Source organism: Balaenoptera borealis (assembly GCF_965194805.1).
Source record: "Balaenoptera borealis genome assembly, chromosome: 9".
NCBI classification, from domain to species: Eukaryota; Metazoa; Chordata; class Mammalia; order Artiodactyla; family Balaenopteridae; genus Balaenoptera; species Balaenoptera borealis.
The window spans coordinates 24,309,281-24,381,369 of NC_138873.1; positions in this window are offsets into that span (position 1 = coordinate 24,309,281).

Sequence of the window (72,089 nt, forward strand, 5' to 3'; positions counted from 1 at the left end):
TTCTACAATGTGAAAATAAGAAGTCGGATTTATATGGCTTTTGCTTTAATGATGCTAAACTGTCTGGTAATAGCAGTGCATTCTATAGCAAGTTTCAGATATTAAAAGGAAAGCTGTACTACCAAAGCCCTTTCTAAATTTTATATGAGGTACCCAGCTTTGCGGACATTTAAGAGCACAGCAAGGCAAATATGGGAAATTCACAGATGCTTTAATGGCTTCAGGTTTCCCAGTTATATTAAAAAGTTGAAAAGATACTCTGGCAGAGTCATTTCCTCTCCTTTTACATGTCATGAATTCCAAAGTGTTGGTGTCAAACTGTGTAGATGGTACTCATTTGTTAACATTTGTACTCATAAATGAGCTTACTAAATGTTAACTATTACCCACTTAGTTCGTTACAGTCATCTAACAACACCAACCAGGGTTTTCAGTCCCCTCCCCTAAAACTCTACATGCATTGCCTCAGGGAGGCTTACATAAGCCCCCATCTGGGGAGAGGGGAGGAGGAGGAAACAGCAAATTGCAGGATCTGCTGATCTTGGATATAGGTCTCTGCAGGAGCTCCCAAATGTGCCTTTGTTTATGTTCTGGGCTCTGGGTTGTTGTCGGGCACAGACCTAAGAAGGAAGGAATTTGTTGCCTCAATAAAAAAAAAATGTGTAATTAAGATGTGGAAGAAAGGTTAGGTGAAAGAACAAAAAGACTATCTCAGTGTATGTGAAAACAAATACTTACACGTTCATGAATTTAAACATCAGCTTATTCTTTTTAAAAATCTGCTCGTCAGTCTTGGATATAGTCAATAAATCCTGATGCCTCCACACAAAGCAGAAAAAAAAAAAAAAAGTATGGCAATGATGCATATAATTCAAGTAGAAAGATCACTGGCTCTGGATCAGAAATGCCTTGATTCTACTTCGTAGGCATGCAGTGTGTGTAAATTAGTAGATCTCTTCGAGCCTTGGTTTTGTTTTCTTTAAATATGAGTTATAAGGAAATATTAAGCATGATGATTAAATACAAGAAGAAAAAAGGAAAGCAACTAGCACAACACCTCTGAAATGCAGTTTCCTTTGCCTCCTTTCCCTTCCCTTTCCTTCTTAAGGGCTATATATATACATTTTTAATAAGAAATGACATAACTGATTAAAAACAATTATCCAGAAAGCATGATATTTCATTGCGGATATTGGTAGTGCACCCTACATACTATTGGGCATTAGAGAGTTAAATGGGAACACCACTTTTGAATCCGGGAGGGAGGATGGGAGGGGGGAGGGTAATAGTGGGTTTAATAGTGTTACACAGGCTGAGTCCTGGTATATATATACATTTTATATATAAATAAAATGTATATATAAAAATATTTTAAAAAACTGACCAGGAGTCTCTTTTGAGACTCCCAGCAGTCAGGAGGTGATTCTCTCAGTTCAAGGAAGTTTACATTGCCCTCACCTGCCTACACGGCTGCACGGTAGGAAACCCAGGACACGGAATATTCGCAAGAAAGACACCAGCATTTCTGGGGATTATACGGAAAGCAAATGAGCCACATGTCACATAACCTCCCCAGCAACATTGCATTAAAAGGAAAACTTGTACTAAACCTTGAGCACTTGCGGACGTAAAGGCCAAGAAAGTGATACAACTAGTAACGAAAAGCTCCAACACCTGTTCAAATCCCATCTCCCCCCCTGCTATGAAATACCTAGAGAATTACACAAAAGTGCGCTTGCACTCTCTCCTTGTGCACCACGTGTGTGCTCCTATTGGACAATACAAGAAAAGAAACAGACTGTATCAGAACACAGACGCGGCAAGTGTCTGCACCCTAAGTTTAGTGGAGATAACTAGATAAGGCATATCAGAACTTCACCACAGAACATTTTAAATCTGTTACGTATACTTAGTGCTTGTCAAGTTTGTAACATGCACGCGATTCTCTTTCATTCTTTCAACCAAGATTTATTTTCTTTTAGCTAGAAGAGGCTTTGTCTTTATTGCTCACTTTTAGACTTGTGACTGCCTGGCATGTAGATGCTCAAATATTTTCTGAATGAAGGTATGAACTTTTCCAGGTCTAAAGAAGACTGCAATTTTCGATAAGCAATTACAATAGAGTATGTTAATTGACAAGAGAGTGGATTCACTGGGGTACTATCAGATCAAGAGTAGGGGAGCTTAGTCCAGTAGCTGGGGTTATTCCTTATTGTGGGGTCAGTTATTTCCACTTAATCCTTTTGTGGTTTTCTGTATTCATTAATTAAAGATTTCCTTAGGTTTTAGTTTATATGATATATAATCAGTTTCTCTTACCTATTACAGTCATGATTTTGAGATCCAGAGGAACACAAACCCCTCTTGTTAGTAGTTTCCTTTTTAGAGCACTGTCTTAATCAGACCTATTTCTATATGGCTTTGCTCCAACTGACTGAGGCAAGGCACATTCTGTAGGTTAGCGTGGTAGCCTATTGAGCAGTATCTACATGAAAGATATGGATATTGGTTATATTTGTACAGGAATCTACACTAGGGTGGAAGTGAGCAAGTCTCCATCTTCTGTATATTAATATAGATCAGTAATTTATGAATTTACCTAAATTGACCTTACACTAATTTATATTTTCAATCTTCCCAGCAATGAGTTCTATACCATCGTTCCCTTTTCTCCAAAATAATAAAGATTATTTTTGTTAGAATTCACCACAAGCAATTCAGCAAAATGTCATTAGCCTCCCTCTACAAAAAACCATAAAACCAAAATGTTATCTTTGCTAACGTAGAGACTTCACTTTTATTTTTTCTTAAGTTTAAATTTTATCTACTTCTTTCCCCTTTGGCACAAACTTACAAAGAACAATGATGGTCCAGTCGTCATGATTTCCTTTTACAGAAACCACATCTTTTTCCCCCATTAGGTCATGCATGTTAACCACTAAGTGACTGCCTCATCATAACTTCCAGTGGGCGGGGAAGGGACTTCAGGGAGAATTACCAGTTTCCTCATAGAAAGGAATTTCATTAACAATCCCTCAAGTTTCCTTTTATTTGTAACAAAAGTGTCACAGTCTAGTCCCTAACACCCAAACCTATTTTTATTATTAAAATACATGCCCATTATATGTATGCCAAAACCCACAGAATGTACAACACCAAGAGTGAACCCTAAGTAAACTACTGGCTTTGGGTGATAACATGTCAACGTAGGTTCATCAGTGGTAACAAATGTACCACTCTGGAGGAGGATGTTGATAGTGGCGGAGTTTGGGGTGGGGCGGTTGCATGTAGAGAACATATGGGAACTCTCTGTACTTTCCATTCAATTTTTCCTGTGAACCTAAACCACTTTAAAAAAAATTAAGTCTATTGATGTTAAAAAATTTGCATAGAAATAAACACCAGACATATTCAAAGTACTTTCTATGTTTTACTAAGATTAATTTATGTAATCCTCATAGCAATCTTATAAGAGAGCTATTAACAATATTATTCCCTTTTTGATGATGGGACATTGCAGCAGAGAAAGATTGTCATCTGACCCTGAATGGAGCAACTGAAAATTGTCTGAGCCGCTGCATGGCTACAGCCTAGGCATCATCATTACTCAGCTGGGTTACTTCTCAATCACGCCAAATAAATCTCTGGTCACACATTCCTCCCCTCCAACCCAAGTACACTTCTTTAAACTACTAGCTACGGTTGATTTCATAGAAACATTGTGTATTTCACAGCAATGTATTTTTAAAAAATCTCTGCATGTGTCACTCTCGACGATAAGCTTCACAAGGAAAAGGGGAAGTGAAGGAGTTCCTAATGGTTTTCTCAGTAAAGATGAGTGTAAGGAGGCATAAGAGTTTTTCATTTGCATCAGCATCACCAAGTTGCCTTGCTGATTCTTTGGCTATCTTCCCAATTCTGAAGTATTGCACAAGTTTGTATTTATTTATTTATTTTTTATTTTTATTTTTTTAATAGACTTTTACTTTTTTTTTTAAGTATTTGTTTTTTTTTTTTTTGTTTTGTTTTTTATGGCTGTGTTGGGTCTTCGTTTCTGTGCGAGGGCTTTCCCCAGCTGCGGCGAGCGGGGGCCACTCTTCATCGCGGTGCGCGGGCCTCTCACTATCACGGCCTCTCTTGTTGCGGAGCACAGGCTCCAGACACGCAGGCTCAGCAATTGTGGCTCACGGGCCTAGTCGCTCCGCGGCACGTGGGATCCTCCCAGACCAGGGCTCGAACCCGCGTCCCCTGCATTGGCAGGCAGACTCTCAACCACTGCGCCACCAGGGAAGCCCAAAGTTTGTATTTATTGATTTGGCAGCTTATTGCCTTGGTTATCCCATGGTTATTTGGGGGAGGTTTTTATTTTGTTCTTTTATATTTTCTGCTTTACAAATTATCTTGATGAACTGTGTCACTTCTAAAAACAGAAAAGCATCAACATTTTTTAAAGATTAGTCAAGAGAGGGACCTCTAAATTATTTAGCTAACCGTAGTGACATAAATGAGAAAAGAATTTTCAAAGGACATAGCTGTTTGTTCCCAAAGTTCAGGTTCTTTATTGAGGGGTTAATTTTATGAAAATAATTTTAACATATCTTTCTGAATATATCATACACCCCCCCCCCCCAAAAAAAAACTTACTTTACAGAAAGAGTTGCTTGGTTATAAGAAGAATCTTACAGGATACAAATGAACTTGGAGGAATTAGTAATACGTTGAAAACAATAGAGAAATAACACCAAAAGTTAAAGAGGTCATTGAAATCTGTCTTTGACAGAAATGGTATCTAAAAGGAATATTGTAAGTATCCACTGGCAGCTTTTAAAAATATTAATGATTACTGAAATTGAAAAATGTCAACAATTATGGTATGAACATAACCTACTTCCCTAATAAGATTTCTTAAGATGAGCAATTGTTTCGTACCTTTTTTACTAACTTTTACTTTCATATTTAAATATTAAAAATAGAACAAAGCAAAGAATGTTTAAATATAAAAGGAGACTGTGGCAAATTCAGAATATGATATAATTGACCATTAAAATAGAAATAGCTTCTCTAACCAGAAAAATGAATAGGGAAATAATAATTCTCTATGGCATGTCTTTACAAAGAAAAAGTAGAATATTTACTTGAAATAATGGTGGTCTTCAATGTTGAAGTTTACAGAAGAGCAAAATATAGAAATAATGTGTTCGTAGGCAGACTCAGGATGCACACAGCAGATGCATTGCGTTTTCTCGGGTTTCATAACTACTTTGAAAGACGATTTATTTTCTGTGTCATCAATTAAGAATTCTTGGCACTGCCAGGATATTCGACCATTTGGCCCTGGAGGCTCCAGGCATGCCTGGAGACATGTGCCAGTTGGTTGTTGGGTTTTGAAGAGCATTCTGATCTCTGCTGTGTTACCCCACTGGCCTCAGAAGAGTCTGATCCACATGTCACATTCCAGCTGTTTGCTTATTTGTTTTTAATCTCAATCTAGTTTAGTTGGAATAAGGTGAGTCACCTTGCATGCATGCCAGTTGATATTTGTGTCCTGGAAACTGTTTAAAGGGGTTGGACTTGAAATTGAAAAGATAAGAATGTGATTTAATGGGCCTTGTATGAACTGTGTTTTGTTTTTGTTCTTCCTTTCCCTACTTACCTTGTAAACAAATTCCTTGAATTTTAAACTAAGAATCTTAATCTTCAGCACTTACAGAGCCTTTCTTCTGTGAAGCAGAGAGTGACTTGGGAGGTAGGCAGTATCTGAACTCCCAAATGGATCTCTCATCATTATGATTATCCTCGCCGTCATCATTGTCATCATCACCATCATCCTAGCACTTACTATGTGCCAGGTAGTATCCAAAGTGTTTTCATATATTACCTCATTTCATCATGGAACCACCCCTATGAATTTTATGATGAGGAAACAGACACAAAAGGCTTAAATGACTTTCCCAAGAATGTTCAGCTAAGAAGGGGCATAGACAAGGTGCAGATGCAGACACAGCCACAGACACAAACAAGCTGTGTGACAATAAAGACCCTCTATACTGCCCCGAAACATGAATTACAGATATGAAAATTATTCACTGAATCAACAAAGTGGAAATAAAACTATTTTCCTTGCAGGTTTGGTAACACTAATAACCAAGAGTTATGGAGCAGTTTTGGTTGAAATAATTTAATTAGTTCTTAACCACAGGTCCCCACCCCCAGTATAACCATGATTTCCTAATACCTAGAGAACCAAATAAAGATAGAAGCAAAAAAATTTATATATTTTAGTCATTCTGCCTATGGCCTCAATTTCATATTCCAAGAATCCATGATTAATGATAAGTTGTACAACATTCACAGTTGTTAGAGCAGCTCAAGATGGCTGGACAGAGGTTTGACTATTTCATGATTAAAAACAACAACAAAACAAAACAAATCAGTTCTCACTCAAAATAATTAAGCTTTCTTAAGGGACCACTGTACATTTTTTAATTGTTTCTAATTAGAGAGATGTTACTGAATATATTTTTTAAATGTTTGTCATAACCAAAATACCTCTAAGGTCATTGTATTGAATTCCAGTTTTTTTTCTTATGGTCATAGAAGAACTTTATTAACACATATCAAGATAAAGATATCAAGCCTGATCTTTGATACTTAAGAAAACACTTCTAGAAAATCTTTTCCATTTAGTCTAGATTCAGCTAGTACTCAGAACATACTATGATATAGAACTGATCTGAGGGTAAGAAAAAGGATCCTTCTTTCACACCTTGAGCTCACCACCGAAGAGCCCAGGAAAGAATCCTCAGAGTAGAGGAAACCCAAGGACTGAAAAGCAACATGGTGCTTGAGGGTCACAAAAATATCTCCTCGAGAGAGAATTAGGGGACTTCCCTGGTGGTGCAGTGGTTAAGAATCCGCCTGCCAACACAGGGGACATGGGTTTGAGCCCTGGTCCGGGAAGATCCCACATGCCGCGGAGCAACTAAACCCGTGCACCACAGCTACTGAGCTTGTGCTCTAGAGCCCGCGAGCCACAACTACTGAACCTGCGTGCCTAGAGCCTGTGCTCCGCAACAAAGAGCAGCCTCCGCTCACCACAACTAGAGAAAGCCCATGTGCAGCAACGAAGACCCAATGCAGCCAAAAATAAATTTAATTAATTAATTAATTCAAAAAAAAAGAGAGAATTAGGAAAAATCAGAGAAAGAGAGAAGAGAATGGTCAAGGAGAGAAAAAAGGGGGAACTAAGGTTGAGGTAGGAAAGACAATTGGGAAGAGAATGAGGAGCAGGAGGGAAAATGGGGTGAAGAAAGATGGAGAAGGTCAGAGGAGCAGAAAGGGAAGAGGGTGAGAGAGGAAGCATAGTTTTAGTTTTTTATTCCATCAATTAGCTTTAAAATCCTGAACTGGACACTTTAAAAATAAAAACTCCAAGAGGTAGGGAATGTACTTGTAAACAATTTAAAAATAATAACATCTTTCTGCCATGATAGTAGAGGCAATAGGTCCCAATTACCCTAAGTGATTTCAAGTGTCCTTTTCTACAGTGAGTAAAAATATCTATCTTCTCCATGAAAAAAATTTCCATTCCTAATGGAACTGAATGGGGCTAAAGGTATTTATTGTGTACTTTACGTTCTCTGAGTCATCACCACCCCAAACTGCAGACATCAGCAACCTCTAACAGAGGCGCAGGATTATTAGACTGTGGCTTGTCATCTACAACCGCTACCACAAAATATGAGTGAAAGCTAGTACATTGTTAGTAGCCACTTGTGAACATAAGGAGTATATCAAAGAAAAGGCAACCAAAAATGTTTATCATGTAATTTAGGTGATAACACATTTGAAATAGTGATAAGATTTAGGTGTTCTAGACACACTAAATAAAGCAACTGTGGTGACTTGGTGTATGTGATACGTGCATATATGTGTACATGTACTACACCACTTAAAAAGAAAGATCAAAAGAGTTAAAAATATCCTGATTGATGACAGCTGAGGAGCTGATTGTTGCCTTCCACTACTGAAATAGTATAAATGCCAAGAGGAAAGGAATTGCTCAGCTTTGGGAGAGGATAATTAGGTTTAATGGAATCAGTAGAGACGACGAACATTAAGTTTATCGTGGAAAACTTCCTCCCAACGAAAACTATTAGATAATGGACACCTCCCAAGAGAAATGCTAGAAACCCTACCACTGAGGACATTTAGACTCAGCTGGACACTAGAAGACATTCTACTGTCTGAGACTTTATGCCCTTTTGTGTCCAAACTGAAATATGTTCAAATCCCTTCTACAGGGACTATGTACACAGAGACTACATATATAAGTATATGTATGTGTACAGATATACATGCATACATCATACATATGTAAATATGCATGCACACATATGGTCTCTATAGTCTGTGTGTGTATGTTATATATATGGATATGTTATATATAGTCCATGTTTATATGTTATATATACATACATATAGTCTCTATATATGTATGTTTGTATACATCACACACACACTGACTATAGAGAGACTATGTATTATGTATGTATATATAATATATATTATACATGTACAACACACATGGACCACATATATACAAAACATATATTTATGAGAGAGAGAGAACTTTGAGATTTAAGGTTCTTTTGTATGTGTATTTTTAAACTTGAAGGTCACAAATGAAAACACTAAAAGTTGTGACTGATGGATATTAAAGAGATATGCTAAGATGACAGGCCTCTCCATTTTCCTTATTACACTAATTATACCCTCTAGAGTCAGAAGCAACCAGGGTTGCATTTCTTTTCAGTTAGTATCTGCTGCCTCTGAGAATAAGCCTAAAGATTAATCTAAAATTCCAATAGAAGCAATGGAAAAAATGTACAAATGACAAATTAAAAATGCTCAAACTCTCAGTGAGAACTTAAGGTCCAATGACCTAACTAACTTTTCCCTGCGAAAGGAACAATCGCTTTCAGAAAACCTATGCCCCACGGAATGACGCATCCACTTCCTCCTAAACATAGATCACATTATCAGTGTTGCCAAATATATCAACAACCGCCTGGCTGCTGAACACCATGTTTATCTAATGGACCATAGCAGACAGCGGGAACAAGCACAGTTGGAGACAGTGATCTCTAAAAGTATTTTCCAAACCAGTACAGTTCTTTTTATTTTTTATTTTTTCTTCTTCATTTTTCAATTAAGAGAGAGTTATTAAACAAGACAGATACAAGAGCACTCTTTAGATATCTCCACTGAAACCATTTCTTTTGGCCAGAATGTATAATAATTCTGGAGTCACATTTTTACATCTTCACACAAGAACTTGGACAGGGAGAAAAGAGGGCCATGGAGTGAAATTTATACTGGACACCCAACCAAAATCCATTACAAACTGCATAGAGAAAATTCCTAAGGACCCCAGAGATAAATTCTCAGCTTTTCCCCTCTACATAATGAAACAATTCAAAGCTGAGGACCAGAATGGGGCCTAGAGGGGTTTTATATAACTACTTGTGAGAAAAATAATACACTTATACAAATTGTTTCACATTGTTTAATTTCAAAAGTGGCACAAATTTGTTGTAAAATATTCAGAAAACATAGGTAAGTCAAAATAGAAAATCACATATTATCCCATATTGTGGAGGTAAATAAACACTATTAAAAATGTTGATTCACAGTTTTTCAGTCTCTGTCCTGAAAACAGATATTTTAAAAACAAAAGTATAATTACCTTGTACATATTCCACACTGTTTTTTCCATCGCACACTGTATTATCCCCATGTTTTTCTACAACACCCTTTTAATCACTATTTCATACTCTATTACAGCTTTGTCCATAATTCATTCATCTCATCCTTCATTGTTGTTACCAAAGGTTTGCTGTTAACAGTCTGTATATGAACCCTTACATTGTCCATTTATGTACATCCATAAATATTTCCCTAGAATGATTCACTTGAAATTTGTCAAAAAATAAGAAAAACTCCAAGACTTTGTGATGTAAGTAGTTAAAATATGCTTCAGAAAGTTCATCATATTTTTTTTTCTACCAGCAAGATTGTTTATTGTGGTTTTTGACAGAGTACCTCTCTGAGAATTTGTTTGTTTGGTTTTTTTGCTTCCTCAAACCTGTCAATTTTCTTTCATGGTTGCTTTCATAGGTTCACGTTTAGAAAAGCTTTGCTCATCCAAGATTATTTAAACACTATATAAATAAATAAATGATAAAAATAAGTTGGAAATTGAACGGTGAACCTTTGCTTTTTTCAAGTCACAGTATACCTGTTTTATACATCTATATTAATATTACACTTAGAATTTATATTGATGAATATTATGAGATAAAATAAACCGTTACCCAGTTTCCTCAACACATTTATTAAATAAGCCATCATGCCCTCCCTGAGTTGATGTGCTACCTCATAAAATTATTATATAAACACAATTTTTATTTAATTAAATCTATAAATTATAGATTAGGAGTAGCAATTGTCTCACCTGTGTAGGAAGGAGTTAAAAGTGAGCAGATTCTCTTCTTCTATGTTTATGTTTTCTCAACTGAAAAAAAAAAATCAAATGTTAGTCTCCCCTCAAAACCTTAATCCTATCCATGAATGAGTATAGAAATTAGTAGATTAAATCCACAGGAGATTATGCAGCAGCCTGACTAGAGTGGAGATCCAAGTGCAGAGGAAAATAAACCCTTACCTCGAAGACCAACAAAGTTTCAGTTTTTCTCCCTTTCTGCCTGTCCTTTTGTGACATTTCATTTAAAGCTGTGGTTCTCAAAGTGAGGTCCCCAGACCAGCAGCATCACCTGGGAACTTGTTAGAAAATGAACCAACCACCTAAGATCTGCTGAATCAGAAATTCTGGGTAGGAGGCCAAGCAACTTACACTTTATCAAGCCCTACTGGTGACACTGAGGCACACACAAGTTTGAGAACCACTGATTTAAAAGAACTTCATCAAGGAAGAATCTGAATAAAACCCACGTGAAATATCGTGATATCTTTATCAGATCCCAGCCTTTACTGGGATCTGTAATATAGGTCTTTCTCCATTTGCCCTTTCCCCATTTATTATATATTTAGTCATTTATTAAACATGTTTTATAGGCCCAAATTGGGGCTGGGCCCTGAGTATGGACATTGAACAAGCCAAATCCTTTGCCTACAGAAAGTTCACAATTTACATATTTTTTTGTTCTACCTAAAAAAAGAGCAAACAAAAACACCTACAAAAGGAAAGAAAACTCATCTATTAGTTTTCTCATTTGTCATTTTTTTAAATCTACATGACTAGTTAAAATAAATGCTTCTTTGAATATAAGCTTTCTTTGTGAAAAAATCAATTCTGTGATAACTTGCAAGATGAAACCCTACAAAAATAATATTAAAAGTATTTTAATTGAATTAGAAATTAGATGGAACCAGACATGGAATCATACTAAAAAAATCAGGAAGAAGCCCAAGTAAGCAGTAGTTGTTTGAAAGAGTAGATAACTGAAAAAGCAGAGGCTAACAAGTTCCTTTGAAAAGGCAGTAATTACAGTGAAGGCTACCCAGGGTACAACTGAAAGGTTTATCTCTGGGAAGGGAGAAGGGTGTAATACAAGAGACAACAGCAACGATTTAGGGGATTTGGGAGTGTATACAAGTAATAGATGAAAAATGCATGGTGATCTTGAGTATTTCAAACTCAAGAAAAAGAATGCAATAACCACAGTTATTTTCGTTTTTTTTTTTATTTATTAATTTTATTGGAGTATAGTTGCTTTACAGTGTTGTGTTAGTTTCTGCTGTACAGCAAAGTGAATCAGTTATGCATATACACATATGCACTCTTTTTTAGATTCCCTTCCCATTTAGGTCACCATAGAGCACTGAGTGGAGTTCCCTGTGCTATACAGTAGGTTCTCATTAGTTATCTATTTTATATACAGTAGTGTATATATGTCAGTCCCAATCTCCCAATTCATCCTACCCCCTCTTCCCCACTTGGTAACCATAAGTTTGTTTCTACATCTGTGACTCTGTTTCTGCTTTGCAAATAAGTTCATCTGTACCATTTTTCTAGATTCTACATATAAGTGATATTGTACGATATTTGTCTTTCTCTTTCTGACTTACTTCACTCTGTATAACAATCTGTAGGTCCATCCATATCACTGCAAATGGCATTATTTCATTCCTTTTTATGGCTGAGTAATATTCCATTGTATATATGTACCACATCTTCTTTATCCATTCCTCTGTCAATGGACATTCAGGTTGCTTCCATGTCCTGGCTATTGTAAATAATGCTGCAATGAATGTCAATAACCATAGTTATTTTTGAAAAGGAGGACTAACTAACTGAATCATTGGTTTGGATTAATTATGTTAAACTGTTAGTCTCTCTCCTCGGTCTGTGGCTCTTTCCACAGTGAGTGAAGCGATCACCTTTCCTTGACACCAAATCTCCACCTTCAGGCTCAGCTCAGGACACACATCTCTGCCAGGATACACATTTCCTGTCAAATCCCTTTCTCACCCTGTCTACACGTGCCTCACTTGGCCTTTTCTTCAAACAATTCATTCAGTAATTACAAAAAACTCACTGCTATTTTAATCTTCCAGTACAGATTTATGAGTGATGTAGTAAGGTAACTCAACTCAGTTCACCCTAAAGGACATCATGGCAGAATGATACAAAAAGTGGATGTTCTCCAGAATGTTCAGGGAGACACTTCCAGCAAGGTATTTTCCACTCTCCGGGGAAAAAAAAAAGCTCTTCACAACTCAAATCTGATCACACTCCCTTATCAGTCAATTTTCTTTCCCGTCTTCATCTAGATACTCCTACTCATTCTTCAGATCGAAATTCAAGTGTCAGTTCTGCTAAGAAGTCAATTATAATTGCTTGGACAGTTCAAATTCTCCTACTAAAGACTGTCATTGCTCCAGTACCCCTCTTCACATCATGTGTTACAATTATAACTTTATGTATGCTTATGTGATTAGCATCCAATTATTCTACTTGATGCCTCTCTCCTTGTCTATTTTTGTTCACTTTTGAATCATCAGAATCTAAGGCATTGTTTACCACATGGCAGGTGCTAACAAAATATTTAAATATTTGTTGAATGAATAAATGACTGTTCGTGTTCTTGAACAAGCAAAGCAACCCCCTTCCTCTTAAGCTTTTACTTAATGCTCTCTCTGTCTAAAAAATCTCTTGAAATCCATGTCTTGTTCTTGTAATTCCATTAGCAGCCTTTGTCAAATTACCAATGGGGATCTTTCATCCTAGTATTTTAATACAAAAAGCCACTTCTTCCCCAAAGCTCTTACGTGTACTTATTTACTTGTTGTTCCCCTCACCCTCAAGTAGAATAAACCTCCACGAAAACAAGAATGTTGACTGGTTTACTACTATAGCTCCTGGCACAGCGTTTGAATAAGTGAAAAAAAAAATTTATCCTATGTTAGAATCACTGAAGCAGACTAGCACAGAACTGAGGCACACTAGACTTTACTAAACTGTCAGTAGTCAAAAGATAAATACACTATCCCTTTTAGGTCATTCAGAGTTGGAGGAACAAGAATGGGAGTAGTAGGGAGCAGATTAGGGAGATGATGATATGTAAAATATGCGGATGTCTCACATCTTTAGCCATTGTAAGCAATGCAGGTTACATCCAACATTTGGGGAACAGAATAGCATGGTGGGTAGGGCAGGGAAAATTTTGTCATACATGAGCTAATAACTTACTGCTAATATATATCATTTTCTGTTAATTAAATAAATAAATATAACTCTGTGACAAGAGCCTTTACAAGATACAAGTTATGGTAGAAAAAGACCATTGCCTGGTCCCACATAATGGGTAAGTCCAGATACTCCCCTTACCAAAATGAGTTCATTGTAAGAGTTAGAATCTCACATCTTCATGACAACAATTGCCAGTGTGGGTGAAATGGATATTGTGTGCACTGTGATGTTTATTTTATTTGTAATTGCCTTCTGTTATAGGATGAATTCTGTCAACCCCCCCTCCCAAAGAAATCAAGTTGAAGCCCTCACTGTCTCAGGAGGAGACTAGGACACAGACACATACAGAAGAAAGACCATGTGAACCTACAGAAAGAAGATAGCCATCTACAAGTCAAGGAGAGAGACCTCAGAAGAAATCAACCAACTCTGTTGATACTTTGATCTTCAGCTTCTAGCCTCCAGAACTGTGAGAAAATAAATTTCTGTTGCTTAAGCTACACAGTCTGTGGTATTTTGTTATGGAAGCCATAGAAAATTAATATACCCTTCATTTATTAAAAGTTTTAATTTAAACTTATTAACTTAGCAAAGTATAATATATCTCAAAAGTCTATTTGTTGACTCACTGAATGAGAGTTGAAGTTAGCACAGATATTAGCAAATATTAACAACAAAGTGAAATAGACAAAGTGTTTAAAGGATATTCACTGGCGATATATTTACCTGGGACGAAAACACAATGATCAAGACACTGGTTCTCCCACAAAAGACCCAGAATTGTCAAAGCAATCCTGAGGGAAAAGAACAAAGCTGGAGGTATAACCCTTCCAGACTTCAGACAATACAACAAAGCTACAGTAATCAAACAGTGTGACACTGGCACAAAAAACAAACGTATAGATTAATGGAACAGAGTAAAGAGCCCAGAAATAAACCCACACACCTATAGTCAATTACTCTATGACAAAGGAGGCAAGGATATACGTTGCAGAAAAGATAGTCTCTTTAACAAGTGGTGTTGGGAAAACTAAACAGCTACATGTAAATCAATTAAATTAGACCACTCCATCAGACCATATTCAAAAATAAACTCAAAATGGTTTAAAGACCTATATATAAAACATGACACCATAAAATTCCTAGAAGAGAACATAAGCAAAACATTCTTGGACATAAATTGTAGCAATATTTTCTTAAAGCAACAGAAATAAAAGCAAAAATAAACAAATGGGACCTAATCAAACTTAAAAGCTTTTGCACAACAAAGGAAACCATCAACAAAACAAAAAGACCACCTATGGAATGGAAAAAAGTAGTTGCAAAAGATGTGAGTGACAAGGGGTTAATATCCAAAATATACAAACAGCTTATACAACTCAATATCAAAAAACAACAACTACAACAACAATAGCAAACAACCCAACCAAAAACTGGGCAGAAGACCTAAATAGACATTTCTCCAAAGAAGACAAAAAGATGGCCAACAGGCACATGAAAAGATTCTCAACATGGCTAATGATTAGAGAAATGTAAATGAAAACCACAGTGAGGTATCACCTCACACCAGTCAGAATAGCTATCATCATTCGCTTTGTTATACAGCAGCAAGTAACACACCAATGTAAAGCAATTATACCTCAATAAAGATGTTAAAAAAAAAGTCTGCAAATAATAAATGCTGGAGAGGGTGTGGAGAAAAGGGAAACCTCTACACTGTTGGTGGGAATGTAAATTGGTGCAGCCACTATGGAGAACAGTATGGAGGTGCCTTAAAATCTAAAATATTATAGCAGTAATTAACACAATATTGTAATTCAACTATACTTCAATAAAAAATAAATTTTAAAAAACTACTAAAAATAGAGTTACTATATGATCCAGCAATCCCACTCCTGGGCATATATCCAGAAAAGATAAAAACTCTAATTTGAAAAGATAATTGCACCCTAGTGTTCATAGCAGCACTATTTACAATAGCCAAGACATGAAAAACAACACAAGTGCCCATCAACAGACAATTGGTTTAAGAAGATGTGATATATATAATGGAATATTACTCAGCCATAAAAAATAATGAAACATTGCCATTTGCAGCAACATGGATGGACCTAGAGAATGTCATACTAAGTGAAGTAAGTCAGAGGAAGACAAATATATGATACCACCTTATATGTGGAATCTAAAAAATAATACAAATAAATCTATATAAGAAACAGACACAGAAATAGAAAGCAAACTTGTGGTTACCAAAGGGGAAAGGGAGGCTGGAGGGATAAATTAGGAGGATAGGATTAACAGATACAAACTACTATACATAAAATAGATAAGCAACAAAGATTTACTGTATAGCACAGGGAGCTATATTCAGTATCTTGTAATAACCTATAAGGAAAAATAACTGAAGAAAAAAAGACAGCAGTTCTCCAAGAAAACTCTATATATGTATATTCCACTTGACATAAACTGATGCCAGAGGGTATATCATTTGTACAAACTAATAAAGAAGAGAAGATATAACTGAACCTAGAAGGAAAAAAAAAAGTATATTTCAAAAGAAGTGACAAGTAGAGATTTTGGAAGGAAGAAAAAAGATTTTAAAAAATAAAATTGTTGAGGAGAGCAGGAGATCATGAAAATGACACTGAAAGAACAAAGATAACCTATAGAAGTTACAGAAAAATGAGTCTAAAATGTGAAGTGGAGGCATAAGAGCAAAGAAAAAAAGAAAGTTATTTTCACCATAGACCCAAGGCAAGAGCATTATAGCTTTTCAAGAGCCTACAGAAATATATGAAGCTTTAATATAAAATACATTGGATCTAAAAATGAAAACCACAAAATCAAATCTTAAAATATATAAAAGCTGACGAATTTTAATATTATGTTTTCGAATCAACTGTGTCCTATGCATATATAATAGTTTATATATCAATTATGTATTCTTTGGGAAAGAGAAACATTTTAACATGTTTGGTATGACGTAGGTACATCTAAAATAAGAGCACCAAGGACTTTTGCAAGTCTTAAAATTGCTACAGGGAAAGGTAACAAGGCAAAGTAGAAGGATAAAGAGGATATGGTAGAGACAGAATAACTTTATCTGAGTTGTAGAATCGTGAGTTCTCTGGAAAATTCTACTGTACCACCAGACAGTTGTTCCTAGAAGAAAATATGAGGAGATGTAATAATTAGTGCTAAAGATTCAGACATAATGTATCTTGCTTTTTGGCATTACGGTTGCAAAAATACAACCCAAAAGTGTATTCTTGCATCAGCAATCTATTTGGTAAAAAGCACAGGGGGTTATGTCTAGATGATGACAGACAAACAATAATTTAACAAACTCAGTGAAAGAAATCTGCTATCAAAGGAAAAAACATCATTCAGCAGTTGCTTGGCATTATGAAGAGAGAACTATTTTGCTTTTTCAAGACTGAATCACCACTTCCTGTAGAAATGACCTAATAAAACATATTGGATTGCTCACACCAACATGAATACATTGTTCAATAAAACATGGCTAGATTTGACCATTAAAAAATAGTGTTTCCAGGGAATGAAGGCAAGCAGTTTTGTTAGTATCTTCAGAGAAACTTATACACTACTTCAAATATAATATTCATTGATTAACACTTCATTAGTGATTTCACCTTTGAAAGAAGAATTATGACAACTTAATTTAATGCCAAAATATAGAATTTTATTTTTAATAGGAGAGTATGGGAATTTTAGGGAGGATATAACAAATAATAAAAATCAGAATGTTTATCATATTGATAGGTCATAATAAATTTTTACAACATTCTGCCAGCCTGTGAACCCTGAAAATAAACTTGACTAGAATATAAAAAAGCCTGAGTTTCAGCTCTCAGAAGAGGGAAATTGATTATTTAAACCATGAAAACTAAAACCATATTTAAAATTTCCCCTTATTAAAAATTCTAACACCTCTAAGTACATATTTTCTAATGTGTATTTAGGTATATTTCTTACATAGGAGGACTAAGTAAATATGGAATCCTAAGTACTTCACACAGTAGGTACAGATTATGAGTTTTGCAGTTATGGAGTTTAATTATTAGGTAAATAACTTGTCTCCTTTCTTGAAACTGTAACTACTATCACTTGGTATAAATCTATTATTATACATTTAGTTGATATACTTCTAGTGCAAGTATTATTGCAATCCATCAATATAAAAGAGATTAACCAGGATGCTCTGATTCATAGATAAGTAATTCTGGGATAAGAGAATATGGAAAATGAACCATCACTGCTAACGTGGGTAATACTGCCAAGATGTGACAATGGCCCATCAGACTTAAAATAATTTTGAACTAGAATTTTTAAGCAGTAGATTTTTAAAAGAATGAAGATAATCAATATACACGTCAAGGCTTAAACTCAATCCTTTTTTAGCAAGTATACATGCTGAGATTCATCTTTTAATATATCTATTCCTGGTATTACGGTAAGCATACTGGGTTAGACATTCAAATGCAAAGTTGCAGTGTAGTCCAATCTCTACATTTATTAGCCCTAGAACTCTGGCTAGTCCTTAACAATTTAGAACCAAAGTTACTTCAATCTGTGAAATGGGTATAATTTTACTTACCCTGCTCGTCTCACAAGAAGATAGGAGATGCATAATACAGCTGTAAGTGTTATAAGTAGAAATTCTGAGCCAAATATTAACCAGATGATCTTAATGAGATATGTCACAGTGGGCAAATAATCTCATCTCTCTGGACCTCAGTTATGAGATAGCAAAAACAATAATAACAGTATCAGAGATGTGCATGGCACTAACTACATGTCAGGCATTGTTTTGTGTGCATCAAATAAATTAATCCTTTCAATCCCCAAAATGCATATAAAAGCTATATCCCCATTGCCTAGTAGATTTCCAGATACATATTAAACATTCTGTTGAATGAATGTTGGGTAAATAAAATGGAAAAATTATTTGAAATGTAAGATTTTTTTGCATTATTTCTGTGTAAGTGAAAACAGGAACATTTTCTTAATTTACAAGATAAAAAGTCAGAAAAAGAGTAAAATCTCTGTATACGTAAAATGAATGTGAAAGGATATGTTTCTAATTTTCTTTAAAAAATGAATTAAGAACAAAAGTATGTGAAAAAGAAATAGAAAAAAAAACTACTGATAATTATGTGGAACAGTCCACACTGTTAGAATTTATTCAACTTAACCTGAAAAATAAAACAAAGCTTTACCTCTGCTTATAGGAGCCTTCGAGTTAAAGACTCCATTCTAACTTTTATTTAGTGATGTCTGGTTGCTAATTAGTTAAAGACACGCTGGGAGTCATTCACAGCTGTGGCTCTGTACATTCAGGAGGGCAAATTATATACTAATAACCTAGGGGGAACCATGACCCATTTTCAGGATTTAACATCAAGAGTGGCAAGAAGGAATAATTATACTGAAATAAACACACGCACATAAACGCACCGAGATAATTTTAAAACATTTAATGGTAGTGAAGAGTAAATTATTTAACTCTAACCAGGGATAAGAGCCTTTTGGTAGCTATCACTTACTGCAGTAAATCTGAAGTTTGCATTTCCTGGCTGCTGGCTCTGTTTATTTAAAGTCATTCTGAATGCTCTGCTAGAAAGGATTTCAGTGGTACTGCCAAATTTTCACTAGATTAAAAATGTGAACTGCTGATAATATTTTTATAAACACTGCACACAGAACAAGAGCCATGTTCTTTAGAGATCAATTTGCTGCTCTTCTACAGCCAGTCTTTCTGCTAGGTCCTCTCACTTGGCAGAATCTGTTTGATGGGATTATTTCTGATGAAATGTACTAGAAAACCTACATCAAAGTCCCCTTCTGAGTTAATTGCTAAAGGAGAGGTCTCTCAGTAACTGGTGAAGCCACAGGACAATTCATCAATGGGAATTTTGGAATGTCTAAATATTTGTTAGAAAAGTGTCCATGAAGGCAAATCTTTCTACTCCAGAAAAGGTTACAAATGATGTGATGTCAAATATAACTTGTAGAGAAGTACTCAGGTTAAAAAGATCTTCCCTCAACCCTAATGCTCAGGTTGAAGTTGCCTTCACTATTATTAAAGTAGTCATAGTTAAGGAATTCTTAGGCTTTCCATTATCACCTTACATTTATTCTGGGATACAAAAACCACAGGGGTTTTATTAAAACAGAGTTTGCTCATAATAGGTTTCATGAGTGGCAGCAAGAAGTCTAAACTAAACTAAAAGAAGTCTAATCTAAAACTTCAGGAGTCAGCAAAAGTTAATGGCTGGAAGGGGGAAGTTGAATTGTTAGAAAAGAAAAGCTTTGACTAAGGAGTAGCAAGTTAAAGATAGGACTACTCTAGGAGAATGTACAGTTAGAAGCAGAAACATATTTCTGTAGGGTCAAAGGCAATAGAAAATCAACTGAGGAGGTCAAACACAAGAGGCAAAAAAGAAAAAAATCTGGAGGAAAATTATCAAAATAGGTAAATGTGGAAATATTTATAACTCCTCCTGGTTATTCTATCTCTAGACCTCTTCCTTTGGATTATGTAAAATCACTTGCAAACTAAAGTTTCTGTGACCCAAAGGATATCTAGGACTAATGTCATAGAGAGCAAATTTACATGATTTTGTAAACAAAAAATGAATTTAAACTTGCACAGTTTTACTTTATGCTTTGGTCCCAGTCTCCTGTCTTTATTCCTCTAGTTAGGGGCACTTTGACCAGCACAGAAAGGTAATTAAACTCCAGCCACTGAAAAAGGAATGAGGTTTTAGAGTAAGTTCTAGAAGGGCTTCTTAGTTCTTCCCAGGTACTTAAGACTTCCCTTCGGTAGTAGTTACCAGCTTTTTAATAGGGCCTCATTAGGGTGGATCAGGCATGGTTTTTGACTTTCAGCAGAGAGAACTGAGAAGGACAGTCATGCTGAGAGAGAGAGAGAGAGAGAGAGAAAGATATACACACACAGAGTGAAGTATATTTAGAAAACAGACAAATTAACTCCATTTTTCTAAATATAAAGGTTGAGATATAATAGAGCAAGTGCTAAAAATCAATTCAGGGTGGCAATATTTTAAGTGATATTTTTCTTTTAGATTTAATTAATGTATTGCAAGTAATCCTTATTGAGCCTAAGAAAGATGGAATACGGGATGTTGATGGCAGACATAACCTAATTCCAACCCAATCTTACCACTACCACTAACTTCTTTTTGTGAAGGCTAAGCACCACCCTTAGAACTCTAATTACATCAAGACTGTGGTTCAAGCACGCTTATTTGACTAGAAGGAATCTAACAGAACCCAAATGCCAAGTGTGGAAATTGCAGGAGAAGAGACTGGGAGTCTCTATGAGGCTCCAAGGAGAAAAGTCACCATGAAAAATGAGAAAGTCAAGCACACCGAGTTAGGTTCTGGAATAGAAACCGAGGATGGAAGAAGTATAGGGTGCAAACAGCTGTTACAGGAACCCTGTCCGTCTACAGCATATGAAGCCCATGAGGAGGAAAACTGTGTATGGATAAAGCTTAACAAAAGGAATAACACTACGAGGCTCATGCTATCCTGCAGTGGAGACACTTGGAAAGAGCCTCACCCAGCAGAGAAGGTGCTATTTCCCTACTCCTTTCCAGAGCGACAGGAAGCAGTTCACGGGCAGGCAGCAGCAGCACTGCTTTGAGTAATGGCCCAAGCCAAGGACCTAGAATTCAGCCTTGAGGAGCGCACCAAGTGATCACAGCAGTTTAGAGAATAGGATAGCATCAGCCTAAGGCAATGACAAAATGACAACGATACAGCTGGGAACTGCTCCCATAGCAGAGGAGACTACAAGATGTCAGCAAGGGGAGGCAAGGTGGTGGGTGGGTGGAGCCTGAGTCCCTGTAACTTTATGGGTGAGAAAGAGGCAGACAGTAAAAGCAAGGCATGCATGTCTATGCATCATGGGATCCACAACCCAGAAAAGTGTGGTAGTATTCAGAAAAGAGAGAAGGGAACAGGGAGGAGACTCTGCGGTGGCAAAACTGAAAAGACTCTACCAAGAGGAAGGAACAGGAGAATGGTGACACGGAAGAGGGAATAATAGAAGATGACAGTGGTGTCTTGAATTTGGGTCTTTGATGGAAGATTAGGAAAATTATTCTTATAACAAATAATATTAAAAATAAACATAAGTGCTTGTTGAGTTAAATGTCTTCTGGTTTTCTGATTAGTTCATAAAATATAATCTTTCTCAAAACAAATCTAGTCTTCCACCTAAGATCTGTTTCCTTTGTCCTTCTCTGTGTTCCTGGGCATTGAGATTCAAAACATTCCTGCCATCTTTGAGTGGTCCCCTTTCCTTGCACCATATCCAATATCTGAATGCTTTAGATCCTGTCTCAACAATGTCTTGTCTCCTTCTCTTCATCCTTATTGTCCAATTCACAGAACATGTCATGGGTACCTTTTGAGTGTCTTTAAAGTAACAGTTACTTTACTAATCACCCATAAAATTCACTGAACCCTCAAGGAGCAATCACTCTTCCCTGATCTCCTAAAGCAGTGTACTTTCGTCTATACCTCTTTTATGGTCATTATTATTTTCTAGTTATTTTAATTTTTATGGGCATTTCATCTCACCTATTAGACTGTAAGCTTGTGGGAAGACCTGTAATGATTCATTTTCAAAAAGCTTGCACAAACAAATAGAATAATTATTTGTTTACTTTATGAGTTAGTGAAAAAATTAATGAATGACATTCTAAAAATATGCAAAACTTAATACTGTGTAATGTGTTAAAAATAATGTGTTCATTTTTAGTATAGTATTTCTGATATTTATATTGACATTTACGACTCGACGTATAAACATTCATTGTCTTATCATTCTCCCACCTATAGATGTCTAGGAGGGTTTATATACATGTATCCACACATACATATCTTGCTGTTATTCTATCAAGGCAGCATTTCATGGTGGTAGACTTAATCAAAAGACCTGAGTTTTAGTTCCACTCTGCCAACTACTGAATACTAGCCAAAATAATCTGACTGTTATTTTGCCTCTCTAAGCCTCCAATTTTTCTTATATAAGTGATTTAGTTTCTAGATATGTTGTGAGGCTAACATGATATGATGAGTGAAAAACGATAATCCGTTCAAAATAGATCTCAGTACTTTGCAGATCTTAAGCAATAAATATTCACAAAGTGGAAATAGATTGCATATTTTTTGTTCCATATCTCTTCCTTTTATCGCCTCTCTCTCTCTCCCTCTTTCTCTCTCTCTGTCTCTCCATTTCTTCAACCTACTGTTTAATGTACTGGAATAAAGACTGGACCAGGAGCCAAAAGACTTGTGTTTTAGAGTTTAATAGTTAAGAGACCTTGGGCAACATACTTAGTGTTTACAAATCTCAGTTTCCTTTCCTATATAATGAAAAAAAAGGATGTGAAAAATGCCATGAAAGCTATAAATCTTTATTAATCTATCAGGTTTTTTATTAGATTTAAGAAAAATGACATGAGATTATTATGACTGTCCTAATTGTTCCAAATACCTTCCCTTGAGATCATGCTTTTAACCTTGAGTATAATACAAACAGGATTTTTAGGGGGGGCAGATTTTATCCCTTTAGCAAAATTTAAAATGGAAGTTTAACTTTAAATATACAGATACCCACATGAAGCAATTCGACTAATGGAGGATAGATTGGTAAAACTTAGGTAAGTCAGCTTCAGAGTCATTCTCATTAGCCTTTATAATGTTTGGGGTGACTACACCTGGACACTGATACTTACATATTTTGAGAAGTAATAGAAATTTAGACCCTGAATAACAAATGTACCCTGAGACAGTTTGAGGGAAAACAGGAAGTTTTCCACATTACTCATTTTACTCCATGGCTCAGAATCTTCCATGCTCCTCAGGTATTCTAGAGACAGGTGGACCTACTTGGCATATGGTAACAAAGCACCACCCTGGCTGAGCCCTCCTTTCATACTGTCTCAGAATTATTACTAATGCTTTCCTGCTCATTGCTGGTGCTGTGGGAGAACAAAATCAAATAAAAATTGGAAAAGAGCTTCCAAAGGACTTTATTACTTAGTATATTTAATCTCATCAATAAAATCTGAAAATAGGAGCTGTCAGATATGCAAATACTAAAGAATTGGCTAGTCTTTTGCTTAGCTCTTCATCATAAAATTTTTGCATGTTCTGGCAAAGATTGTCAAATCATCCTAGCTGAAAGAAAACTAATTTCCACAAAATGCTATTTGCTATATTCTTCCAAAAGTCTGTCATTACCACCTGTACACATTAGCTAATTATCTCCTTTCTGTTGTTTAAATAAATGCATTTTGTTTACAATTGTCTGTACCACTAAATAAGAGGTCTTTAAAAATAACTGATCATGAAAAACCTGAGGATAAAAAAAAAATAATAAATAAAAATAAAATAATAAAAGCTTGTGGAAAGTAAATGTAATTTAAAGGAAGGATGGTAGCTTAAAGAACTGTGGGGAAAAAGACATGGGGGAGAGAAAAAAGACAGGCAAGGAAGATGAATTCATTATTGTTTGTTTAACATAGCCTTTTTTTTAGAAAGGTGGAACCAGACTCACATAGAAAAAAATAAAACTGTTTTTTACCAGGTTATGACTGGTTAGGAGTTGAGGAAAAGAACACATGGTATATACACCATTCTGAAGGAAAGTCTTGGATCTGGATAGACCGTGATATGAGTGAGAAAGAAAATTTTATTCTGCGAAGGCACTGAGGTATTTTGGTTTTTTGTTTTTTTTTAACACAGCCAAAATTAAGTACCCTGGTTAATACAATAATTAAATGCTAACTCATGTAAAAATCATAAGTGCTATAAAAGTTTTTAAAAGATGGAGATCAGTTAACATCTAAACATGACTCCACAGAGCCCTACTGCTTCACGTCCAAATGTTAAATGGGGTGAAGCAGTCAGGAGAAAAAAAGCACGGAAGAGAAAGAAATCAAGCTGAACTTTGGAGGTAAGCATGTTGTAAGTAAATAGTAAGACGGGTAATGATCTAATCATATTGTTTTTCTTTAAAAAAAGAAAACTTTGACAATATTATGTCATAAATTTGAAGGTAGCATATCATCAAGTCTCAAACCTGGTAACTATGCTAATTCTTTTGAGGGAGAGAAAAGGCAAGATGTAGGCCTAATGAAGAAGTTCGGGGCCTCCCCTCGTGGCGCAGTGGTTAAGAATCCGCCTGTCAATGCAGGGGACACGGGTTCGAGCCCTGGTCCGGGAAGATCCCACATGCCACGGAGCAACTGAGCCCGTGTGCCACAACTACTGAGCCTGCGCTCTAGAGCTTGCGAGTCACAACTACTGAACCCAAGTGATGCAACTACTGAAGCCCGCACGCCTAGAGCCCGTGCTCCCAAGAGAAGCCACCGCAATGAGCCCGTGCACCGCAACGAAGAGTAGCCCCCGCTCACTGCAACTAGAGAAAGCCTGCGCGCAGCAACAAAGACCCAACACAGTCAAAAATAAAAATAAATAAAATAAATAAATTAAAAAAAAAAACTCCCCCACTGTTAAAAAAAAAAAAAAAAAAAAGAAGTTCGGTTAGGTAATCTTTGTGGATAGAAACTTGACCTTTGGGTTTTGGTGGGCACATATCAGGCATTTTTCAGAAGAACTATTCCTAATTATAGTAGCCCAATTTCTGAACCATCGTGGATGACCAAGATCATGAAGAAAAATTCACTGCAGGCAGCTCTCTGAAAATATCAAATCTCTGTGATACTCAAATAATCACTTCCAACATCGACCATTTGTTGGGTGAAAGAATTTTTAGAGAACTCTTCCACACCAGAAATTAACACTAATTGAAATCTTTAAGATGATTTCTTTGGATTTCAGTCCACATTCACAAACCCATCTTCAGGTCCCTCTCTCTTTTCCCACTCCTTCTACCAGATTCTTAACTCCTCTGAACATTTTGTGTATGTGTCTATCTTGTGAATTATATTTTTTGTAAACCTTTTTATACAAGTATAACTGTCTAAATCTTAGATGTGCAGCTTGATGAATTTTTATTAAGTGAATATACTGCTGTAACCACCACTCAAACAGAGCAATAGACTATTACCAGAACCAAAGAAGACTTCCTCAATCCTGCTACCCAAGAAGAAACCACTATTCTGATGTCTATCATAAGATTTTAAGTCAGCTTTTGATCGTTCTGTGAATGGAATCATACAGTGTCCATTCTTGTGTGTCTGACTTTTGTACAATATTATGTATGTAAGATAAATTCATGTAGCATTTTCCATTGTTAAGATTATACTAAAAAATATTCATCCATTCAACAGTTCAGTGTATATTAGTGTTGATTCCAGTTTTCAGCTATTAGCAAGAATATAGCCATGAACACATTTCTGTTGGAAATATAATGAGAAATGAAAATGTTAGGTCGTGGGATATGAGTATAGTCAGCTTTAGTAGATAATGTCAAGGAGTTCTCTAAAGTAGTTATGCCAATTTAAACTACCATTACCTATTAGCATTCCAACTTTTTAAATCTTTGTTTATATATGGTATTTTCAGGGCTTTTGTTGGCTCGTTTCAATTTTAGCCATTCCAGTGGGTAGCAGCTAGTGGATGCTCAATATGGTTATTATCTGCATTTCTCTGATGACTAATGATGATGTTAAAGAGCTTTTTATACGCTTGTTAGTCAATTGTGTGTCCCTTAGGTAAAGTACTTCCTGAAATTTTTGCTGGTTTTGAATTGGATTAATTGCCTGTTTTTGAGTTTTTGGATTTCTTAGTACGTTCTGTATACAAGTGCTTTGTTGGATATATGTATTATAGATACAGTTCCGCTCTCTGTGGTTTGCTTTTACATATTCTTAAAGATTTTTTTGGATGAAATTCTATTTATCAATATTTTCTTTATGATACTTGAGGGCTTTTTTGTGCTCTGTTGAAGAACTCTTTGCCTGTCTCAAATCAAGATTTTTCTTAAATTTTATTCTAGAAGTTCTATTGATTTGTGTTAAACAGATAGATCTACAACTGGTATGGAATTTATTTGAAGGTATGAGGTTTTCTTCCCCTCCTCCATGTAGATATTCAGTTGATTCTGCACCTCTTATTTAAAAGATCATCAGTTTTGCATTTTGTTGCAGTAGAAAGTTTGTCATACATCAAGTCAATACCACACTATATTGAGTATCTTTATAAAGTGTGATATCAGGTCACGTAAGCTCTCTAGCTTTGGTCTTATTCTTCTTTGAGACTAGGCTACTCTTCTCTTGTCCTTTACTTTTTAATGTATATTTTTGTAATACATTTGTCAATTTCTACAAAATTGCCTGTTGAGATTTTGTTTGGAACTGCAGTGAATGTACAGATCAATTGGGAGAGAATTGTTATCTTTACAATAGTGAGCCATCTAATCCTCGAATACAGAATATCCTTCCACCTGTTTAGCTCCATTAGTTTTATGATTTCAATGTAGAAATATTTCACTTCTTCAGTAAGATTTGTTCCTTGGTATTTATTAAAGATATTGTAATATATTTTAAAATTTTAAATAAATTTACATAAAATAAATTTAAATTTTAAATAAAATTTAAAATACATAAAAATCATTTTCAAATTTTTATTGTCAGAGTATAAAAATATTATTTTAAGTTATCAACTTTATTGAAGTATTACTTACATAACATAAAGCATACCAATTCTATTAATACATATACAGTTTGATGAATTTTGTACAATTTTACACTCTCACTTGTAGCAAAAAAGAGTTCTCTATTATCAGTCTTTTAAATTCTAACCATTAGAGTAGGTGAGTAATGGTATTAATTCAGTTTTAATTTTAATATCCCAGATGAGTGCAAATGTTAAGTGTCTTTGCATGTGTTTATTGGCCATTTGTATATTTTCTGTTGCAAATTCTCTAAGTTTTTTGCCCATTTAAAAAAAATTGGATTATTTGCATTATTATTGTTTATATTATTATATACATACATGTACACACACATATCTATATACACACATATATAAAAATATTAATACATTCTATTAGCATTAAATATGATTTTAAATGTAGGATTCCTGTAGATGTTATTTATCACGTTCAGGAAGTTCTCTAGTCCTAGTTTGCTGACAGTTGTGTTTTGTTTTTAAACAGGTGGGTGTTGAATTTTATTGAATACTTTTTCTTTTTCTAGGAGATGATCTAGAATTTTCTCCTTTATTCATTTAATATGATTGATATCCAAATGTTGCATCAACTTTGAATTCCTGCAATGAACTCCACATGGTAATAATATTTTATCCTTTTTATAAATTGCTGGATTTAATTTGATAAAATTTTGTTAAATATAGTTTCATCTATATTTATTAGGGATACTGATATATATTTTTCCCTTCTGTATTGTCTGTTTTTGGTTTTAGTATCAGAGCAGTACTGGTCTCATAAAATGAGTTGTGACATGTTTAGCCCTCTTTGATTTTCTGAAGGAGTTAATGTATGATCGGTAAATGTTCCTTAAATGTTTAATAGAATTCACCAGTGAAGCTCTTTGCATTTCTTTGTAGAAAGATTTTAAAATACACAAACAATTTCTTTAATAGATGTAGGTTTATTTGGACTTTCTCTTTTTGTCTTGTGTCAGCATTGGCAATTTGTATTTTTCAAAGAATTTGCCCATTTTGTTTCTCATTTGTCAAATGTATTGGGATAAATTTGTTCACAGTATTCCATAATTCGCTTGTTCACATATATAGGGTTTGTAGTGGTGTTCCTCTTGTTCATTCCTAATATTGGTAACTTGTGTCTTCCCCTGACCTTTTTCTTCTTCAATCAATCTAGCTAGAGATTAAATTAATTTCATTGATTTTTTTCAGAAAAAAATATTATCTGGTTTTATTAATATTCTCTATTATTTGCTTGTTTTTTATTTCATTCATCTGTATGGAACCAAGCAGAACCCTGCATGCCCACTCCCAAGTACAAAACCGAGCAGTTAATGATTAGGACAATAGAATCACAGACTCAATGTCTGATGCACATTCCTGAGTTGTTTTACAGATACTGTAATTGCCACCAGAGGAAAAAAGCTAACTGCATGATGACCAGATTGTAGCCATGACACAAGCTCCTCCAACTTGAGCAGTACTGGATCTACAGCTAGCACAATTCCAAGAACTGGCCTCAAGAGAATGGGATTAACATTATCGCTTATAATCTATATCTTTGTGGGCATCAAAATAATTGTAGCTTGCTCTGCCCGTATATGTAAGTGGGCAAATAAAATTGTCAGCAAAGAGATGCTACAGACCCATGTTGACATCTTTCACTCTGAGAATATGGTGTCCTATGTCAGCATGAAGAAATTAAGAAGATGGACCTTCTCCCCTAATCCCATAGAAATGGAATGATGTCTGAGAGTAGGGATTTGTAAGCCTTTGCCTTTTTCTGTTTGCTCATCCCTGTTTTCCTTAGACCTTAATCATAAAGATGATATCATTAGGCAACATTTAACTTAGCTCCAGATTTCTGCTTTACTAAATATATACAACACCTTACCTAACCTGTTGATCCCTTTCCTGAATTAGAAGGAGTAAGAATGAAGAATTAAGTAGTTTAAGAATGACTGACTCTCTACCCCTAGCTTCCCCTTGGTAAATTTGCAGGTGGACCACACGGACAAGAGAACAACCAATTGCAGGCAGACCACACAAGCAAGACAGCATCCCAAGGAAGATCGGGAGAAGTCAGCAGGTCTGCATGCAATGGAAACATTACGAAGAGTCTGACCTCCTGCCTTAATGATTAACTGAGATTGTTTCCCCTTTTTCCCTTTAAAAATCGTCATGGCTGAGCAGAATCTTTCGAGTTGGTCTCTGGACATAAGTCCACCATCTTCCCAGACTGCCAGCTTTTCTGAATAAAGTACCTTTCTTCTCAACTGAAGCTTGCCCCTGGACTCATTGGCTGTTGAGGTCGAGCGGCAGAACCTGCGTTCAGTTACACGTGGTCTTATCTTTATTCTTTCTTTTAACTTAGTTTGGGTTTACTTTGTTCTTTTTGTAGTTTACTTAAAGTGGCATCTTAAATTTTTTATTTGAAACACCTTTTTTCTCTTCTATTGTAAGGATTTAAGGTATAAATTTTTCTCTAAATCTTGCTTTATCCCATAAATTGTCATATATTGTATTTTGTTTATTGTTGTGATCAAAATATTTCCATTGTGATTTTTTTTCTTTGTCCCTTCAGTAATTTAGAAGTGTGTCATTTGATTTCTAAATATTTGGAGTTTACCAATTTTTTAATTGATTTTTAAAAACATTTTATTGCTGTCTGAGAAAAAAATTCAGTTCTTCTAAGTTTTAGGGATTTGCTTTATGTTCCATTATTTTAGTAAATGTTCACTGTGCAATTGATATAATGTGTATTCTGCTGTTATTGGTTAAGTATGCCACAAATATCAGTTAGGTCAAGTTAGTTGATAGTGACGTTCATATACTCTCTCTCTTCGTTGATTTTCTGTTTACTTTTCTATCTATATTTTAGAGATGAGAGTTGAAATCTCCAATTACAATAATGAATTTGTCTATTCCTTCCCTTAGTTTTGTCAGTTAGTGTGCCATATACTTTGAAGTTCTGTTATGAGGTGCATGTACACATTATATTGATGTATCTTTTTTATATGAATAGCCCTCTTTATCTCTTTTAATATTCATGTCTAAAAGCTTTATATTTTCTGATATTAATAGTCACTCTATCCTTTTTATAATTAGTATAAGTATGGTATATCTTTCCCCAAGTTTTACTTTTAACCTATCTGCATCTTTAAAGATTTGTTTATCTAGACAGCATGCAGTTGGGCCTAGCTTTTTATCCAGGCTACTTCTGCCTTTTAATTGGAGTATTTACCCTTTACATTTTTTTTTGAATATTTTTAATTTAATTTTTATTTTATATTGAAGTATAGTTGATTTACAATGTTGTGTTGGTTTCAAGTGTACAGAAAAGTTATTCAGTTATACATATACATATCTCCACTCTTTTTCAGATTATTTTCCCATATAGGCCATTACAGAGTATTGAATATTGTTCCCTGTGCTATACAGTGAGTCCTTCTGGGGTTTTTTTCTCAATTTTTTTTTTTAATTGGGGTAGAGTTGTTTTACAATACTGTGTTAGTTTCTACTGTACAGCTAAGTGAAGCAGAGTTCCCTGTGCTATACAGCAGGTTCTCATTATTTATCTATTTTATACATATTAGTGTATATATGTTTGTCCCAATCTCCAAATTCATCCCACCCTCTTTTCCCCCCTTGTTGTCCATACGTTTGTTCTCTACATCGGTGTCTCTATTTCTGCCTTGCAAACCAGTTCATCTGTACCATTCTTTACATTTTATATAATTAACAATATGGTTACCATTTTGCAATGTTGTTTATTCTGTTCTTTGTTCCTTCTTTTCTCTTTCCCTCTCTTTTTCATTGTATATTTTTCAGTTATCCAGTTTATTCCCACTGTTGGATTATTAGTTTATTTCTTTGCTTTTTTCCTCATAGTTGATCTAAGGTTTACAATATATATTATTTACTTCTCACAATAAATATTACTTTCAAATACTAGTATAGCCTTTATAATGTAAGGACTCTCTTCCATTTTATCTTCCCATATTTTGCACTATTTTTTTAAGGACTTTTTACTTCTACATGTTTTACAAATCCCAAAATACCTGGTGCTTATTTTTGCTTCAAACAATCAATCATCTGTTAATTTGTTTTAACTGTGAAAAAATTCTTTAATATTTTCTATAACAGCATTTCTAAATTATATTTTTGGAAATTCCAGTTTCCAGCTAGTATTATTTTCATTCTTCCAGAAGAGCTAATTTAACATTTTTGTAGTGCAGATTTACTGGCAATGAATTTTCTGTTTATGTTTTTCTGTAACAATCTTTTATTTTCCTTAAATTTTGAAAAAGAATTTCAAAATTCTGAATATGGAATTGTAAGTTGACAGTTTTGATTTTTTAAAATTTTACAAGTGTCCTTTCACTATCTTTTGATGTGCATTGTTTCTGTTGTGACAGCTTTAGCCATTCTCATCTTTATTCTCCTATATATAACATAGGAGAAAGTGTTATATACAACACTTTCTCCTTTCAAGATTATTTCATCATTTCTTTTTCACCAACTTGATTATTATTTTATCTGTGGATCCTTCTGAACTTTTTATGCACACAGTCATGTGAAAAGATGAGTTTTACTTTTTTACTTTACAATCCTGATGTATTTATCTTTTTTCTTGCCTTATTACACTGGATAGGACCTCATTAAGATGTTGAATAGAATGGTAATAGTTAGCATCCTTGTCTCATTTCTAATTTCTTGAGGCAAGATTTGCATCAGGAGCCCACCTCAGTCCAAACTACATAATCAGAGAGACAGAGTCATGCAGTAAATATATGGTCAACTCCTTGTAAGTAACAATCAATCTTTATTAAAAAAAAAAAACCTGGGGATAATATTCTTATAATAGACTGTGGGCAATGCAGATACCTCAACTTATCCATCAATTATGATTATCTGTGTTATAATAGGAAATTCACAGAGTAATCATCTAGTCAAATAGCTTCATAAAATGCTAACATTTCTCCTCCAACATAGCTCATAAGTTGACATGAAAGCTTCACTTGTGCACTTCCAGGAATAAGAAGATGCATTGTATTTCTGAGTGCTTTTGTTAGAAAAACATTTATTAAATAATTTAAAAATCTGCCTGCTTGATTTGAATCTTATTCAAATATGTAGTTTTCCCTAGGCACCCATTCAACTACATGTATTACTTGCACTTAGGTTTGGTTGACTTAAAGAATCAGAGTGGAGGATGGAAGAAGAGGCAGTGATGTAAACAAAACAGAATTTTAGGTCTCCCTCAAATAAATATCTGAGTAGGTAGTCCAAAGTTGGTATCATGTTCCATAGTATCAGGAACTCAAGCTCCTTATTTCTCATTGTTTTATAAAGCATGGCTCCAATGGTCTAAATGGTAACATTTATAACTGAGGTGATGTGGTTGGAGAACAGCTAACACTTCACACATGCTGTCTCATAAGGAAGTTTCCCAGAGGCTGCCACGTGACATTTCTGCTTAGACTCCACTGGCCAAAACTTACTCACTAATTGCAAAGGAGCTTGGGAGATATAGTAAGCATTTATTTGGTAGTACTTCCCATATGGCAATCACTGCTCTTAACTCCAGTGATCCACTGTTCTGATAACAGATCTGTTCTCTCTCTCTTTTTTTATAAATTTGTCTATTTACTTATTTATTTTTGGCTGTGTTGGGTCTTTGTTGCTGCATGCAGGCTTTCTCTAGTTACAGTGAGCGGGGGCTACTCTCCGTTGCGGTTCACGGGCTTCTCATTGTGGTGGCTTTTCTTGTTGCGGAGCACGGGCTCTAGGCATGTGGGCTTCAGTAGTTGTGGCACTCAGGCTCAGTAGTTGTGGCTCGTGGGCTCTAGAGAGCAGGCTCAGTAGTTGTGCTGCATGGGCTTATTTGATCTGCAGCATGTGGGGTCTTCTGGGACCAGGGCTCAAACCTGTGTCCCCTGCATTGGCAGATGGATTCTTAACCACTGTGCCACCAGGGAAGTCCTGTTCTCTCTTTTTCTCCTTCTGCCGTTTTCACTATTTCTGCTAACTGCTGACTAAGCGCTCTCTCTGCTATGGCTGCTGAATACCCCTGGTGTCTATTTTTCCATGATTTCCATTTGTTGCCTTTTCTCTATATATCCCTATGTCAATCTTAGTGCAGTACCCCTCCTTATATTGCGTTAGATTGAAACTCCTTAAGAAAGTAGATTTTGATTGTTTTACATAATTACCATGCAGTGGAGAGTGCCCCAACTGGGCAGAGCTGTCAGGCTAATTCATACCCTACTATCCTGGCCAGCAGAGAGGGCTACTTATATTTTGAATTCAAATTCAAATTTTTTCAGACCATGAAAACTGCTTTTATATTCTACATGTATTACAAAGGACGTATTAAGAAGGATGTGTAGTATGAGTTTTGTTTAGTTTTCTAGACCACAGGTAATCTTCCTAATAGTTTTAATATAGAAAATTGAAAAGGAAAAGACACTAATTTCAGCCTGTTAAAAGTCACTAGCCAGATGTTGTAAAAAGAACCACTAATGAAAATTCTCCCTGGAGACTTTAAAACTTTCTTTATATTCAACCTAATGCTCTTAAAGAGAGTATCACATTTCATTGACATACAAGGCATTCGAGTTGAATTAAAAGGTTTGAAAAATACCCTTCTCTGAATTGGAGTCTAAGAGACTGGTTTTGAAGTTTACCTGCTTTCCTAAGAGGACTTTTACTTCTCTCTGCCATAAACTGAGTAATTTTTCCCAATATGACTTGATGCCATTCAAACTTTTTAATTAGATCTATAGTTGGATGTTTAGTTCAGGTGAAGCTGAGTCAACAGTCACACTTTTAAAACCTGTTTGGGCATCATGAAGCAAGCAGTTAAACTAGAAGTAAATTTAAAAGGCAAAATAAATGTTCTTTTTGTTCAGAAATCAGGAGGAGGAGAAAGAAAAAATAATAAGATTTTAATTGCTAGGCTTCACAAAAATCAGTTGTCAGTTGTTTTCTATGTACTTGATTCAAGAAATAATTTACGGATATAATCTGGGGGAAACAAAATTTAAAAAGAAGCAATATATTCAAATTGTTTTAAATAGACCTGGCATAGTTACAATCTTATCTCCACGAGTAACTCAACATTTTCTTTTACAATTTTTTTCTAAAACCAACTAATTTGCAGTTACAGTTTTCTTTCTGAACTATTGCCTGTAAAAACTCACTTCCTGGTTATTCATAGCAAAATGATTCCTTTCCCCACCCCCATCTGATTCTGATGTGATGAGGTAACTTTGAACAGTTGTGTGCATAACTCATTTTCTTCAGTGCTGGGAAAACATGAGTTGCTTGGGGGGAAGGGGCAAATCCTTTTTTAAAAAGTCAACACTCAGTGTGCTGCAAGTTCCTATGTTAAAGGAAAATGAAACGACATTTAAATTTTCTTTCTCCTTCACCTTCATTTCACAGAAAAGGAGGATATTTTGCTAATTGCTATAGTAAACATCACTTAGAAGACGACGGCTTTATTCCTACAGGACTTTGGGAGAAACAACGTTGGAGAGACTATAAATATTAAGAAAATTACAAAGGCAGTAGGGCTACAGGGGGTAGAGAACTTGAAGCTGAAATCAGAAAACAGCAACTTTTATGAGAACATCTGACAGAGAGGACAGTATTGCTTGGTGACTTTTACATATAGGCAGGCGGCTTCTGCTAACACATTGAAAATGATCTTTCCTGGTTTCAGTATTGTTCCTTTTCCTGGACCCCAAAATGAGCCTAGCCATAGGACAAAATGACAGTAATTAGGATATTCAATAGGAATTACCTGAGCTGACAACTCCCACAGGGAAGACAGCAAATGCCTGGGCAAAAGCCTGAAAAGTTACATGGGCCTGTGAACAGGAAATTAACACCTTTGTGCCAAGCCTCTGCTGATCTCATTGGGAGAAAAATCACTGAGAACCCAGGAAAGTGTTTTACACATTAAAGTCCATGTTTGTCTCTGAGAACACTTCTCTTTCTGCCTGTGAACCATTTTCCTCCCTATCCTTCTTGCCTCACACTGCGGTCCCGTCACCCACCTGCTTGCTTATTTTACTCTGGCCTTTTTCTTTACTTCACTGACTGTTCTAGTCTTTTTATGTATCTCATCATTTTAGGTTTTCCATCTTGCCTGTGTACTTTGTGCTCCATGAATGTTTCAACGCATACAAGTAATCCGAGGAGGAGAGTTCTCAGAGCAAGTCATCTAATTCGGTATCTCTCCTCTCCCCTGACTAAATGACACGAGCAATGCCCCCTAACTTTGGTGCAGCTACACGCCTCCCAAGTCAGGAGGGTGAGCCCAGACAGCTGCATCTCCACGTTTCCATAAATTCAGAAAAAATAAGGTTGAAAGAGAGATTTAAAAAAAAAATATATATATATATATATATATATTTACAGAAAGGGCCAAAAGAAAGCTAACTATTGGCTTGTCTTCCTCTCAGGAAAAAAAAAGCAGAAATATATCCACTGGAGTCATTGAATCTAATGGAACTACTACCTCTCATTTAAACCCGGGAATTGACAACAACACAAAAACACTAGCAAAACTTTCTTAGGATGGTGTCATCTTACGTTATAGAATAATTGCTATTTCTGTTCTCAAAAAATGGTAAGTTTACTTTGCAATTCCAAATGTTCAAATTCTGGTTTAGGATATTACATGCTAATAAACTTCATACAGATATTTACAACTTCAGTACTTTGGGCCTTTCCATTGTCATAATACATATATATTTATCACTAGTTATTGCTCAAATCCTAAGAGAATTGTCCATAGTTTTGTCTCCCTTACACAACCTTCTACCTCTGTATAGTTTACTTTGCCAAGCAGCAACATGGTAATTATAGCCAGAGATCCTAAAATAAAAGTTATGTTGGGCCAAAATACCCCTTTTTTTTTCTTAACAAAACATTGCCACCACTTCTGCCAAGGAGGTTGTGAAGAAAAGATAGCAAAAGGGGGTGAAAATAAACATGTGAGACTTCAGACCAGGGCATAGCCTCAGTGCAGGGACTTTTATTCACACTGGCAGTGTAAACATTCTCTAGAAACCTCAGTGGTGAGGTTTATGCCTGTTAAGAGTACATCCAAAATGTAAACAAATGAAGATTACCAGAGACATGAGGAAAACAAAATCAGAGCTTTGACAATGTCAGAATTCCCAATAGTGTTTCCGAAAGCAATAGTGTACCACAAATGTAATCAAATATTCTTTTGGGGCAGGGGGAAGCATTTCATGGTCAAAAAGATTTGGGAAACACTGGTTAAACAGGTCTCTCTACTGTAGAACTTCTGTCTACCCTTAGTACATAAGTCCTTTCTAAATTACCAAAACAGTGAGAAAAAATGCCACTTTTTCCAAACTAATTGGACTGTAAAACCCCTGATCAAAGCAAATGTATTAACCTTGCCCAAAACACGAGTGCCCCAAAGAACACTTTGGAAAGTGCTGTATTTGATGTTTAACAGTTTTCGATATCAATGTCTTTATTGCACACTATAGCTACTCGCCAAATTGATGAATTACTATAAGAAGTAGCTACAGATATAAAACCTAATTCAAGCATCACATTTTAAAAGTGTAATCAAATAAGCTGACAACAAATTTATTATAGTTAGCATGCACTCAGCAATATAATTATTGCTTAAAGTTCAGACCAATTTTAGAAATATATATTGTGCTTTAGGGGAGATTTTGGTCTTTATTTCTTTCCACGTGCTTGTTTTCATAACTAAATGTAGTGTGAACAATTCATTAATTGTAAACCATTTGCATCATAATTCTTCTGTCTCTCCTAATGCTTACAAAATATTTTAGAGATTTTTCTCAGTTCAATGAATAGGTAGAGTGGCTCAAAATGGAGAGATTGTTTTGTATCCAAATATTGTGCTTATCAAGAAGCCACTCAGATTATTACCTATATCATCTTTAAATTGGCAATTGAAAAGTCACCTAGCAGTAACAAGGAGCTTCTTTCTCATTTTTGATGGCTACAATGACTCCTTTCTGCATTTTTCCTACTTTATTGGTGTCCAACCTGAAAACTCAGGGTCTCTTTCAGATGCAGAGCTCCTTTACAAGCACTGAAATTGCTGAGGCAGTTTATTCTCACACAATAAAGTCTACATATAATAACATGTGTCATTCTACAACCCTCATGGTAATCCAAAATAAATAGAAATCCTACAAGAACGAAAATCTGAAGCATAGCTCCATGGGAAGGCAGCATTTTAAGACATTTACATTTAAAAGAAAGGCAATAATTCCTTCACCTTGAAAAACATAAATAATCTTGGAAATTTTGGAGGCATTTAAATTTTATCCAAAGCAAAATTTTTCACGCATCTTAATTTTCACGTATCTTAAAAAATATAGATTTTTAATTCAGTAATCATTTGCTAATATCTGCAACTCTCTTTAGGACTAAATAAATGAAGAAGCCATCTTGTTTTTCCACATCACTGGCTCTAGCATGCTATAGAAGATCACCATGACAACAGGAGCTAGTTTGCCTGGTGTGAAGACAACAGTGTAGGCCTCATTTCCTAAATGCATGTTTCCACTAAAGTTGAATCACCAATTAAAAGACTCCTTTCTGCCCTTGGGGGCTTCAGAGATGCAAATAGTGTTGGGAGGGCTGGCTGGTCAGCTGCTACACCTAGTAACTCCTCCTGATTATCTAAAAATAAAATGATATTTTTTTAAAAAAAGGTATTTCTGAATCACATTGAATAGGAGTTAATATTCAAAATTGAAAGACTTGCTTGAAATTGTGAACTATTATCCTCGTTATAACTTGTGATTACTCTTTATATCCCTAAAAAAAGAGTATTCTGCATGTATTTTTAAGTATCTTATTATGGAACTGTGAGATACACAATAGTGTTGTTTGTTAACTCTCTGTCAATCATTAGCAAATATAAAACTGTAATAATGAAAATTAATATAGATTCTTTAAAAGATATGAAAAAGTGTGATGATTACAGAACAGTAAAATTTACATTTTATTCTGAATATATTCATAAAGAATGCCTTTATAATGTAAAGCAAGAAAATATAAAAGAATTTTTTGAAGACCCAGATTCATAAAAGAGATTTTCTTGACATTTAACTAATACTCAAACTACAGATATCATTAACGAGTTTTGATTTTAAGAAAAGAAATGTGTGTGTCTATTTTAGTGGGTAAAGAAACAGAAATGCTTAATGGAAGTATTTTTGAATAAATACAGTAATTTCTAAAATATAGATCAGTATTATTTTTGGGTACAATGATAAATAATGATAACTAATGTTTTTCATCTATCTCCCTAATGTACACTATTCTGTGCATTTCTCCTTTCTGTATCAACTTGATAAATACGTATTTCAGTTTTGACATTTTACTATCCTTATCTGTAAATGAAATACTAAAAATATCCAAATTATGTTACTCAGTATATTTCTGATTTTTTTATAGTAAGAAAAGGAGGATATAAGAATCTCAACAAAATTAATTTTCAAGTAAAATTACACATTTCCACTAATAACCATATGATAAAGACATACATTATTAAATGGCGCTATTTAGGAATTATGTGCATAAACTTAACAATACACACTAGCCAATTTTCGGTAATGTGTGTTTGTATATTTAACTATTTCTTTGTATAGCTAATTAAATGTTTGTTGCAAAGTCTCATGGGAAGCTCATTTGCATATACCTTGTTATAATGGCTAAACACATTTTCACTAAGTATTGCCTGATGAATAGATATTTCACAAATGCCTGGCATAGACACAACAACAAACTATGGACACATGTCATTATTACTGTAGTTCATCAGCACAGCTCTCCATGGTTCTCTCTGCATAATTGGACTCATTTAGGAATCACTCATTTGCTTATGAGTGGTAACTAGTGTAGCATTGCATTTTAATTTTAAAAGTTTAATTAAAATAAAAATTTGTTCAGTTTTTACATATTTGAATATGTATAGATATTTTAATGTGAGTTCACATGCAAGTCTGATTCTAGGAGAAAATGTCACATCAGAAAATAAATTGTCAAATTCAGATATAAACTGAAATAAAAAGGAATAACAAACAAAAATGTTAACGTTGTATCTTCTTCACACAGTCCTCTTGTGAGAATTATGTGAGATAATCCATGTAAATAAAATGACCGTCAACAGTAGAGCTACAGTAAGCATTAATTTCCTTCTAGCTTTTTCTCTAGAATGAAACAACTTAGAGTGACCTAAAAAGAACAGTAGGTAACTTGTGAAGTTAATTATTTCAAGAGACTCACAAGGTACATTAGCGTGGATGTGAACAAAGGTTGCTTAGTTTTGGGTGATCTTAGTTTTGCAGCCATGCAACACTATAAAAGCAGAAGTCATTATGCCTTCTTCCACTTCCTATGAGTAATTGGTGGGCTGATTAATAAGCATTTAACATATTCTATTAAATTTTTTGCAATCTAAATATCATTTTGCAATTTCTTTCACATATTTCTAACTTCTTTAAATATCTGTCCTCACGGATGTTCTTAACATCTCCCAATTTAGCATCATCTGTAAATTTAATTAAGTGCTTTTTCTGTCCCTTCTTGCAGATCATTAAAAAGCATGCTAAATTAAACCATGACAAACTCCTACCAGACCCCACATTGTCTTGTCATGCAAAGTATTTTACTTCACAAAGCACCAGAATTATCAATAATACTTTTAAAATGTAGGAGTTATACAGGTATTTCATTTCTGCCAATGAAAAGAACCCTGAGCATTTCTTTCTAGGAGGCTACTAAAATTTTTATCAGTTATGGCAGCCATAATTTTGATATATGAATAAATTATATCAACTGGACTAAAATGACTAAAGACACTTAAAACAACAGTCTTATATACATATGTGTAAGACTATTTTGTATGTGCCTATGAACATCAAAGTATATGTCAATCCCATATGTCAGTGCAGATGCTCAACTGCTGGGAGGAATGGACTCTGAGGAATGGAATCCAGGGAGAGAAATTCAGAGGAATTTTCACTTTTTTGGTGTAATATTTTCAATTTTTTGCAGTGAGCATGACTTACATGTGTTTTTAAAAAGTAAACATATTTATATGTATTATAGGACGTACCTGCATGATCTGCCCTCACCATCCCAAATGTGACACTTAGAATGAGGTAACATGAAGTCACTGGAAGAAGGTGACATTGCAAGTTCAGACAAATTGTCATTGCAAAATATCAAATTTTGTTCATCCTGTCTATCAACAAACCTATCTTGAGACTATATTACATGTGAAACATTTTGCTAAGCTGTACCTGGAAAGCAGATTTCAGTCATCAGGAGGCAGTGTGGCTAAAGGCTAAGATGAAAGGCTATGGCTTTAACAACTACTAGGTACGTGGTCTTATGCAAATTAACTGACCTCTCTGAGCATCAATTTCCTCAACTTACAAATGAGCATAATAATAGTACCTATCTCACAAAACTGTAGTGAGGATTAACTAAAATATATTTTCTAATTTTTGTAAAACCCTTATAATAGTACCTGGCACTAAGTAAGACCACTATAAATTCAGTATTTACTTTAATTAATGAATTCATTATAGAGTTATTGAGAAATGGTCCCAGCTGTCTAAAATCCTTTTGGAACAAGGAAAGTTGTAAGTAAATACTATAGACTGAATATTTGTGTCCTCCCAAAATTCACATGCTAAAACCTAATTCCCAATATGATGGTATTTAGAGGTGGGGACTGTGGGAGGTGCTTAGGTCATGAGGGTGGACCCCACATGAATGGGATTAGTGACCTTATAAAAGAGAAAGCAGAGAGCTCTCTTACCACTTCTCCCATGTGAGGATACAGAGAGAAGACAACCATCAATGAAACAGGAAGCTGGTTGAATCAGACATGAAATCTGCTGGTGCCATTTATCTTGAACTTCCCAGGGTCCAGAACTGTGAGAAATAAATTTATGTTGTTTATAAGCCACCCTGTCTATGATAATCTGTTATAACAGGCCAAATAAACTAGGAGGACAATAAACAAATACAATGTTATAAACAAACAAAAGGAACTGAATGAATTGTAGTAAATGGTCTGTTGAAGTAGTTTATGTTCTAATTAAATGGAAAAGCAAACCAAGTAAATTATATAGCACAATGTGCTGCATCACAACAATCCTTTGAATAAAGCCATTTGGAAATAGAGGTAAGTGATCGGTTCAGCCTGTGAAGGGAGAAAAAGTTTCAGAAAGGATATGACATTCTTGCTAAAGTCTAAAATAAGACACAGGTCTTGAAAATCATGTAAAGCCAGGCCTTTCGTGCATACTTTTTCTTATGTTTATAGGGTTAAGTCCAAACTGATTAGCCCTCGAATAAAATATCCTACATGTCTGGCTCCAACTTATCTCAGTTTCATCTTTTTCACTCCACCTTAACACCCATTAGAATTTCCCCAATATCCCCATAATCTCTTATCCAACATTGGTAGGGATAGATGTGTCTTAGAATGCAGACTTTTTCAGATTTTAGAAAGGTAATTCAGTATCCAACTTTAGATTACCAGAGGTCTGGGGTAACACCACATAATCAAACATATCAATACGCCTGCAACAAAACAAACCTATTCATCTCATGCCAGTTCAGGTGAGGTTCTCCTGACAACTGAGATCAGATCAGATCAGAATTGATGGATAGATACCAAAAGAGTTAGAAAAAACGTGTAGTCTATGAAACTTTGGGGACCTTAGAATTGTGAATAAGGGATGTTGATCCCTGTCACCCAAATATGAAATGCTCTTTTGTTCCTCTGTAAAACCTCTGTTACTAATGCCTCTTCTGCCTTTCAAACAATCCATTCTTCAAGGCCCAACTCAGATATCATCATCTTGATGAATATAATCTATGACATCCATAACACATCTCTGGGTCTCATTAGTACTTTGTGAATCCCTCTCTTATTGTTTTGATGACATTGTACACTAATTATGTGTTTAAATGTTTGTCACTGCCTCTTAACTGTAAGCTTTCAAAGGCAAGGATTGTGTCTTTCTCTTCTTAGTATCTTCTGTTCATAATATAGCATCTGGCATATGGTAGATGCTCAATATTAGTGGTGGAATAGAGTGAACTTATAACAATCTAGGAATATAAAACAACAATGCAAGTGTACAAAGATCTATCATCAAACTTCAAGGGATAGAAGTCATATGAATAGTTCAGACTAAAGGTTATAGAGAAGTAATTAGAAAAATTTCATTTCTACATAGATATATGAGGAGGGTGTTTAGGAGATGGTAACTGAAGAAATATGTTTATGAAGGGGAATCCAGGCTTAAAAATCACATTAAGGAAGCAGTGCAGATGAGCTGCAGGAAATGATTCACATTTGAAACAAATAGGAGATAAGGCTACAAAAAGTGGATGCTGCTAAATTAAAGAGAATTTGGAACTTCGCAATAACACAGTCTGTTCTCATTCTATAGCACATCAGACACCAGTATTTTTATGCTTCTGTATTGGACAAGTGAAAACCCAATAGAATGAAATTGGGCAATAAATCCTTCCTTTCTAAAGTTATGTTTTGACAGGAAAACAATTTATACTGACTAATAAGCAAAATAATTTTTTGCTAGATGGTTGATGAAGGAAATCATTGCTCATTCCTGCACACTGAACCATGAAAAACAAATACAGGTAAGTTGATTTGAAAGTGAGGCAGTAAGATCAATGAAAAAGAGGTTAATCGTTCTCTAAAGAAAACAAGGATAACTGATGGATGAATTTTTTAAATGCTTTAGTATTTTATTCCAACTCTAGGAGGAAAAAAATATACTTGCCAATTTTGTGAAAATGAAGATGATATAGAATTTCCAAACCTACGGGGAGAGAGAATATGAAATGTTGCAAAATTTTCATTGGTGATAGAATATATTTTTTAAAAAAGGAAAGTACACCGTATTTTGTAGGAGCACATTAGTTACTAAAACTGGTGTTACTTTTTTTTCCAAAATATGTTGTCTCTAATAATAACGGTTCATTTTTACTAGATTAAATATTAGTAAGAATTCATATTTCCAGAAAGACAGACTTGAGAGCAGATCTGGACACTTCTGTGGTATGATTTTTTGATGAGTCCATCACAGAAATCTCTCTTACTCCACCATCAGTTTCTGGCCTATCACGGGGCCTAAAATAGTTTCCATCTATTGGGTTTTTCTATGCAAATGCAAGTATTCTCCAGAAGGAAGTCCTTTAAGTCCCTATAAACTTCGATAGTTTAGCATGTATTCATTCACCCATTCATTCATGGTCAGCTGCAAAGTTGAAGGTTGTGAGAAAGAATGTAGGCATCTCCCGTAGAATTAAACAAAAGGTAAGAAGGGCGGTGCTGTGAAGAGGAGTGAGAGAGAGACAAATTTCACTATGTTTAATGCAATTACACATTCCTAAAATGCCAGTCCTCTTCCCTCGCAGTACTTGGTTTCATAGCAAACAGAGTTGAGCCTCAGTTAATCATAAAACGGCATAAACCAGGAGCCTGGATCCTCAACCCTGCCTGTTAATTCCAGTATTACCCTGCCTGACCCTACTGACTCTTTTGAATTGCTCTCTTTCGGAAAACATTTTAGATTCTTAGGCAACTCTTTAAAAGATTTTATTGTGAAGCCACTTACCAAAAATTATATACCACATTTACCAAAAATGTACATTTTTGAAACTAAAACAGTAACAGGCATCTTTTTTAATTGAAATGTAATCGACATAGAACATTATATTAGTTTCAAGTGTGCAACATAAAGATTCTATATTGGTATATATTGTGAAATGATCACCATAAATCTAGTTAATTTCCACCACCGTATATAGTTACACATTTTTTTCTTGTGATGAGAACTTTTAAGATCTACTTTCTAAGTAACTTTCAAATATACAATATAGTATTATTAACTGTAGTCACCATGCTGTACGTTTTATCCCCATGACTTATTTATTTTATAACTGGGTGAAAGTGGTCAAATGGTACAAACTTCCAGTAGTAAACATCTATAAGCAAATGTTTGTGTCAAATTAGTGGAGGTGATTTCCATTCTTAAGTAAAAGCCACAGTGCTGAACTTCTTAGAAGTAATAATACCAATAGATTAAGGATCCATTAAACTCTGAGCCCTATCCATGTTAGCATGAACTTTACTACAATCTAATTACTTGTCAATTAGATATTTAGTTCATATTAATGTAACTGCTTAAATTCTTTTTGAAATCAGGAGGAATAAAAATAAATAAATCTTGTTTTACTGAATTTAATTGAAGGTACATTCAGAAAAATGTGATTTATGTATTACAGTAATGTAGCCTGGCTGATCTCTCCAATCCCTTTCTTATGTAATATGAAAAGCCTTGAAATTCTTTAAACAGAACTTGTACAGTTTTAAGTGTACATGTATTCTTATTATCACCCTCCATCTCACAAATTCAGATTTTCATTATATTTTCTTCTGTACAATGTCATGGTCACCCTGGGGTCTGAGTAATTTTATTTTGATTACATGAGGATAAGTAATAAAATACAGTTTGTGAATCTTGAAGAAATACATCTCTCTCTCTCCTCTCTTTCTCTCACACACACATGCGTACACACATAATACACACACATGAATACATACATTAATACACACACCTGCAAACATATAATTTTAACTCATTTACACTCTCACCTAATCCCAAGCAGAATAAATGATGATTAATTTTAAAAATGAAGAGATAAAGATCAACAACTGTTACAACAAAATAATGGCCAAATATAAATGCTGAAAGGGAAAATCAGAGAAAGAATGCAAGCAGGAGATCCTACCTGAGGAACATGGCTGTCATTGGGCCAAGTCTTAGTGCATAGTTTCCTAACAGACTAGGCAAAGAGACAACATGATGGATTACAGGGCTATCATTTTCTACGAAAAGAGAGCACACCAGTTCATCAACAGAGGGAAAATTTCCTATCCCTGAGTTCGAAGATGAATTTGTCAAAAAAGAGCTTTATATAACAGACAGTGAGCTCCATAATGTCCCCCATAGCAATTTTACAAGCAATATAGAGATGTTCCACATGGCTATTCCTTATAGTGTTCTGACACTGAAGCCACGTGCACATTGAAAGGTGTGGATCTATAAAAGCAGAGTGGGAGGTGAAGGTGGGGAATGGAGAGAAAAAGGAGAAGTTGGCAGGAAGAAAAGGCACAAATACGCATGTTTCTGCAACATGGCTTAATGCAAATTTATGCTTAAACAATGTAGAAAACTGAATAGCTAATACTTAGAATATCTTGTTCGAATATCAGTGTCTTTCCAAGTTTCTGGCAGAAGTTATATGGTAGATCATTTAGTTACCAGACACATAGATAAAAAAGATGTTATATCATTCTGACAATTGAATAAGTTATTGTGTGTTTGCCATCTTAAATAACCAAATCATATGCACATGATATGGTCTGTAGACAGTATCTATTTCTTTGTGTTTTGCTTTGTCTTGTGTTTCTCCAAATAGCTCTGTATTTTGAAAAAGTGCTCGGCAGAGGCATCAGGATTTTGCCCCACTGTACACTGATATGTGTGTTGTTTGTGTGGACATTTAAACTCTTGCTTTTCTGATGTGTTTGTATGGCTTCATGGAGATTTTAGACCGTCAGAATTGTATTTCAAAGCTCTATAATTTGCTTCATAGAAAGACAAGTGTTAGATATGCAACCTGTAAAGGAGATTTTGTTGCTTTTCACTTATAAAAAATGCTATTAGCTTAAGATTTGAAACTATCCTTTACAATAATAAATGTAAGTGAACATTGCAAGAGCTTTGTGGTTAGACCTGGGTTGTAATCTCAGTTCTGACAAATATTAGGTAAGTGAGCTTGGGCAAGTGGCTTTACCTTTGTTAGCTTCAGTTTCTTCATCTGTAACATGGTGATGGTAATACCTCCCTTGGAGGTTGTCTGGAGAATGACAGGTCATATGGTGAATGCACCATGCCTAAAACACAATGCACATAGAATTATCGATCACACAATCAGCCAATCAATCAGCCACAGCTAGTGAGCATTTTGAGTATTGTAATCTCAAGTTTAGAACTGAGTCTTCTCTTGTCTTCAGAGAAGCAGGGGCTCTAGTTCATTCCACATACTGTTTGCTAAAGGATTTGTGGTCTCTAAATGCTAAAAACTATATAAAATAAATACATGCATAAATAAAAGAGGGAAATAAGAAGCTTAGGTTGAAAACATACCTCGCACTTTGGCTCATATGTGAACCATAATAATCATGAGTTTTATTCTGTCCACAAGCTTATAGGACCTACTTTTTTTGTCATTTCAAATAGATTTGGATAAAGAGATTTCACAAAGACTATCTAGAACAATTTCCTGAAGAAAAACTTTGCTAATATTTTCATGATAATTTTTGTGGAGTTTTAAACTTTTACTGAAACTAAAATCTGGTAAACCAATTAATCCAGGAGCTGCGACAGTGGGTTAAACCCATTGATTTCCCTATGGCACTGAGCTCAGAATGGCCTCTTAATAGATACCATCACACTTTCTACCTTTGGAGGCAGAGTCTCAAAATGTAAAGGAGTGTCTCAAAAAGCTGAGAATATCCTAGGAGAATAGCACTTTGCATGAATATACCATGAAATTTTGCTGACTTTGAGTGTGTGTCTTTATACACCTGTATGTAAATATGAATGGACAGTGCCTTTACCTCTCTCTTTCTCTCTCTCTCAGGCAATTGTACAAATGAAAAGGGCTATAATTTTGCAAATTTTACTTTCCTTTTATCTTATTATCTACAAGAAGGGGACAGTACTGACCCTCATATGTTATCTTCTCTCATGTAAAGGCAGTGTGGTCAAGCACAAAGAATGTGGGTTTCTGAATTAGACCAACCTGTATTTTCATTCTGGTTCCTCCTATTCACTAGTTGAGGAAGCCTGAAAACACACACACACACACGCATGCAGATCTCTTTAAACCTTGGTTTCTTCATGGGTAAATAGGGTTGATAATAACTATCTCATTGTTTAAAGTTAACTTTTTTATTCTAGGGGAAGTAAAATAACTTTTTATTCCCTTCAACACAAATGAACCACTATATATATAGAAGCTGACACTCACAGTGTACATGAAAACTCAAGCAAGTTTTAATGCCATCTTTTTCCTCCAACATTGAGAAGATAAGGGAAGGGAAGGAATTCCAGTCAACTAGGCATGTTCAGGGTTACACACCTTCACCACTCTGGGCAGGCATGAGACACACTGAGAGCAAAGAAGGACTGCAGTGTTATCTTGACAGCCACTCACCCTTAGAAACCCTCTTCTTTTCTCACAAGCCAGAAAAATAACAGAACTTCTATCAGGAGACCCCAGGAAGGATATGAGCAGGATGTCAGGCCAAATTCATGTCTGTGGCCTCAGACTACCCCAGAGAAAGTCTATAAGTAACTGCCAGTCTTACAGGTCCAATGGGACCGGGTAGAGTCCGGCTCTTTTGAGGCAAGGAGAGATGGGGCAGGAAGGGGTGGGGGGGTGAGGCCGCCAGATCACATCTAGAGTGAGGAAGCGTTCAAAGGTGGAGTTTGTCAAGAGTGGCCAGGAGGACAGGGCCCATGATATTCCAAGCAACCCCAACCAAACACATCTTTTAAAATGAGAGCTAAAATCCAATCCCAAATTTTCAGCAACTCACAGATCTGTGGTGTCAGAGTCAAATGCCTCAGACATTTTTATATCTAAGTCCTATCTATGGCTTTTAAATTCCTTAAGGGCTGGTTCTGTGACCAGATAAAATCTCCTTACAAAGTAGCTTCTCCTTGGAAGAGTCTAGACCCCAGGAAGATGGAATTGTCCCAGGGACCCCTTACCAAGATGAGGATCAAATCCCTGTGAAAAGTGTCTGGCCCATAGGAGGCACTCAACACACACTAGTTTCTTGCTGTAATTAGATTCATTTCTCCATTCTTACCAAAAAAATTATGTATTTGTTGAATATCTCCTATGTGCTAAGCATTGGACTTGATCCTGGGGCAAAACAATGACTGAGAATGGCAAATCCAGATGCTCATAGAATGTAAAGTCTGGCTTTGACCTATGCTTTACACTATTTCTCCCAGATGTGGTCTTGGCAGTGTGATTCATTAGGCTGAGCACATTACTAGTAGTTAAAAGACAAAATTGGGATTCTAGTTCTACCATTAATTAGCTATGACTTTGGAAAAACCATGTAATACTCTTACTCCTGGATGTCAGTTTCTATAGAAAAACAAATCAATGGAGAGATAAGCTTTAAAACCCCCTTTTTCTGAACATAGGTAACTACGTGGTTATCAAACACGTATCCTTGTACTTGTTCATGCCACACTTCAACCAACCAAGCTCACTAGCCCTCTCAAAAGTGCTATTTTTCTTGCCTGATCCTATTACCGCTCTGTCTTCATGCCTAGCTGGTTAGTAATGGCAGCCGGGTTCCATTGGCCCAGTTGTAGCCATGCACCTGTGGCACAAAGTTTTGCAGATTGAAGTGACTAGTAAGGCTTAAACCATGGACAAGCAGGTCTCAGGGCACCCTCTCTCCAGCAGTGGACAGCTGCTCGGAAGCTGTCTACACCATGATTTAACACTAAGAACTTGTTTTGAAACAGCTCTTTTCGACACCAGATGTCCAACAATGGCTATTTTCACAGGCCTGACACAGTCCCTGCAAGGCTCAGGCATGTCATTTTGCTCTAAAATGTGCTGTATCAATAACACGTCTCTACACCATCTCCTGTCTCAGGTTTCCTGAGAAAAGGAAGGCGCTCGGGTGAAATCAGAGACTCCACTGGACTGACGGGCAAGTTTCAGCCTTATCGAGGTTCCCCCACATTTCAGTGTAGTTTTGTGCACTTTGGTGATGCTGAGAACAGATTGATGCCAATAAGCCGTTTGAGATAAGAACTAATTGGAAACAGAAGGTTGAAGAATGATGATGTTGGGAACGAGCAAAAGGGACAGACAAGTAATTATTCAGGCAGAATTTCTTTACGCAAAAGACAGATGGAAAAGGGAACAAAATTCCAAAGTCCATGGCAGAAGTAAGCAGCTGCACATTTCTTTTTTTGTGGAAAAGCAAACAGAGTGAGTGATTCACTGGGTTGGTAATGGGTTCCAGGGATCCCTAGGGAGTCACAATGTGCTGGCAGCCCACAGCATGTAAAATCACTCAGTGGTCTCCATCGAGTTCACCTCCTCAACTGACTCTAATTGTGAGGCATATGAGATGAGATTTAAGGGAGAGACTGAAGAGAAACAGCCTCCCATTCACACATGAATCACAGAAGAGGTACACTGCAGAAAAGGCAGGAAGATCAACACACACGCCAAACGTTCCACATTCGTAACGACCCATAGATCAGATTCAAGTGAACATTTCCATTCATAACTATAAACTCACTACAAACAGAAATCACGAGAAAGTGGCATCTCGGAAAATAGTCCTCAAAATTATCATCAAGTCATCAGGTTGTGGATAAATAAAGCTCTATGATCTCAAAGCTGAATTTGAAAGACAAAGGCAATAATAATTAGAAATCAGGGTGGGAAACAGAGATGCCAACTTCCCCCCAAAGCAAAATCCATTAGCAGCAACCTTGCTCAGCAGGACTAATTTAAATGCTGTTTAACACAGTACTGTCTACAAAAAGATAAAAATAAAAATAAAGACCCAAAAAATGTTTCTTTGTTTTTATCCCAGACTCAAACTATCTATCTATCCCCATCTTTCTCTCTCTCTCTTTCTAATGTGTAGATGTATATATAGATATTTATAGATATAGATATATGCACATATAAGAGTGACTTAAGGACAAATGCATTGAAAGAACATTCTTCAAGGACACCCCTCCCAAGGAATGATAAGATCAAAGGAACTGGGTACCCAGTTAGCTGCGAACATGAAACCAGATCCCAGGCTTCACAGTGATGAAAGGAGTTTTTAATACGTAGAAAATGATAAAGAAAAGAAAGAAGGGAAGAGAGATAAGATCTCATACAAAGTAAAAGTCACAATTTGGTCAATAGGGATAAGAAAAAAGGATAGGTATAATTATTAAAGAAAACAAGAAAGGGCAGTAATAGATTTCAGAATAATACATTTTAGGATGGGATGAGGTATAAATCTTTACAACGGGATTTTTACCCCATTTGGGGTTTTTACAAACTGAAGCTGAAGTACATTCAACTGCAATCACTCCTCTGCCCCAACTCCCTCTTCCCTTCTCTCCTCAAGTTTCTAGACTCCTTCCTGCTTCAGCCCAGACACCCAGAGTTCTTCTGCTGGTCCCGCTCCTCTCAACTTGCGCCTCAGGCTAAACCACACTCAGCCTTCTGGCCTCAGACTCTAAGTCTCAGAGATGCCTGGCTTGAGTTCCTTTCTCATCTTTAATATGGAAACTCTAGATTATTCTCCCATAAATCTCATGGGTTTTCTTGCACATTATGTAAGGCAGTTTGAAGTTATATATTTATTTCTATGTTTGTTAGTTTATTTTCCTCACCACACTGTGAGCTCCCCTTGAGCGGAAACTTGTTTGTTTTGTTCACCACTGTGACATCTAGTCTCCGACAGAGAGCTTGGCACACAATAAGTGCTCAATAAAACCTGCTGCTGATTTAACAGACACCACTCCCAAAATCTCTCATAGGCCATAGCATTTTGCTACGTATGGCTAAAAATAATAATTATTATTATATATAATTATATTATATATTACACATGATAACAATAGCAACAGTTATATCTAGGACTTAACAATTAACCATGTGTCAGGCACCGTTCTGAGAATCTTATTTACACTGAGTCACTTAATCCTCATGACACCCCAATGATGTAGGTACTATTATGATATCCATTTTAGAAATGAAGCCATTGAGGCACAGAAAATTAAATAACTTGCTCAAAGTCAACTAGCTATTAAATGATGGAACCTGTATTAGAAAGCATTCTCCAGAGCAACAGAACCAATAGGATGCATATACATTATGAGAGATTTATTTTAAGGAATTGGATTACGTGTTTGTAGGGGCAGGCAAGTCTGAATCTGCAGAGCAGGCTGGAGACCCAGGGAAGAGTCGATGTTGTCATTTGAGTCTGAAGGCAGTCTGCTGGCAGAATTCCCTCTTCTCAAGGGATGTTAATCTTTTCTCTTAATGTCTTCAACTGATAGGATAAGGCCTACCACCTTTTGGAAGGTAACCAGCTTTACTTGAATTCTAATGATTTAAATGTTACTCATATCTTAAAAAATACCTTCACATCAACATCTAGACCGATGTTTGATCAAAGCTAGGTACCATGGCCTTACCAAGTTAATACATAAAATTAGCCATCACAGAGCCAGGATACAAATTCAGTCTACCCCCAACATCCAAATACTTAATGAATATACTACTTAGGCATCTAGACTATGAGGATTCCCTTAAAATTCATTTTCTACACTTATGACAGTGAGATAAATATATAAGTATTTGTGTGTATACGTTTGATCGTGTGTGAGAATAAAGAATAAAATTCAGGAACATCTGCCACAATAATTTCCACAGGTAAAAATATTTCCTTGTTTTATTGGGATAATTGTTAAGTATCAAGATGGAAAAAGATAAACTGTAGGACTTACATTTTAAAGATGATCTATTGCTTATTATCAATTTTCAAATGAGCTTTAAATGGCAGGAAAGGAACTCAGGACCTCAAAGAAATTCTTGTACCACAGTATCCGAAGACAAGGAGAATAAAGAAATTAATATTATGTTTTCAAAGCAGAACAGTGAACGGAAGTGACAGTCCCTGGGTTCCAGTTGTAATTCTGCCATGAGCTGAACATGGTCGTGAGCAGAGACGACCATGACCACTCAGGATGACCAGGAGTTCCCCACGGCAGCATCGCCACCAACTTCCCTTCAAATCTAATAGTCCAAGTTTCATGCTCATTTTTTGGAGAAAGTTACCACCTCCAGACATCTGGGTTACATAAAAAAATATGTCACCCTGTGTTTAATATATTAGGTCATGGACATACGCTCACACAAGCAAAATATAGTTTATTATTTATAAGTCACCATAGTAGAGAGCCAAATTCTGTCATCATGGAGTACAGATCCAGTGTTCTGTACTTTTCACATCCATAAAGTAGGAACAGAATTTCCAATTATGGATGTTGATACATTATAGAATGTTGGAAGAAGCAATTTCAGAAGCACATGTTCAGAGAGCAGCTTTTTCTTTAAAGTAAAGCCTGGCTTTGCAGGAGATGCCCACTAGACAACTGGAGTAAATATTTGTAAGGATTTTTTTTTTGAAGAGCTGAGGATAACAGAAGCTCTTTGCTGAGAACTTTTATCCATCATTAAAACAGATACCCTGAAGCCTGGCAGTGAATGGAGTTCTACTCTGCTCCCTGACCTACCCACTTTTTGGTGTAAACCACAGTAAAGGTGATGAATCATCAGATCCCGGAAAAATAAGACTCCGCAGGTCAGTTCCTTTGGGGCAGAGCATCCAAACGGAATGATAGCTATGTCATTCACCAGAAATAGACATCAGTTCATCTAAAACATTCAAGTGAAAGAGTCCAAACTGAGGAATCCAAATTTTATGTATAACTAGAGGCATGATAATTGATGATTTGGAACACCAAGAAGCAATGTTTACATTTCAAACATACAAGGCTTGATTTTCCTGGCATGAACATGAATCAGACAAAAAGGATATACACAGTTACACAGGAGGAGACATGTTTCAGCTACGAACATTTCACTGGAAATGACAAAAAGAGCCTGTGGGAAAACCCAGAGGACAAGAGAAATGAGTGAACACAATAGGAACTTGCACATAGAGATGAAGTTAAAGGGGATAGAACCACGCCATTTAAGAAGAGAGTATATCGCATTTCATAATTTTCTATTTGCCTGGTTTCTGTCCACTCCAATATTTTAAAAGTCCATTATTCTTCGTGTTTGTGGAAAAGCACAGGGCCATATTTCAATTTCACCTGAATGCCATCTCCCATGGCTAAAGATTTTGCAACAGTTTATGAGGCAGCAGCATGCTAGAGTTTAGATTTTGTGGTGGGTGGGTGTGTGTGTGTGTGTGTGTGTGTGTGTGTGTGTGTCCTTCCAAAGGAAAGGTGTTCTTTTCACCTCTTTGCCTCTTTGGGGCTGCGGCAGAGAAGAAAGCCTCTGCAGTTTATGTTAGCTTTGTCAGCCCTGTAAGCAACCATCTGTTTCAGCGGCGGAGTGCGATCTGTCAGTTTTGTTTTTGGTGGGGATGTAGTGGCAGGAGCTGGCTCATTGTTGCTTCTTGGAGACCGCAAAGTAATTAACCATTCCAGTACTGGTTACAAAAGAGATGGACACTCTCAACGTTGGGCCAGATTTTTGCTTTATCCAGTGCTGGAAGTACTACAAAAAACTGAATAGCTATTCATCGTGCTTCATTGTTCCCTAAAGAGGCAACATGCTCTTTGTTATAAAGGCAACCTGGATTTCCCGACATACTGTTTCATTTCAATATCTGTGCGCCAAAGATGGAACAAAGTCTGGGTGCTGTAGACAAACAATCAAAACATGACAGTGACAAACACCCTGAGAGACCTCATTCGCCAACACGTGAACAGGGACCTTGTCATTCACAGACAATGGGAGGCGTGAGCTGGGGCTTGGAAGAAAATAGGAAAGAAGAGGGAACAGGGGGTTGATTTTTAATATATTAGGGGGATGTGATAATTTTCTGATTGAGCATAACTTTATAGGGCACAATCCTAATAAATCAAAGACCTGTGGAAAGAGGACCAACAGGTTTTATATTTTATTCTATTTTTCTCATGGCTTCTCTCTATTCATCTTTCCCTCTTTCTCTTTAATCTTCAGCATGACGTTCTGTCTCGCTTCCGATCCATGAAATGGACTTAACAGTTGAGCTACAAGATGTTGAAAACACCTCTCAAATGGATGTATAAAAATAGATTTTGAGAACTTTTTGGAAAGATTTACCCTATAAGAGAAAAGTAAGGGAAAATGAACAAATTACTCTCTTGTTTCTAACATTACAATCTCTGAACACTTTGTAGTATATATTTATTAATTTAATAGGACTAGTCAAGCGTAAATACTGTCTTTATTTTCAACTGACTTGTTTATCTTTTCCAGCAAATTAAAAAGTTTGATGAAATAGTTAGGTTGGCTATCGTATGAGATAAGAAAATACTTCCAGTAGTGTGGGCTAAATATTCCACATTTGTAGCTATTCTAGCCCTGTACACAATGGCAGGGTTTGAAAAATTCATCTTCTGAACGTATTCTCAAAAAAGTCATCCCACCATTTTTTCCTGACAGCTTACTAGTTATCTTGGTTCTTTCTAATTAACATTTTTTTTTGCTTTAAATAATAATTTATAAAGATATTTTACTTTACAATATTTTACTTTGCAATTAAAACTATTCTTTATTAGTTAATGAAAGTAATTAATCTATGTCCAATTGTCAATGTTCCTTTAGTATTTTTAGGCCAATCTCAACTCTTCCATTCTTTTCTCCACACTGAATATTTATCAATTTTACTTTTTTCTGTAGATTTTTAGTTATCCATTTCTTGGTCTGCTATTCCAATTGTTCCTTAAAAAAAAAAAAAAACTATATACATAAGTAATATTGAGGCCTAACCAAAACCACGTGGGACGAGGTATGTTTTACTTCCTATTTTTAAGAAATTCAACTCTTTAAGTTAGGAAAATTATCGCTTTTTAAATTTAAGGGTATCGTTTTCTTAACACATACATATTTCACCTATGATTCTCTGCATGACTTCAAAACTTTTGACGTATTTGTACATTTAATTAAAATTAGAATCATGCAAATGTTTCTGTCACCTTGATTAAATTCAGTTTTACAGCATCTTGCTGCTCCTTATAGACAGAGAGAATGTCCTGGATCTGACCTTCGGGCCCATCTGGTCAGGTGACCACGGCCTTTATGGACATACTGACTCAACAGGTATCTTTATCCTGCTGTCTGCATCCAAAATGATACAGATCACTCTTATCAAGGTAGAGTCTTCTAGAGAATATTGAAAGCCCAGCCAAAGAGCAAGTCTTGGCAAAATTACAGAGTAAGAGATGTTTTAAGTGGTGTGTCTTTGACCCTCTCATTATAATTCAATATCTGTGAAGGCCGGCTTAACGTTATGTTCAACTTTGTAATTCTTCCCTTTTGCTCTCACCCTCAGCCTCAGTTCTTTCAGTCTAATACAAGGCCTCAGAGTAGACATCTAGGAAATGTCTATACTCCATAACATTTGCCTACACCCCATACCTTCTCTCTCTTTTGTCCTTATCTCTCCAGGATATTCAAACAGAATGCACATGAACACCCGCTCTTCCCAAGAATTCTGACATGCTCTTGCTTAGGGATCTCAGAACTTGTTGATGGGGTGATCATCCACCCTTCATCAATCAGTAAAATCTTTCCAAACTAATATATGCTCTACACTTATACTTCTGCCTCCAATTCCACTTCCAATGTGTGGGTTTTTCCCTCACTACCACACAACAGAGAGATAGCATCAGAATCCACAGGTTAAAGGCTCAGTCTCACAAGACTGCCCCCAATTCAAGTGCCAATCACAAGTCCAGGATGTTACTTGGGTTTCTGACAACCAAATATAGACTGGAAGTTCCCAGCAGGTTCTCACAATCTCCTCCTCAGATTTGATTAATTTGCTAGAGTGGGTCACAGAACTCAGATACCAGTCTATTACAAAAGGATATAACTCAAGAACAGCCAGATGGAAGAGATGAATAGGACAAGGTGTTGGGGAGGGGCTTGAAGCTTCCATGCGTCCAGAGGCAGCACTTTCCTGGACTCTCCACTGGTTCACCATCCCAAAAGCTCTCTGAACCTTGTCCTTTTGGTTTTTTATGGAGGCTTCATTACATACACATGATAGATTAAATCATCAGCCACTGCTTTCACACCACAAAATGAACACTCTGTATCTTGATAGAAAAATTGAAATGGGAGAGTCTTCCAACAGCCCTCTTGGCTACTTTAACTCTGTTTATGTCAAGGCAATGTTCAAATGTTGTAAAAAGACTACATAATATTATTGGAGGAGACAATGTCAAGTGAGAGGAAAGGTTGTCTCTGTGGCATGCCTAAAATAAATATATTTTGATGCAGATTGAAACGCTTTGGAAATTGTTGCTTTACTGGCTTAGAATAGATTAAGAACTACTACGGGGCAAAGTTTTTTTTCATTGTTTACTGCTTCACAAGGTATATTTCTATATATATTTTTTTCATTATTTTTCACCATTTAGTCCACAGTTTTCTAATTCTCCACAGTAATATGATAACTCAGATCTTTGCAACCATCTTCTCAAGTACGATACTGCTTTATTCTTATCTCATTTATATACTACTGCACACTTGTTTTGTGCTATAAATATCAATATTTTTCTCAGATGTCTAGTAATTGATTCCATTGAGAACTACTGCAGTAAATTTTGGTATAGTTGGTGTTTTCCATACCTCCAGTTAATCCCCATTTCATTGCTTCCTTGTTGGAGATGTAGTTGACTGTTACCACTAAGGAAAATGCAAATTCATATTTAGAAATATTTAAGCAAAACCCACACTAGGTAGTGAGCATTCTATGTTTTATCAACAACTACAGGTACTTCACTAAAATTTTTTCTCACAATATTTAGAGACAATTTTTCTCATTTTAAAATTATTTGGGTATTTCAAATTTGTATATTTATATCATTCTTAATAAAGCACATATTCCTATGGTATTGAGGTAATTCGATAAAATAGTTTTTACTAAGTTTATGTTATTTGATAATTGAATTACAAAATTAACCTCATGGGATGTAGAATAAAGAAAGCAATTATCTGTAACAAGCTGTAATTTCATCATGAACCTCAATAATATTAAAAAATAATGTAAATAAAATCTAAGGGACATTTGTAAAACAAATGAACAAGAAAAATTTGTGAAAGTCAAATCACAGTTTTAAATAAATGGAATTGAATAAATTAAATGTATCATTTAATGCTGATAAAAGTGTTTATTTAGAAATATTTCTCTTTTACTTTTATTTCTTCTACTAGGATTTTGTGTCTAAATTTTCATATATTGATGTTCACTTAGGCCTTTGGTTTGTTTCTTACTCAAAATATGTTTACCTTCTTAAGTGCTAAATGTAATTGAAAACAAATTTATTCTGTGACCATATAACCAACCACTACCCAACATCCAATACTTGTGTACAGGGAAGATATACCACATAAGAGGCAGAGCTGTTCTCAGTACACTCTGCCACTAACACACTTGTGAACTTGGATAGCTCCTTAACATCTCTGAGCCTCAATTTCCTCATTTTCAAAAGGATTTAAATACTTTTTTTTTTGCTTTCAGTTCTGATATTCTGTGGTTCTATAAAGGTTGTTTTGCCTGCCAAAATATTGATATTAGTGGTATGCCAATAACAAGGTTGCGAGTAACCTCACACAAAGAACCACATACCCAATCATGTCTATAAAGAGCATGTAGTATGAACTAAATGAAAATGAAAAAAAATAACTTACCAAATTTGTGGTATACAACAAAGGTAGTGCATAGAGGGAAATTTGTAGAATCGAAAGCATATATTAGAAAAAAAGAAAGATGTAAAATCAAGCATCTAAGTTTTCACCTTATGAAACCAGAAAAGGAAGAGCTAATTAAGTCCAAAGTAGGCAGAAGAAAAGAAATAATGAGAATTAGAGCAGAAATCAATGCAATTAGAAACAGGAAATCAACAGAGAAAAATCAATAAAACCAAAAACTGGTTCTTTGAAAAGATCAATACTATTGATAAGACTCTAGTCAGGCAATCTAAGAACAAAAGAGAGAGGACACAAATTACTAATACCAGAAAAAAAGATCATCAACCAGTGGACATTAAAGGATAATAAAAGAATACTCTCAACAGCTCTATGCTCACAAATTTGATAACCTAGATGAAATGGACCAATTCCTTAAAAGACAGAATTTGCCAAAACTCACACAAGAAGAAAGAGACAATCTGAATTGGCCTATATCTATTAAAGAAGCTGAATCAATCATTAATAACCTTACAAAACAGAAACTACCAGGCTTAGACAGGTTCACTGGTAAATTCTACCAAACATTTAAGGAAAAAAAATATATACCAATTCTCTACAATCTCTTTCATAAGATAGAAGCAGAGGGAATAATTGCTAACTCATTCTATGAAGCTATCATTACACTAATACCAAAATCAAACACTCTTAAAACTCAATAATAAAGCAAACAACTCATTAAAAAATGGGCAAACGACATTAACAGACATCTCACCAAAGAAGATATGCAGGTGGAAAATAAGCATATAAAAAGATGTTCCACCTCATATGTCATCAGAGAAATGTAAATTAAAACAAAAATGAGATTCTACTACACACCTATTAGAATGGCCCAAACTGTAACACTGATAACACCAAATGGTGGTGAAGATGTGGAGCAACAGAAACTCTCATTCATCGCTGGTGGGAACGCAAAACAGCACAGCCACCCTGGAAGACAATTTTGGTAGTTCCTACAAAACTAAACATACACTTACCATATGATCCAGCAATCACACTCTTACTGGTATTTACCCAAAAGGAGTTGAAAGCATGTGTACATAAAAAGGTGCACATGGATGTTCATAGTACCTTTATTCATAATTGCCAAAAGTTGGAAGCAACCAAGATGTCCTTAATAGATGAGCAAATAAATAACCTGTGGTACATCCAGACAATGAAATATTATTCAGCACTAAAAAGAAATGTACTATCAAGCCATGAAAAGGCATGGAAGAATCTTACGTGCATATTATTAAGTGAAAAAAGCCAATCTGAAAAGGCAATCATCTGATGCCAATTATATGACATTCTGGAAAGACAAAACTATGGAGACAGGAAAAATATCAGCAGTTGCCAGGGGTTGGTGGGAAGGCGGAGGGAGGCAAGAGATGAATAGGCAGAGCACAAAAGATTTGTAGGGGACCGGAAATACTCTGTATGATAGATATACATCATTATACATTTGTTCAAAATCATAGAATACACAACACCAAAAGTGAACTGTAATGTAAACTATGGACTTTGGGTGATGATAATGTGTTAATGTAGGTTCATCAATTGTAAAAAAAATGTGCCACTCTGGTGGGAGATGTTGATAATTAAGTAGGCTGTGAGTGTGTAGGAGCAGGGGGTATTTGGGAAATCCCTCAATTTTTCTTTGAACCTAAAAATGCTCTAAGAAAATAAAGTGTTAATAAATTTTTTAATAAAAATACCGAAAGAAAGGGGGAGAAAAAGAGCATGTAGCAGTGGTAGGAATCACAAGAGATGTTTGCATAAAATAGAGCTTTTGTAAAATGAAAGAAAAAATGTAATGAGATGTAATATGCCAGTGCTGTCAAAGCTATGCTTAGGGTGCACAACGCAACCTGACTCAAAGTGAATATAATTAACACTGTCATCAGTAACTGAAGGTCTTAATTTCTTAAAAAGCAAGACCATGACGATTTCTTTCTGTCACATCAGAATCTAGAACAGAGCTCTTTATACAAGTAGGTGCTACATAAATGTGTTTTGAATCATTTGGCGGAGTGTGTCTATCACAATAGGCTGACAAATTTGCACACAAATATTAAGTCACCGACAAACATAGGCAGAAACTCACCAAACCCAAAAGGCAACATCTTTTTCCTCAATATAAAGAACAAATGTGTCATACTCTCAAGGTGGAAGAACCGTCGTTGTGCAGAAATTAGCCTCTAGGTCAATAATGAAATGCTTAAGACACAGTCAGGGACAGAAATTTCGGACATGAAAGACAGTGTTATTGTTGTATGTCTATATGACCCTAAGCACCATTTTATAAACCATTAAAAACTGTCAGGTCTCCCATGACATATTATATTCTCATAAAAAGACACAAATGCTAAATCAAGTTTGAATTTGAATTAGCAAAGAATAAGAAAATCAATTTATGTGTTCCCAGTGCAATCTCAACCCTTGCACTCTTGCTTTGCAACTGTGTATTTCATTAGTATATTTTGTTACATGATCATGTAATATTTATGCAGTAACACAATATTCTCTGTACATCTAAGATTAGAGAAAAAGTGCAGTTCCTTTCCATTATTTTGTGCCCTTTATCTGCTGAACACTCTGTAACATTACCCGAGGTTTGATGATTATGTAATGAGGGCTCCTATTATAATACACACTGCACAGTTGGAGAATTGCTGTGGGAACCTTAACTCTGCAAATCCTGAGTTTTGGAACAATTAAAGCCTTGGTTTTAATGTTACATTCACTCATTTTTTTCCCAAAATATTTTGCTTTTTTTCCTTAAGACCCAGAAGTACTACAGTAGAAGAAATGTAACAAGAATTATAGGAAAAAGTTCCACAGGAGATGAAATAACAGCTGCCATCTGGTGCATAACAGATGTGTGTTCCACGAACTTTTTTTTTTTCTTTTGAGTTTTCTTATCCAAGTCCTGGCCAGACCCAAACACTATGCCTTGGTTATGCCATCTGACAACTTTACAGCCCCAGGCTGACTGACTGCAGGCTAGTGTTTTTCCTTGAATTCATTGAAGCCCCAGGGAATAAACTAACAGGTTCAAGAATGATACTCAATGGTTATTTTCCTTCAGAAAGCTGTGGAGAACTGCCACTAAGTTCACTTATAAGAAATAAAGTCCAGAAAGTTTCCAATAAGGGATCATTAAAGATTCTGTGCCTTCGAAGACAGATATTCGGGACTTGGTGCCACGAGCAGTTGCTATCCCAAAACAGAGAGACGAATCACCTGGAGGGCCACGTGATTCCTTCCTTCCAGGTAAAATAGTCCACACCTGATTAGCCGTTAACATTTGCACAAGTACAACCCTACTGAAACTGACAAAGCCACTTGCTTTCTAGAACCTGGTCGTGTGTCCTGAGATTTCTAAGGTTGGTGATTTCTATCAGAAAGCACTGACACACGTGGCAAGTAATCAGAAGTTTATGGAGACACCTCCTTTGTGACTTTATAAATTAAGATAGAATTTTTCTAAAAGGTCAAATGACCAAATTAAAATTTAAAAGTCATTTTTTTTTTAAAAAAATAGCCCATGGAAATGCGATTTTCTTTATAAATCTTTGTTCTCTCCCTGAGCTCAAGAGCAACTTACACCAGCTCTCAGATTTTGTCATGGTCCTTTTTTTATGGGTCAGATTCATCTATTCTTAATGCTTTCTGGTAATAATGCCCTTGACATGCCTTTAGAGTTTAACAGTTCATTTTTTTTCTGTGAATGCGACCCTTGTCTTTTTAGCATCCACCTACCTGGCACAAGAGAGCTCAGTCAAGGAAATACGGGTGACAATAACTGTAGTCTTTAGCTCTGAGACAGTACAAGTGTCATTGCTGGAGCTTGCTGCTCCATGTTTTTCTCTTCTCTTGATATGGCTCCAAAGTGGCTTAAATTTCCATTGGTGGTAATTAATTATTTTTCTCTCTAAAGCCATTATCATATAGAAACTTGCTTTATTTCCTTAGGACCTCAACCATGCTGAAGTTCTAGTTGCTACCTTGAGGGGCATCCAGATGTTTTCATGCATTGTGAGGGGTTGGCTCCTTTCTTGGTGTATCATTCTGCCTTACTATTGATTCTGATGATGTGGGTTCCTGATGCAGTCTGTGGCCTTACTATTTGCCACTCTGTCATTGATGCTACAGTCATCACCATCATCACCACCACTTCATTTCTCCTCTAACTGAACCTCCGGCAATAAATCCCAGCCTGTGCACTTGGTAGATACAGGAAGGAACCTAAAGAGTCAATTCAAGATGATCTGCTATTTGGTCATGGAGTTAATGTGTTTACAAAACAGAGATGTACATAAAAATCATTACCGAATGCAAAATAGTCCATCATACAGTTGTATGTATGTCAATCAATAAACACTAAAAAATATTTACTTTAGCTAATTTAATTGGAAGTCACTGGGCTAAATCCTACTACTGGGCTCCCAAATAGGGTGGTTTTAAAGCCTGAGTCCTTACAAGAGCCCCGTTTTATAACCCTTTTATTGGAATAATCTTGCAGTCCTATTCTCTGGAAACCTGAAACAAGTTCCTTTGGGGCCGGGGGTGGTGGAGGGGAATAAAAACTGAACGCAACGTAATTTTCTGTTCCTACATGAAACAATACTTTTGAAAGCAAAGCAAATTTAACTTACCTACTTGCACCAGAAGTACTTGTTCCTTGAGGATAAGAATGTGAACCAATAGCCAACTTATTAAGACTAATAGCTTGTTCGTCAAGAATAGCTTCCAGGCCCTGGCTTCTCAGAGCCCATCAATCCAAAGCTATTATGTAATACACTTTCTCCAGTCCCAACTCGTACTCTATCTTACAAGACCTGACTGAAAACTTTCCCAGTCCAGGCCCTGAAACCCTGTTTGATATCCTACCCTGACTTCCCCCTTCTGAAACACTGTTAAGATATTGCCAAGGTGATGCTCTTCCTCATCTAATAAACTTAGTTTTCCTTGATTAATGGGTATTTCCAGTAGACTTTCAACAATTGACAAACGTAGAGGTCCCATGGGCATCCAATCAAGATCCCTTCATCCTCTGTACAACACCTGGAGAAGTACCTTCCCCTGAGGCTCCTTGATTCTCTAAGCTGGATCTTCAGGTTCCATGTTGTGGTCGTCATCACACGTGCTTGACACACAGAAAATTCGATTCCCAGTGGAACCATAAAATCACTTTTCTCCATTTAAAAGAAATATGGGGAGCTCTTCATCCTCTAAGTTGGGACTGGCTGGGAGTCTCTTTGACCGCAAGAGTGAGGTACGACTTAAATTGGGTCTCGGCTCCAATTTCCTTTCATCAGCTCATAAAGATTGTTTATTTTCTCAATGAGGAATAAAGGGTTTTAGGAATTCTTTGATTATCAAGTAGAAAACAGCCTTTTCTTCTAACACTTTGGTTTATATCTCTGTCGGCCCTTCTCTCATGAGTCTGTAAGAAAAATTTTATGGGGAAAGGAGTGGCGTAGGCCCAGCAAGTCTATCACCAAGGACAAAAGGGTTCAGAAGATCTTGTAAGACCGGCATTTTTGGACAAAATTTATAATTGCTTTGAATAGATGTAGTTTATTGTCATAAATTATATATTAATAAAGTTGATTTTAAATAAATATTTATGGACTTTCCTGAGACAGGTCTTTGTGTCCCTAGAAATGCTTTATTTAGTTTTGTCTGCCCTGAGCTCCCAGCTGTTAACAACTTACCTTTGGCAAGGTCTAGAGACAGGAAATAGGAACTGCTACCTCTTTCTGACTTTTACCGATTATAAGGGTCTCTTTTCACATGTTAACTCATGTGTGTAACTCTCCAACATAATTCCACCAAGGATAATCTGACATTTCAGTGGCCTTTGGGAAACTTTTGGCATGAACAAGAATGTTTATTTGAGAGAGGCAATAAAACAAATAGAGAGATTATAGAAAGATTCTCTGACTTGTCTGTCTCAAAGAGAGATCTCTTTGTTTAAAACAGGAAACTCTCCCTGTGACATGACCATACTTCAAAGTTTGATGTACAATTAAAAAACACACAGCTTGATGGACTTGCCAAAATTCTGAGTTACTGTTTAACTATATTTTTTTCCTCTCACTCTTTTTCTGTTATATATCTATGTGTGTGTGTGTGTGTGTGTTTATGTGTGTGTGTGAAAATAAGTTTTCCTGAAGCTAAACCTTTCCCTCTGCTTGCAGAGGACAAGGTAATTCGTCTTTTGCAGTGATAATTTAATATTGGTCTGAAACATGAAGCTTCTCATTTTTTTCTTTTTTCCTTTCCAACTCCTTTTTCTGTTTCTTTTTCTGTTTCTGTAACTTTAGGGATTAATTGATCAAAAAATAATTGCTTTGTTTTTCTGTACACATTCTAGGAATATCTAGCACAGATAAACTGTCAAGAATTTTCAAAAACAAAAACAAATTGCTCTAACGTTGTGTTTTCTTAACTTGCCAAAACTGTATATAAGAAGAAAAAGTTTACCTGTGAGTTTGGATAATGATCTTGTTAGATAAAAAGATAAGCTAGGCATTTAGAGCTTTTGACATGAATTCACAACCTTAATTGATTTTTCTGTTATATAAATACAGAGGTTAGTTTGTATTTTTAAGTACATGAAATATAAAGAGATGATTACTTAGGTAAATTAGAGTGATTAATTTTAGCTTAAAACAATTTTAGCCCTCTCCATAATATTGCTACCAGAAAAAGTAATGTGAGCACAATATTTTAATTAATACATGATTTGAACTTAATTTCTCATGTTTTAAACTTTTTAAAAATCTTACTTTAGTTCAATGAGTCCATTAAATTATTATTTTTACAAATGGTTTAGAGTACAAATATATACCAAAATATGTTTAACTAAATGAAATTGAATAATAGTTATCTTTTTAATATTATGTATTCTTTTAATGCTATAAATCACAAGGATTTAATGTGTCAACTTAACTCATAATTTCCAGGTTTCTAGTCAACTTTAAGACTTCAGCCTAATATTAAGTTGTAATTAATAAATTATCTTTTTATAGATAGACAAGTACTAAATAAGAAAAAGAAACTACACACATTAGTCACTAATATTGTTTTAAATAAATCTTTTTTTTCTTATTTTTATATATGGAATGAATATATATTAAAAGGATGTACAAATCCCTTAAATGTTATTGTTCATATGTTTATTTGTCATCTTGAAATATGTTAAAGCTGTATAAAATGTGCTTATGGGGAAGAAAATAGCTAGATAATTCTTGATGTACTACCTCCTAGTTTTTTCTAGAAATTATTCACAAAAACAAAAGTTAGCTCCTTTAATTAAAGGTTGTAATTAATAAAATGATTATAGAGAAACAGGAATGTGCATGTAAGATAATAAATCCACTTTGTTCTTTAAGGGACTTGTTCTAGTTTATTGAAATGGTAATGTTAAAATGATATATACATACTGATTATGTACAGGTGATTAAGTTAGTTATATTGGAAAGATAAGATTAAAAACTTTAACTTCATCATCTCTTTGCATAGTTGTATATATATCTAAACATATACATAAAAAGTTACACTAAGATTAATTCAAATATTTGTAAATAATAAAAGAAGATAAATTTAACAATATACTGCAAATGTAAAACTTCCATGACAAGAAAATTTTCTTTATCTGACAAAACCATATCAGGTGCTGTTAACAACTAACATAATAGTAAAATTCTAGGATGTTAGTCTTTTTTCTTTATAACATCTTTATTGGAGTATAATTGCTTTACAATGTTGTGTTAGTTTCTGCTGTATAACAAAGTGAATCAGCTATACGTATACATATATCCCCATATCCCCTCCCTCTTGCGTCTCCCTCCCACCCTCCCTATCCCACCCTTCTAGGTGGTCACAAAGCACTGAGCTGATCTCCCTGTGCTATGCGGCTGCTTCCCACTAGCTATCTATTTTACATTTGGTAGTGTATATATGTCAATGTCACTCTCTCACTTCACACCAGCTTACCCTTCCCTCTCCCCGTATCCTCAGGTCCATTCTCTACATCTGTGTCTTTATTTCTGTCCTGCCCCTAGGTTCTTCAGAACCATTTTTAAAAATTTTTTAGATTCCATATACATGTGTTAGCATACGGTATTTGTTTTTCTCTTTCCGACTTACTTCACTCTGTATGACAGACTCTAGGTCCATAAGATGTTAGTCTTTAGATTCACATTTCTCAGTTGAAAACACAAACAACTTCTTTGAATCATGTTCCATCTAGAAAAATTCTTAGGAACGGTCCAAAAGCAAGCAGATGACATTTGGGAAGAGAGAGCTTCCACTCAAAACTTTTCTGTAAAGATAATTGTAAACAGCAAGACCTATGCAAGACCCACAAACAAGAGCCACAATTGTCACACTTCAATCTGCATGCTTTTTTTATTTCACAGTGATTTTTCTTTCCTCTTAGCTGTTATAAAGATTATGGATTCTTAACAGACACTTGCTATCTCTTAACTGAGATATTTATAAGATTCCGTTCTTAACATTGACTTTGGCATCCTTAGTCACTCATTAGTATAAATTCAATGCCTGGCTATAATTTGCTTATGATTTGGTAAAAAAAAAAAAAGAAAAACCACACACAACCAAAATGACTGTAGGGTTTGTGTTCATTTTCCTAGATGTCACCCAGTTTCCTTTCATAAGAGTCACTTGTAAATTACTCTGTTGATTTCCTTAGTAATTGGACTAAATAATTAAGCAACATTTTAGATTAAAAACAATATACAGACCAGAAAGATAGATATCTAAAATTCTCTCTTATGTCAAACCTAAAAATGGAAGTTTCACAGAAACCACCCCCTACAGAACTTTTAAAGAAGCTAGACTCTGTAAAGAGCTAGGGAACAGAGACTGTATATGTGGATGCTATCTCACTTTTACAGACCTTACCAAAAAGGCATACCACTTAGGCTGTACTCTGAACTCTTTGTCTCTAGATCTACCTGATGAACTCTATACTATAAATGGATCACCTGATATAGGACCACGCTTAATGAGTGGTACCAAAGTATTTTATTGCTATTTGAAAACTGCACAGGGATATTTTGACTGAAAACCTATCATTGTGTGGTCTTCTGGCATTGGATTTGTAGCACTTAAGTTTCTTGCCTATTGCCTACAGATTGGACAAAGATCTGTTATCTTGGTATAACAAGTATCTTTGTCCCTTCAGTATAGCTTTGATACCCAAGGGTCTTATTGGCCTGTCAATTTCCCATCTCCAGAAAAGAGATCTGGACATAGTTTAATTCAAAGACAAAAGCTGTGGGGTTTCCCTGGTGGCGCAGTGGTTGAGAATCTGCCTGCCAATGCAGGGGACACGGGTTCGAGCCCTGGTCTGGGAAGATCCCACATGCCGCGGAGCAACTGGGCCCGTGAGCCACAACTACTGAGCCTGCACGTCTGGAACCTGTGCTCCGCAACTAGAGAGGCGCGATAGTGAGAGGCCCGTGCACCGCAATGAAGAGTGGCCCCCGCTTGCCACAACTAGAGAAAGCCCTCGCACAGAAACGAAGACCCAACATAGTCATAAATAAATTAAAAAAAAAAAAAAAGACAAAAGTTGAGCCTTGAATTAACTTTACAAAAACTTTAGTCATTTAAAGGAAATTTGAACTGCTTTCCCCTGTCTCAAATCTTCTTTATTTCATGTTTTTCAAGGGACCCAAAAAGTGGAGAAAAATTATACATGTTATGGTTCAGAGAATAGCAGGTGAATTGAACTATGTCACTAAGACCGTATTAGTTTCCTATTGCTTCTGTAACAAATACCACCAACTTAATGTCTTAAATCAACACAAATGTATTATCGTCTAGAGGTCAGAAGTCCAAAATGCATTATACTGGAGTGAAATCAAGGTGTTGGCAGGGCTGCGATCCTTCTGAAGCCTCTAGAGGAAAATCCATCTCCTGGCCTTTTCCAACTCTAGAGGTTGCCTGTAGTCATTGGCTCATGGCCTCCTATTTTCAAAGCCAACAATGTCATCACTCTGACCCCTGCTTCCATTGTCACAACTCCTTCTCTGACTCTCCTGCACCATTCTTTCACTTACAAGGACTCTTATCATTATATTGGGCCCAAAAAATTTCCTCATCTTAAAGTCAGCTGATTAGCTACCTTAATTCCTCCTGCAACCTTAGTTCTCCCTTGCCATGTAACAAACATATTCAGAGGTTCCAGGTATTAGGAGATGGGCATTTTGGGGGGCCTTTGTTCTGCCTATCATAAAGAACAAGAGGATCATGAAAATTTCACAGTGGAGGTTCACTATAGAGCTTCTTGAAAGCTGGGCTGTCAAGATGGAATATGTGCTTCCTTAAGGAAAGAGTGCTACATTTACATCCCTGCCTATCTCACAAGTATATTACTAAGAAATGTTGGAAACAACAAAATCATGAAATAAAGTGATTTGGCTAATATTCCTTATCTGATTCTACAGCTTCTTTGGATTAGAAATGGAATCTCTTGTTTTAATTTGGAAACTCTTGGCTTCTGGCCTAGAAATGTGCTACAAATGATGATCATAAATAATCCTTCTCTTAGTATTTGCATTAGAGTCCTCAAATGTGTGATCTCCAAAGCCTTAAATGCTACTATGCAGTCAGTGTCCTGGCAAATGATCCAACAAATAATATTACCACATAAAGAACAAGAAAATTCGGCAAATACAAAGGTAGGAACAAGTACCATCAGAAATTCTATACAGGGACTTCCCTGGTGGCTCAGTGGTTAAGAATCCGTCTGCCAATGCAGAGGACACCGGTTCGCTCCCTGGTCCAGAAAGATCCCACATGCTGCAGAGCAACTGAACCCGTGTGCCACAACTATTGAGCTTGCACTCTAGAGCCTGAGAGCCACAATTACTGAAGCCCACGCACCTAGAGTCCGTGCTCCGCAGCAAGAGAAGCCACAGCAACAAGAGAAGACACAGCAATGAGAAGCACGTGCACTGCAACTAAGAGTAGCCCCCGCTCGCCACAACTAGAGGAAGCCCACATGCAGCAACAAAGACCCAATGCAGCGAAAAATAAATAAATAAAATAAATAAATTTATAAAAAAAAAAAAAATTCTACACATTAAGCTTAATATATAGATTGGGATTGATCACGTCCCCAGATGATAATCATCTGTCTTCCAGCTTAGACCAAAGAATGTCCAGCTTAGACCAAAGAACTGAAATCAACTTTGCCCCTAAGTTAAACACTTGTTGGGTCATCGGGCATAAATTTTTATCTCAGAATACTGAGAACAAGCAAAGATAACTTAGCTGCTTGCTTCAAAAAGCATCTGCTCTTGGAAGATAAACTATAAACCAATAACAATCAATTACTTATTACAACTAACACCTTGTTCATCAAGTTCTTCAAGATCATTGCCTCTCTGGGCCCACAAAACCAAAACTATTATATTATAAATATTGTCTGCTCTCAACAAGTTCCCTGCCTTGAAAGACCTTAAAATCATTCAACCCACACTCTAAAGACTAGAAACATTCTCTCCTGATTTCCCTATTCTAAGACATCACTAAGATTCTGTCAAGTTGGCATTTTCCCTTTGCTGTTGCAAGTTTAATAAATGTAGCTTTAATACACAACAGGTTTCTCTAGTCATCATTTAGGGAGTGGGAGTTGAGAGAGGCCAAGTCAGAAAACAACCATCTCATGGTAACTTCCCTGCCCCCATGGAGAAGTTACCCTCTGGTCAGAGGTCAAAGGAACAGCCATTGTTGTTACCCTTTTTTGAGAACCTTCTATCAGGTCAGCCATGAAGTCTGTGTAAGGATCCATTGAATTCTAATGCAAATCAAACCACTGTCAGTCATCCCCGACATGCCAGTGTTCCAAAAAGGATATAAAAATTAAATTCTCAAATGTGAAAAACAGAAAATTTAGGGGGAGTTTAAGTTTGAAATAATATTATCATATAATGTTATATCCAATATATAGCATACCACATATATCACATCATGTAATATTATATCCCATTTATGTCTGTTTAAATTTATATATAAAAGTTTACATTTCAATTTTCTAATTTTGTCAGATGCCAACACTGAGAAAGCCATACTGATTTTCATAAATGTTCTCTAATAAATCTAAAATATATACAACTAATGCATAAAGGTGAATCCAACTCCCCAAGGAGAGTCTGACTTTACAAAAATACTTCTTGCTATTTTTAGTTCCTATAAAAAAGGAAATGCTTAGCTTATCTAATTATATTAGAATATTTTTAGTAGAATGGTAACATCCAAAAGACTCGTTTTATCAATTTTACTGAGAATTTGTGGGTCTATTATTATGAATCAGCCAGATATACCAAGCACACACTGTCATACAGTCTATTCTATTATAGAACACATATCATGGGTTCTATCATAAGTAGCTCTAGTTATGACGATTATTACTCAAGTAATCTAAAATTTAATTCCCCTAAAATATAAAATTGGTCTAATTTATTCATGTTGGACATGTTCCAAATGAATATCCTAACCTAGCACATAATTTGCAGGTTAAGAAAATAGCACATGGTTCAAGCTCAGGTTGAACTGTTAAATGTCCATAACCACTCAAACCAATCCTTTTTATACAATTCATAATCCAACATAGTAAATTAAGTCAAATTCAGAGAAAGGATACAGAAGCAGCTCTAACAATCTGATTTTTTTCATATGAAGTTCAAAATCCCAAGGTTTTATTGTTTGAGTACAACATAAAACAAAAAATTTATCTAGGAAAGCAATATTTATGGGTTGAAGCTAACAGAGCCCTAACCTCAAAATAATATTTTAACAAATAAAATTCAAAGGGCTTACCGAATTGATACTCTCCAGCACATTGTCCTGTTTTTACCATTTCGTCCATTTGGAAATATTCTAATCCAACACCTTGACTCATATTTCAACTTGGGCTTACCCAATTCCCACTTGATAAGTCCTTTCCTTTAGATATACCTAAAATAAATAATGTCACTTCACATTCAGATTAATTAATTTTTTAGCAAAGCTTATATTCAACTTATAAAGGATCTGAATCGAAAACTAAGCTCTTCTATAAAGTCAGTCTAGGACAATCTAATTCCAGAGTTGACTTGGTTGTAGAACAAAAAGTGATGGTGGAAAAGCAAATGCACAACATACTTTAAACACTAGAGGGAGTGAAAAAAGGAGTTTGAGGGATGGAGTGTTTTTGGTTTGCAACAACTACAAGCAGATCTTTCTTAGAAACCGAGTCAAAACCCAACAATTAAATCTGCCGATGCATGGCCAACCTTGCTATGTAACATGATGATGGTGTGTCTCAGAGTACTTAACACTGGATATTCAAGCATATTTAGAAACCATGTTTTCTGTATTGCCTTGCTGTGTGACTTTGGGCAAATCATTCAACCTCTCTGGGCCTCAACTCTCTATGTATTAATTGAAAATCATGCAAAAAATAAAATAATTTTAAAGCTCCTTATTCTAAATTTTAAATTAAATTACTAATATTCATTAATAAGGAGAAGCTGCTGAAGATTTCTCATGACTGTTAAGTTTTCAGCAGGCTAAATGAATGGGAGCTTCACCAGTGTCTCTGCATCAATTTTATCAAAGCTTTAAATACATATGTAATAACATTAATAAATATAAGTATGTAAAATAATAAATATTTTTCATCTCAGTGAAGATCAAAATAGATGATCAATCTTATATTCCTGAGTTACTTTCTCAAAGAAGCTTTTTCTAACACCCCCATCACCTCTTCTCCACATTAGGAAAAAGCACTGCCCTAAGAGACCAAGAGAGCTCACTCTCACGTACATGGTTAAGCAAAGATGCGTTATAAAAAGAATTCTGT